This window comes from Pristis pectinata, chromosome 24 (genome assembly GCF_009764475.1).
Source record: "Pristis pectinata isolate sPriPec2 chromosome 24, sPriPec2.1.pri, whole genome shotgun sequence".
NCBI lineage: Eukaryota > Metazoa > Chordata > Chondrichthyes > Rhinopristiformes > Pristidae > Pristis > Pristis pectinata.
In genome coordinates this window covers 6209935-6270882 of record NC_067428.1, presented here as the reverse complement: position 1 = coordinate 6270882, position 60948 = coordinate 6209935, and the positions used below count along the sequence as shown (strand labels likewise).

The window sequence follows — 60948 nt, the reverse complement described above, 5'->3', positions numbered from 1 at the left end:
CTATTTCAATGCTGTATTACTCTATGACTCTGTGACTACAGGAAATAATCGAGGAAAAGGCGAGGTGATGATTGGAAGGCAGTGATGATAAAATTAGAACAAAATAGTCGGCACTTGGGAAGGATAATAAAGGAAGTAAACACAAAAATTGCTGGAAATATTCAGGTGGTCAGGCAGCATCGGTGGAGAGAGGAAAACTGAGGTAACATTCCGGGCCAATGACCTTCACCACCACTGACCAATTCTGACACAAACTGGTGATCTGAAATGTCTGAATTCAAGATTGGGTCCCGAGGGATGAAACGTGTCCAGCCAGAAGGTAAGATGTTGTTCCCCAATCATCCATTGGGCGTTGGTGGCCGGGTGCGGGAGCCCAGAGACGGAGTGGCCGGAGTGCGAGTGGGAAGAAGTTCAAGTGAGCCCGTTGCTGGGGGTCGCACCTGGTGGGTGTTTGCCCGCTGCCGATGCTGCAGCCTCTGGTGTGTGCTGGTGACAGGGTGCACGGGGCTTGGTTCCGCTCATACTCACCAAATAACCACCCTGCAATGACCAAGACCCACCATTCCCATCAAACAGAGAAATCTCACACCGACCTGTTCCCAAGTTGCCTTCCCCTGTCAATGATATCTCACTGCCCCCTGCAGGAGAAAATTGCAAAGCATGTGGACCAATTTTAAACCGAAAAAGAACTTCGGTATTCAAATATTGTAGCAGAAACCTCATTGTGGAATTGTTATTTACCAAAACACAGAATAAGGCCATTCAGCTCATTGGGTCTGTGTCAGCTCCCAACAGAACAATCCCATCAGTACCATTTCCTCTCTCCTGCTATCCCTTATTTTCTCACACATACCATCAGCTCCCCTTTGATTCTTTTGTTGTTTAACCGCACTGAGGGTTAATTTACAGCAACACATCGTTGGATGTGGGAGGAAACCGGAGCACCCGAGGGAAAGCCGCGAGGTCACAGAGAGAACATAGAAAACTCCACACGGGCAGTACACGAGGTGGGTTCAGCTTTGCTCTTCGCCCTTGATATATTCGCCTTCAGTATAAACTCGAGGGCTGTGCAGGCTGTGCGGTCTGAGCCTGGCTGGCGGCAGAGTCTGGATGGGAGCGGATCGAGTTTCACTGCAAGGCTTGTTCAGCAGCACCATTCAAACCCATGAGCTGCACATGCGCAAAGCTGTGAAATGACAACATCTCAGGAGGAATTGAAACTGGAACATTTCGACAATGCAGCATTCTGTGACGATGCTGATGAGGACATCCGGAATGTCACAATGTAGATGTATTTCATTGACCACAGGTGTCAAATGCATGGATTGGTTTAACCTAATGGAATGTGTTTATGTAGAACAGTGATTTATTGAGATGTGCAGGCCAGGTTTGCCCAAACTTTGGTTTCAGCAACAGATCGTTGATGTTCCCTGGGGAATGCAGTAACTACATCAACGTGTTGAATGGTGGAGCAGGAGCACGGCCGATTCACGTTCCAACATTCCGTTCTTATTTTCCACGCATACCGGCTCCTCAGTCCTCCTCCACCGATCAATGTCCCGGGTGATCTGAGGCCTGAGTCAACTCAATTTTCCTCCCCAATCCCCTGACCCATGATTCCCTCGCTGTCCAAAAGCGATCTCGGCATTGAATCCGCTCAATGACTCAACAATCACAGCTCTCTGGGGTTGAGAGTTCCAAAGACTCACAACCTCCGGAGAGTAGACATCTCTCCTTTTCTCACTTTAACTGGTGAACGCTGTATTTTGAGATGATGTTCACGAGTTCGAGACCACTCACCAAGTGACCTATCCACGGACACTTGCTTCAACACAGAGCAGGCCCGGTGCGTGTGGGGATGTCAATCCCTGTGCCAGGCCTGACTGCAGGCAGTCCTGTACAACTGAGTCACATTCATCCAAATAACACCGAATTTGGAGCAGACACAGGGTGTCCGGTCTGAGCATCGGGGGCATATCCTGCATCTGGTCCTTTTAAAGGGATCAGAAACCACTTCGAATGTTATTGGATACATCGGTTGCAGTTCGCAAACTCCGTGGATGGGACAGAAGACAACAGAAACCCACTGCCGGGTTCTGAGTGACACTGAGGTTATCTGCATGAGTTCATCAGTGGCATTTTCCGACTGCGTCCACTAATTCTGCAAACAAATAAAAAATACTTTCGGCAAATCGCACAATCTTGCTCCCGCGCCATAACGATGATGACGAAGCAACAAGTGAAAACTGAACACAAGGTCTGACACCTCTGACTTCCTGTGCTCAGACAATTTTTGGCACCAAGACGTCGGCCGAAATGAAGACAATCCGTGGCCCAACCTTCAGCCCCGGACAGCTCCCAACCATTCAGTCCTTCAAATAACCTGTAGTCCAAGAGAACCAAATTTGGAACCAAAAACCAAACTGTGGACTCCATCAGAACCAGATGAAGGAACCAGCCTTTATAATTTGCCTCTGCGTAATTCAGATAGGGACATAATCGGTCTAAGTGGATGCCAGGCCATAGGAGGAAAGTTTGGAGTGCGGAGAGAATGTGGAGGGAATGCGGAGAGAGACAGACAGCGGGAGAGGGAATTGCAAAGCACGAGGCTTGGATGTCTGAAGGCAAAGGGACCAATGGAGGGGGAAAGGCCGCTCACTGTGCCGGTGAGTAACGAGAGCCGAAGCCAAAGGAGGTGATGGGGTCATAGAGACAGGGACACATGAGGCAAACAATGAGGAGAATGTTAAATTGGAGGCATTAAGGGACCAGATACCAAAGTAGGACAGCAATGGAGGGACGATCTGTGAAACTCGATCCCCTCCTATCCAGAGTCTGCCTTCAGCCAGTCTCAGACCGCCGTAACTACGCCGGATTTCACCCCGCGCACAGCCCCCGAGGTTATTACCGAGCTGTGAAATCTGTCCTTCAGCAGTTTACTGGAGAGTGGGATGAAGAAAATCTGCCGTCAGTCCTCTCCCCCACTGGCTCCAATCGTTCCCACACACTTGAACTTCAGCCCACGGGATCGGACTTCAGCCACTTTTGTCGAAACGACGCAGAGCAAAACTGAACCCACCAGTCCCAGGGCCGCCGGGCGTTCCCCGTTATACCCACCTACTTCCTCCAGAACCAGTGGACAGTGCCTTTGGAAAACAGGCACAAGGATGCTTCGGCAGCATGTGAGGAGTGGCATGGAGTTGCATCAGGCAGTGCTGATGTCTCACAGCTCCTGGGACCTGGATTTGATCCTGACCTTGTTACTGTCCGTGTGGAGTTTGTATGTTCTCTCTGTGACCACTGAAGTTTCCCACCAACGTTCCATCTTCCGCAGAAGTCCAAAGATATGGTACTGTAAATTACCCTGTAGAGCAGCGACGCAACAAAGGAATCAAGGGGCAGTTGATGGCACGTGTGAGATCATGAGGGAAATAAGGAGAGAGGACATGGTACCGATGGGATTGTTCTGTTGGGAGCTGACACAGACCCAATGGGCTGAGAGGCGTCATTCTGTGTTTTGATCAATAGCAATTGCACAGTGAGGTTTCTGCTGCAATGTTTGAATACCGAAGTGCTTTTTCAGTTCAAAATTCGTCCAAATACTGAATTATCTTTCTTCTGCAGGGGGCACTGAGACATCACTGACAGGGGAAGGCAACTTGGGAACAGGTCGGTATGAGATTTCTTGTTTGATGGGAGTGGTGGGTCTTGGCCATTGCAGGTGAAAGAGGGAACACTCAGAAAGGGAAGCTCTTCTTCCAGGCGAGGGTGATGTTTGACTTGGAGTCAGTGTTGTGGGTGTTCAAGCACCCGGCCATCTCCAACCCCCCACCCCACCTCCACTGAAGATGGAGTCGCCTAAGTCTCTTCCTTCTGATGGGAAGGAAGCTTCCACAAGACCCTGCCAATCAGACGTGAGGTGGCACTTGGCCACCAACTGAACGATGGATAGATTGGGTCAGAGTGGTCCAAGGAGTTGCTGTGCGGAACAGTTTATTGCCACGTGAAGTGCAGCATTTTTCAACCAGGTGAAACCTTCCGGTTGCGGCTGTGTCATGGAAGCAAGTGGGGAGATTTCCACATGAGCATACAGTTTAGGAGCACGAGTAGACCACTCGGCCCTTCGAACCTGCTCAGCCATACAAAAAAATCAGGCTTATCTGATTGTAACTTAAATGTCCCATTGCTCTGTGCTCCCGATAAGTTTCCAATCCTACCCCACCTTGCTGATCAAGTATCTGTCTGCCACTGATTCAAAAAAAGTTTCATTGAGTTCACTTCCACCGCCTCTGACGGAAGAGAGTTCCAAAGGCTTAGGGCGCCTTGAGAGAAAACTTTGGCTCTCCTCCGTCTTAAATGGGAGGCCCCTGATTATTTAACACTGATAACTTGTTCCAGATGCTCCCACAACAGGAAACAAACTGTCCACACCCGCCCTGCCGAGACCCCTCAGGATCTGATGTTTCAATTAAGGCCCCTCTCACTCTTCAAATCTCCAGTGGACACAGGCCTCACCTTTCCTCTCAAGACAACATTCACATCCGAGTAATGAGTCCACTAAACCTTCTCTGTATTGTTTCTTGTCCAATTATATCCTTCCTTAAATAAGGAGGCTGATGGTGTACACCACTGCTCTGCAGAGCAGAGGCAGACCACTTCGCCTAGTTTGAGTACAAATCCCCTCCGCTTTCCAATTCCACGAGGAAACCGGATAGATCTCGCTTCAGCAGTGAGAGTGAGAGACAGACAGAGGGATAGACAGAGACAGGGTGGGGGAGGAAGGGGGTTGTTTCACAGATTGAGAGGCACAACAGTGTGGGAGGACGAGTTGGGAGGAGACTGGCGGGGAAGCTGGATATAAGGGAGACGGGAAAAGGCGGAGGGAGGGAGAGAGGAAGCAGGGTTGTCAGAAAGAGGGAGGGAAGAGATAAGACAGAACCTTCCGTCTGTGCCAGTGATGCTCGGTTCCCTCTCGACCTCTCTCTCTGTCGCCCATCCCTCCCCACTCACCTCCCTTTCTTCTCCACCTCTCTATCCCCGGAGCTGCTTTTCTCATCTCAGTTTATCTCTCCACTCCCACCTCCCCCCCCTCTCTCTCTCCCCCCGCCCCACCACACACCCCCCCCCCCCACCCCACCACCAACAGTCCTTCACTTCAGACAGAAACACAGCAGGATTTCAGCCATTATTTGAAATCCGGACCTTCAGCCTGGTAGCCCGGACTGCAGCTGATTTTGGCAAAACGGTGCAGAGCAAAGCTGAACCCGCCAGTCCCAGGGCGGCCGTCCGTTTCCCCTTGTACCCACTTATTTCGACAGAACCTGTGGGCCATGCATTAGGAAGACAGGCACAAGGACACGAAGGCAGCATGTGAGGGGGGGGGGGGCATTGAGGTGCAGCAGGTCGTGCTGAGGCCTCACTGATTCGATCGGCACCTCGTGCACTGTCAGTGCAGAGTTTGTTCTCCCTGTGACATCGCGGGGATCTCCGGGTTCTTCAGTTTCCTCCCACATCCCAAAGATGAGTTGCTGTAAATTACCCTCAGTGTAGAGAAGCAACAAAAGAATCAAAGGTGAGCCGATGGCACGTGTGAGAGAATGAGGGAAATAAGGAGAGAGGACACGGTACCGATGGGATTGTTCTGTTGGGAGCTGACACAGACCCAATGGGCTGGTTGGGCTTCATCTTGTCTTTTGGCAAGAAGGAACAATTCCAGAGTGAGGATTCTACTGCAATATCTGAATGTCGAATTTCTTTCTCCGCGTTACATTTATCCAAATAAATAATTATTTGTGTCCTGCAGGGGGCGCTGAGATATCACTAACAGGGGAAGGCAACTTGGGAACAGGTCGGTGTGAGATTTCTCTGTTTGATGGGAATGGTGGGTCTTGGCCATTGCAGGGTGGTTATTTGGTGAGTATGTTTTCTTTCCCTGGAGCCCAGTGCTGCAGTGCTTGTGATTTGGGAAATCAAACCTGGGGCCAGTCTGAACGCAGTGAATGGGGGAACACTCAGAAAGGGAAGCTCTTCTTCCAGGCGAGGGTGCTGTTTGACTTGGAGTCAGTGTTGTGGGTGTTCAAGCACCCGGCCAGCTCCTGACTCCTACACTGAAGATGGAGTTTTCTGAGTCTCTTTCTTGTGATGGGAAGGAAGTTATCACAAGCCCCTGCCAATCAGAAGTGAGCTGACAGTTGGCCACCAACTGAACGATGGATAGATTGGGTCAGAGTGGGCCAAGGGGTTGCTGTGCGGAGCTGTCTATTTCCGAGTGAAGTACAGCATTGTTCAGTCAGGTGAGATCCTCCGGTCGGGGCCGTGTCATGGAAGCAAGTGGGTAGATTTTCACATGAACATGCAATTTAAGAGCAGGAGCAGAGCACTCGGCCCCTCTAACCTGCGCTGCCATTCAGTAAATTTACTGCTGATCTGAGTGTAGGCTTAACGTCCCATTTTTGCGTATTCCTGTTAACCTTTCGCTCCCTTGCTAATATTGTATCTGTCCACCTCCAACTGAAAAATATTCATGGACTCCGTTTCCTCCGCCCCTTGAGGAAGAGAATTCCAAAGGTTTACAGCCCTCTGGGAGAAAAAAGTCTTTCCCCACCTCAGTGTTAAATGGTCGGACCCTGATTTTTAAACACCAACAACTTGTTCCGGATGCTGCCACAAGAGGAAACATCCTGTCCACACCCACCCTGCAGAGACCCCTCAGGATCTGATGTCTCAGACAAGGCCCCTCTCACTCCTCAAAGCTCCAGTGTATACAAGCCTCACCGTTCCTCACAAGACGACCGACACATCAGAGTATTGAGTCCGGTAAACCTTCTCTGGGATGCTTTCTTTGAGTTATACCCTAACTTTAATAAGGCCACCCCACAGTATACACCGCTGCTCTATAGGTCAGAGGCAGAACACAGCCCCAATTTTGCGGACAAATCCCCTCTACTTACAATTCCACGAGTAAACCGCAGAGATCTCTCCTTTGCCCATCTGAGGGGTGGGTGCGGGAGGGGGAGCGTCGAGTGAGTGGGAGAATGGATGTGCATCAGGCAAACTGGTGCTACAGGGTGGGGGGAGCGAGTTGGGAGGAGAGAGGCGGGCAAGCCGGATGGATGGAAGATGAGACAAAGAGCAGGGAGGGAAGGGGGAGGCGAAGGAGGGTTGTGAGAAAGAGGGAGGGAAGATAAAACAAAACCTGCCGTCTGTGCCAGGGTTCCTCGATCTCCACTCTGCCTCTCCCACTGCGCCATCCCTCCCCACTCCCACCTCCTTCCCTTGACCACCTTTCCATCCACTGGACTCTGACCTCACCGTGTGCCCGCCACTGGTTGGTGCCGACCACCCAGTCCATCGAGGTTCCGGGATGGAAAGGCTGCGGTAGTGGTCTCTGAGCCGGGACTCAGAAATGATGGGGAGAGAGGGTAATGATGCGGTAAACGAAGCGCTGGAGCACAGTGAAGAGCGAGCGCAGAGTGGGAGAGGGGGTGAAAGATGCAAGGCAGTGATCTCCCGGTAATCAGGAAGCAAACACGCCCGCAGCCGCGCTCTGTAGAACAGCTGGATTGTGCGACTGTTGCGGATATTTTCGAGGCTGCTCCTTGTTGAACTGTGCAGGAGTACACCTTCCCACTGCTCCAGTCTGTGCCGGGCATCGTCAGGTAGCTGCTGAGACATTATTTCAAATGTATTGAATATTGATTTATAACCTCACCCAATCACTGTAATTTTTGGGTAGAAATGATGGAATCTGGCCACTTATCTGCTGCTGCTTGTTGCATTAATGGCCAAGCGATCCATTTTGTTCAAATGGAAGGATCCAATACCTCCCACCACTTTTCAATGGTTTTCTCAAACTATATCATGTTTAAACTTAGTGGCACTGTTGATTTTTCGCTTAAATTTGAGGAAGTTTGGAGTCCATTCATTCAATATTTTCAAATGATATAGATCCATTTTCAATAATATTTGAACTTAGAGGAGCAGAGTTGAGGACATAATAATGCTCTTTGTTCATCGAGAAATATCAGTCCAGTTTTTTTCTTTTGAATTTTTTTTAGTTTGTTTCGTTTTATTATATTTTTTTTCAATTTGGGTTTTTTTATACAATAATTTTGTTTCTTTCCCTTTTTGATTTCTTTTGTAATATATTCGTGTACTAAGTAACCGTGGGGACGAGAATGTATTTTTTATTCTTTATGACTGTATATGTCATGATTGTCCTCCCGATCTCTGTGTATAATTACCGATGTTATATGTAGTAATCTGTATTAATTTGAAAATTAATAAAAAGATTGAAAAAGAAAGGTAGCTGCTGAGACTGAAGGTGTTGTCCGTGTTCCGCCTCACCGCGCTGGTTTCCACCTGACTGCTCGTCGGACTCCTGTTCACTGTCCCGCTGACGGCAGGGAAGCCCACCGACAGTTTACTGACCAGGCAAACTAAGGTGCCCGCTCCTTTAGCGGAGATCTCCTCGGCTGACGGCCCGAGCAGTTTTACTGAAGGGTCCGGGAGCTGCTGAGCTGGAACGGGAACAAAAGAAGACGTGTTTCAGGTCACGGAAGAGCTCGCGTCATTTCACAGTTTGAGAGAAGCGCGAGTGAAAGGTTCCAGCTTCCTATAGTGGGGCCCGAGTCTCTGTGAGGGACAGGGCAGTGTCCCTGGAGGACAGTGCATGTTGGTCAACACTGAAGAAGTTGAGACATTTGAAGTCACGTTCTTGCTGATTGGGGCCGAGTCCCCCAGGGAGGTCTCACTTGGCCTCAGTACCACTGGTTAGGGAGGGAAGCGATCCATGATCCAAGTTCCGACCACCAACCAGTGACTCCTCGCTCTGGGACCAGTGATTGCCAGTGGAGAATCTACTCCAATGGGTTAGGCTTTTTGCCACCGAGTCATTAACGGACCTGACACACACACCGGCAGGAGCAGCGACCCCGCATCAGCTTCATGTGTCTACTCGCGGTCCTCAAAGGAGTAAATGGCCGGAAAAAAGAGACAAGGACTGGGCAATGGGAGAGGGGCTTTTATTGGATAGGTGTCTGCAGGAGATTCCACCCTCACTGGGAGGATTGGAGGTTCAGTGAAAGTCCGAGGGAGGTTTCGCTGGAAGATCCTGACACAATAACTTGAAACGTCGTTCTGCTGTCTTGACAACCGTGGGCTGTCTTCAGTCGGCAATGTCCTGTCCCCAGTGAGACTCCGGGCCCCACTTTAGGAATCTGAAACCCCTCACGTTCGCTTCTGTGAAAGCAACACAAAAGCGGAGAAACTAACGTGATTGAAACCGCCCAAGCTCACACAGAGAAGAAGTGTTAGTGTCGGAAGCACAGTATTAAAGATGTCAGGGACACAGCACACGGCATTAGAAATAGTACTCAATAACAGAAAGGGTTAATTCATGTTTTACAGAAAACACAACTGTAAAGAGAAATGTAGTCATTAAGAGACGGTAGCAATTCACTGAACACAACTCTATCGAGTAAAACTGGCGCTGGACACGAAACACGATTGGATTGTAAATCAATATTTTCACTGTAAAATTCGCCAGGAAATTAAAACGTTTAACTTATTACTTGCCAGGTGACCGTATTCATGCCGTTAGTAATTGCAGGAGGGATTTCCCAGACCCTTACTTGTAACAAAGAGCTTGGTCCCTGGGCCAAACACCCACACAGTGTGAGGTTCCGGGCTTCAGTCCATATAGTTATGCGGGACCCTGGAATCAGGCAGAAAACACAGTCAGACGCTCCAGTGCCGGCATGAAACCAGACTTCACACATGCCGAGTGTCCCGGCTGCTGTGGGGCAGGAAGGGGTGAACTCACAACCGCATCGCGAGGCTGACATTGAACGGCAGCAACACCCGGCAGTGGGCGGCGGGAGTCGGAAACTTCCCAAATATGGAAAGGTTGAAGTGGAAAATACTGAATAAAGGGCACATTTAATGCGACTTCATGAAGAGTGAAAGATCAGAATGTTTCCATCCGATACAAAGATGTGAAGTGCATCATGTTTGCTGCGCACAGTTTTCGTTTTACCTTCTCTCACTGTGACACGCAACCACTGCCCGATGAAAACCCACTTCCCGCAGCAACAGACGGCAGCGTCATTCACCTCCGCGTTGTTTTACATCGACCGATAGGCGGCACCGTTGGCTTTCACCGTTTCGAAAAAGTCGTTGCTTAACCCAGACCCACAAGTCGGGGCGCTGAGTGAGTGATGGTAATACAGGATAAACTGTGGAGCTTATCACGGCGTCTGCTTGTACCAATTCACATTATTGTCATCCTTGCTCCCGATGTTACATTCCAGCGTGTCCGTGGCTCCTGGATTCACCGACACGGCCGGAGGCTGAGTCAGAGTCTGGGCTGAGTCGTTGCTGCCCGTCAGCTTCCTGCCTCCCTTCAGTCGCTGTATCTGTGACAGACTGTGGCCGCCGCTGCCGATCGAACCCAGAACACTGTCAGCAACTGACTGATCTGTTCAGAACAACCCGTGAATGAGCAGGTCGCTCATTGTCTGATGTTTCCCACTTTCTCCCCTCATTCTCTGATTCAGTTGTTGCCTCACTCCACCCCTCAGTCCAGAGATGCCCCTCACACCTCCAGTTACAACAGGGTAGGACACTGCAGGCTTCCTGTTCCCACATCAGTCATTCAGACATTGAGTTCAAACCCAACCTGACAGTTTGAGGGTTTGAATTCGATTTAAAAGTGGGGATGAAATCTGGTCTCAGTAGCAGTGAACAGTCGGACCAAAGCTCTGGAAGACTCATAAACCCTTTGGGGGAGGCAACCTCCCATCTTTACCCGGTCTGTGTCCGTCTCCAGTCCCACAACATGCCCTCCGGGTCCCAGTGAGTTTACACAAGCATTTGGCTCCAACACAGAACCAGAGATTTAAATAGGTTTGTTGGGCATTTCAGACAAGCCATTGAATAGTGGTGGTGTATTGTGTGTAGTCTTTACTTGTCCACTGATACAGTTTGATAAACGGGGGCCTGGCAAGGAATCTTGGAGCCTTGGGAATCGGAAACTTGGAAATTTGGGACCTCGGGATGCTTCCCGTTTCCTGGACAACCAGAGGTACAGGAAGTGTTGGCAGCTGGAGGAGCTCGAGCAACAACAGTCCATCCCCAAGGCTGAAGGTTTCATGTGCAGCAGGTTTCAGGAGGTGGTCATCCTGCAGCTGAAGTGAGTGCAGGCAGCGGGGGACCGGGAGACCAGTAAACAGACAATGAAGAGCAGGCAGATGGGTCAGGAGACCCCTGAGGACATCCTGCTCTCCAACTGTATGATATTAAGAGTACTGATTGGGGAGAGTCTTACCCAGCGGACGGAGGCGCGGCCATACAGGTGGGTCAGTTATGCAGTTATGCAGTTATGCAGGGAGAGAGGTGAATCGACTGGTGAGGTACAGGAGAAGAATTCTAATAGTAAGGGAGCAGACCAGTGTTACTGTGGATTCCAGGAGGGTTCGTTGTCTCCGTGGCACCTGGTGTCAATGATGCCACTGGACAGTGGCAGAAAATTCTGGAGGGGGAGGGTGAACAGCCAAGACTGGTGGTCCATGTCGGTACTGATGTCATGGGTAGAAAAGGGATGTGGTCCTGGGTGGAACAGCGGCACAACTGGTCCATAGAACATGGGACAGGACAGCACTGGGACAGGCCCTTTGGCCCATGATATCTGTGCACAATTAAGTTCATCAACCCCCATCTGCTTCCACGGGTCTTCCACATTCACCCTGCTGTATTCCTTAAGGAGCTTCAATTTCCTCCCACATGTCAAAGATGCGCAGGTTATTAGTTACACTGGCCACTGCAAACTGACCCAAGTGTGTTGGTGAATGTTGGTGAGGGGTAGAATCTGGGGGATGTTTCAGGGAATGTGATGAGAATGGAAGGGGATTAGTGTTGGGTTTGTGCAACTAGAGGTTTGATGGCAGCACAGACATGGTGGGCTGACGGGTCTGTTTCTGTGCTGTATGAATCATGTTCTGAATCAACATCAGAATTGTATGATCTGCATGGGTTTATGATGTTGTGATGACTTCCTTCCTCTCCAGTTTTATCAGATCTGAGGTGGCTAATGAGCCCATTGCAGCAAACACAGACGGGGGAGGTGGAGGTCGACAGGTGAGGGGTGAGTAGTTTGTGAGAATTTCTGCTCCTTCCGCCACTGGTACAGGACCTCTATGCGCTCCTGATCCATGGCCTCAAGGTTCTTTATTCTCACAGATAAATGCTCCTTTTCGATTTGAGCAGTCATGGGCCTGGTGTCCCAGGGGCCAGTGAGGATGTTGCATTTCTTAGAATGTGCATCTCAGGATATGGAATCAGGTCTGTGAACAACCTGTCCTGCCCAACACAGCCAATCAGTGTAATTATGGAATCAGAACTGGCGGTTTTGGCCTGGGGCAGGACACTGACATTGGTTCACTTGTCCTTGCAGTGAGTTTGGTGGATTTTGTGGAGATACTATTGGTGGTATTTCACAGTGCCTTGAATGCCTGCTGTAGGTAATCTTGAGCTCAGAGACATCTGGAGGCCAGGGATCTCTGCTGCCTGGTGAACTGTGTGTTCCGTGAAAGGACTGACGACTAGGTCTTAAAATACCCTCTTCCTCTGTCAACCAAAATGTGTGCAGATACAGTAAAGGCAGTTGAGAATTACAGCATTAATGTCTGCCTTCACCGAGAGGTGGCTCTAGCGATGGGGGAAGAGGTCACATGTTGATCAATGGCAGGTTGGGAGAGGGTCTTTGTCTTGTGGATGTTGAGTGTAAGGTTCATTCTGTTGTATTCCTCAACAAAAGGGTGAGCAATCCTTTGGAGCCCGGCCTCTGAGTGTGTATAAATGCTGCAATCACCTGCATACAGCAGGTTGACTAGTGAGGTTTGTGTATCTTTGGTTCTAGAGTGTAGTCATGAAGGTTGAAGAGTTTCCCAATAGTTGTAGGGATTATCTCCACTCCCTTGGGAAGGTTGTTGGAGGTGAGGTGTAACATGAGCAAGACAGATTGAGAAAAGTGTTCAGGAAAGACAGCAACATCGTTTGACACTGGTCTTCACAAAGAATGATTCTGTTGGCACATGTTTGTGGAGCAAATGTAAGATGGAAATGAATTTCATTGGGAGTCAAATTTGAGGAGGATCTTCCATAGAATGTCCTCATTGATGGAGTCAAATAAGTTTTTGCACAGTGAAGATCATGTCCTCTGTGCCTGTGGGTGGATGAATTTCACGCTGTGATTAGGGGAGCAGCTCTTCTGTCACTGGAATAAGCTGGTTGAGGAGGACACTGGTGATGACTTACCCTGTGTCAGAGAGCTGGGAGACCCCTCTGAAGTTACCACAGTCAGACTTGTTCTTCGGACAATCTGAGTCCGTGACTATCTTCGAGAATAGGTTAATGAGAATGTTGCACTGCTGGTAGGGATGTTGTGGGTCAAGGGAAGACAGAAACTATCTACTTATCAAAAATTACAGGGGAAACTTGATCAGCGAGGTAAGTGGCCGAGGAATGGCAAAGGGCGGTCAATCCAGATAAGTGTGAGGTGCTGTATTTTGAGAAATAAAATGAGGGTAGGACATTTACAGTGAACAACAGGGCCCTGGACAGATATGTGGAACAGAGGGACCTAGTTGTGTTGTGGACATAGTTCCCTGAAAATGGTGTCATGGGTAGACAGCTTGGTGAAGAAGGCATTTGGCATGCTGGCCTTCATCAGTCAGGGCATTGGGTAAAGGAGTTGGGATGTTATGTTGCTGTTGTGCGAGACGTTAGCGAGGCTGCACCTGGAGTACTGTGTACAGTTTTGGTCGCCCTGTTATAGTAATGACTTTACGAAGCTGGAAAGCGTGCAGAGAAGATCTTCAAGAACGTTGGCAGAACCCAAGGGCCTGAGGTATAGCAGGAGGTCGTCCAGGCCAGGACCTTTTCTTTGGAGTGCAGGAGACTAAGGGGTGACCTTACAGAGGAGCATAAAATGAAGAGGGGGATAGACAGGGTGAATGCACACAGTGTTTTTCCAAGCGAAAGGGAATTGAAATTGAGAGGGCGTAAGTTTAAACGGAGGGCAAATTGATATAAAAAGGAGCAGAGGGGTAACTTCTTCACACAGAGGGTGGTGCGTATACGGAAAGAGCTGCCAGAGGAAGTGGTTGAGGCAGGTAAAATAAAAACATTCAAAAATAGTTGAACAGGGAAATGGATAGGAAATGTTTTTGGGGATATGGGCCTAACGCCGGCAAATGGGACTAGTTCATTTGTGCTTCTTGGTCTGCATGGATGAGTTGGGCTGAAGGGCCTGTTTCCATGCTGTATTACTCTCTGAGTCTACTTTGAGTGAAGAAACAACAGAGAGGCATTAACCTGACCAGGACAATTGTACACAATGCCAGTTTGTGGGAAGGATATCGAGCAACAAGGGAGATTACACAAATCCAGTGATGGTGGAGAACTTCCATGGTCCAAGTACAGACAGGACAGCAGTGACATGAGGGGCACAGAGTGGGAGGGGATTATGAGTGTTGAGAGGAGCTTCCTTCTTCAGAACATTTCTGGTCCAATGAGGACAGAGGGCAGAGGTGCAGCACTTCAGTCTGTACAAAGGAAGAAGGTCCTTCTGGAGTCTCAGCAAATGAAGATGTGGCTGAGATTTTGGTTGAGCTAAGGATTGATACAGAGCAGGTCCGGGAATGTGTAGCTGCACCTAACATGGAGACAGTAACAGAGAAACAAGAGAGAGTAGCAGTGTACGGCTATTTATTGGACTGGAGGGAAGTGTGAGTGAGTGCCCCAGGGGTCGATATAAGGGCCACTATTTTCCTTCATGTATATTAATGACTCACACTTGGGTTTACAGGACACAACCTCCAGATTTACAGTTGACACAATACTTGGAGGTACAGTGAACTGTGAGGATGATAGTAAAAGGCTTGAAGGAAACATAGGCAGGCAGTTGGAGGAGAAGTATGTGGAGGATAGTGAAGGCAGAGTGGGGCCTGCCAAAGTGCTGGGACATTTTGAGATTAAGCAGGAGATCGTGCTGGGTATTTTGAAAAGCATGATGGTGGATAAGTCCCCATCGCCTAATGGCACATATCCCAGCACACTGCAAGAAACAAGTGAGGAGATTGCTGGGGCTTTGACAAAGATCTTTGTGTCCTCACTCGCATCAGGTGAGTTCCCAGAGAACTGGAGAGTAGCAAATGTTGTGCCTTTATTCAAGAAGGGAAGTAAGTATAATCCAAGTAACTATAGGCCAGTGAGCCTCAGGTCAGTGTGAGGGAAGCTGTTGGACATGATACTGAAGGAGAGGATTTATGCACATTTTGGAAAGGCATGGCCTGCTTAGGGACAGTCAGCATGGCCTTGTGCAGGGCAGGTCATGCCGAAAATCTTGCTTGAGATTTTTGAGGAGTTGACAAAGGAGTTTGATGAGGTTAAGGCAGTGGACGTTATCTACATAGACTTCAGTAAGACATTTGATAAGATCCCTCATGGTAGTTTGATTCAGAAGATAAAGATGTCTGGGATCCAGGGTGAATTGCAGGTTTGGATTCAGAACTGGCTTGCCCATAGCAGACAGAGCGTAGGGGTGGAAGACTGTTATTCTGGCTGGAGCTCCGTGACCAGTGGTGTTCCAGATCGGTGCTGGGTCCTCTGTTGTTAGTGATATATATCAGTGATTTGGATGAAAATGTAGATGGGTGGATTAGCAAGTTTTAGTGGAGTTGTGGACAGTGTAAAGGACTGTCAAAGAACACAGCGGGATACAGATCAGTTACAGATATGGGCAGAGAAGTGGCAGACAGTGTTCAGAGAGATAGTGACAGAGGGATCTTCGGGTCCAGTTCCATAGTTCCCTGAAAGTGGCCATGCAGGTGGATAAGGTGGTAAAGAAGGCATATGGTATGCTTGCCTTCATAGTGTTGAGTACAAGAGTAAGGAAGTCATGCTGTAACTATATAAAACTTTAGTCAGAGCGCACTTGGGGTATTGTGTGCAGTTCTGTTCAAGCCATTAGAGAAAGGATGTCGAGACCATGGAGAGGGTGCAGAAGAGGTTTATCAGATTTGAGGTTATGAGCTATAAGGAAAGGTTGAACAAACTTGGGTTGTTCTCCCCAGACCATCGGAAGCTGAGGGGAGACCTGACAGAGGTCTTTAAAATGATGAGAGGCACAGATAGGGTAGGCAGTCAGAATCTGTTCCCCAGAGTAGAAATTTCAAACATCAGAGGACGTGCTTTTAAGGTTAGACGAGGGAACTTTAAAGACAAGGTGAGGGGCAAGTTTTACACAGAGGGTGGTAGGTGCCTGGAATAGGTTACTGGGGTTAGTAGTGGAAGCAGGCAGTTTGGTGGAGTTTAAAAGGCTATTACATCAACAGATGAATGTGAAGGGAATAGAGGGATAGAGATGATACACAGGAGGAGGATGTTTTGATTAAATTTAAGATCAGCAGAACATCGTGCATCGAATGGCCTGTCCAGTGCTGTACTGTTCTATGCTCTATGTTCATTCAGGAGAGTTTGATAGATAGCCAACGAGCAACTGTCTGTACAGAAATCTGTCATGAGAGTGAGTCTCAGCAAATTGTCGAAGTGTCAGTGGGGAGCATTTTGCGGATAGTGGTAATAATTCTGTAAGGTTCAAGGGAGTTTGGGAAGTGATAAGAATGGTCCGGAAGTTGAGACCCATAAATGTGGGAGAGCTGATTCCAATAACATGACCAGGGGAAAGCTGACTTGGAGAAACTGCTTGTGGGTAGAACAAAATGCAACTGGTGGGAGTGTTTTAACGGTGGGAGAGTGAGAGTTCAGGACCAACAGGCTGTCATAAAGGTGAAAGGAAAGGATGGCAAGATTGGGAAATCCTCAATATCAAGGGCTTGATGAAGAAAACGAAGGAAACTCATGGCTGGGATCAGTGACTGAAAATGGGAGAGACCCTTGAGGAGCAGAGACAGTGCAGGAGAGAACCGAAGAGAGCAAAGAGGAGACATGAAACGTCACTGACCCACAATGTGAAGGAGAATCCCAAGGCAATTTGTAACTATATCAGGAGCAAGGGGGTAAACAGGGAAAGCATAGTTCCATTTAGGGAGCAAAAGTGGAATCTGTGCATGGAGTCCGGGGATGTGGGTGATGACTTAAATGGATACTTCTCATCTGTATTCACTGAGGAGAAATACATGGTAAATGGAGAGTTCAGGGAAAGGGATGGTGATATTCTGCAGTTTGTTAGCTTTAAGTCAGAGGAGGTATTAGATGTGTTGGAGCAAAAACAAGGTGTGCAAATCCCCAGGGCCTGGATGGGATGTATCCCAGGTTTCTATGGCAAGCAAAGGAGGAGACTGCTGGGTCCTTGATGGAGATTTTTGAATTTTGTTGCTCACAGGTGAGGTACCAGTGAGTCTTAAATCAGTGGCAGGGAAATTATTTTAAAAATTTCCAAAGACAGGATTAATTTACATTTTGAAATGTAGGGGTTGATCAGGGATAGACAGCATGGCTACTTTTGTGGGAAATACTGTCTCACTAATTGATTGAATTCTCCGATATAACTCGAGAGTGGATCGGCTGCGTTTGTTTTACATAGAGTTGGGGAGATGAGGGGCGACCGGACAGAGCTATACAAAATTACGAGGAAGAGAGTGAGGGCAGACATGAAGAATATTTATCCAATGGAGGCAGAGCCTAAAACAAGAGTGATGGGACATTTGGATGGAATCTGAAGGGAATTTTTTAAATCACAGAGTGTTTGGAATCTGGAACGTGCTGCCTGAGGAGGTGGTGGAGGCAGGTAATCTCACAACATTTATGAAGCACCTAGGCAGTCACTTGAACTGCTGAGAAGATTACAGGCCAAATGCGGGTAAGTGGGGCTCGTACAGCTGAAGGTCCTTTTTCTGTGCTGTACAACTCTGTAACTCTGTGACACATCATAGCCTTGGTCCTAACATGGAATTCCAGAGGTGAGGTGAGTGACTGCCTTTGATATCAGAGCAACATTCGACAAACTGTAACATCAAGGAGTCCTGGTAATACTGAAGTCAATGGGTATCATGAGGAAAACACAACAATGTCTGGAATCACACCTCACACAAAGGAAGATGTTGTGGTTGTTGTTCGTCAATCATCCCAGTCCCAGGACATGGTGCATGAGTTCCTCACAATAGTGCATTCAACTCAACAACTTCTCAGCAAAATGAACCAGCATATAATTGCATGCAGCAAGACCTAGACAACATTCTGGAATGGGCTGATGGGTGGCAAGTGATGTTCACCTTTGTTAAATGCCAGACGAGGATCATGTCCAGGAAGAATGTGTCAAGCTACCTACCCTTGGCATTCAATGCCATTACCATCACAAAGCCTTTCCAACATTTGTAAGATCTGAGACAACATCAGAATGGAATACTCCCCACTTGTCAAGATGAGTACAGCCCCAACAGCATTCCACAAGCTCAGTGCAGAATAAGACCACCCAATTGATTGGCAGCCGATCCACCACCATGAACGTACATTCCCTCCACCACTGGTCTGTAGTGGCTGCAGTGTGTTACATTTACAAAATGTCCTGCTGTTACTTCCCCAGGCTGCTCCAACAACATCTGCAGCTTCACTTCCAGGTCACACACCATCCTGACATAGAATTATATTGATGGACCTTCATTGTCACTGGGTCTCATTGCTGGATCTCCCATCCAACAACACTGTGGGAGTTCCTTCACCAGACGGACAGACGAAATTCCGGAAGGCATCTCATCATGACTTTCTCCAGGGCATTTGGGATAATTTGACTGAAAAACAAGGAACTCATTAAAATGTGAGTGACTCTGCTTGTGTGGACAGACAGGAGAAGCTGGGGTTGTTATCATTAGAATTGACAAGGTTGCAAGGAGATTTTTCTTGAATCACGGAGGGTACAGACAGATTAGAAAAGGAAAGACTGTTTACATTGAAGGAGATTCAAGAACTGGGGGACATCAAATGGAAGGGAATAGCAAACATGACATGAAGAAAGGCTTCTGAACGCAGTGAGTGGTGAGCGACTGAATTACACTGCCAGGGGTCCCCAATGTAATGTTCAGAAGGGAGCTGGATAAGTGTCTGAATCTGTAGGGTTTTGGGAAGAGGGCAGGGGGAGAGGACTTGCTGGAGTGTTCTAACATGGAACTGGTCTGAGGTCAAAATTCTGAATGGCTTCATTTCCTGAGGTAACCTTTCGTATCACTGTATTAATTAGCATCTAACATCAACCTCTTATTGTGAGATGGTGAGTTCAATGTTGGCAACTCCCTTCCACAGAAATACCTTGTTGATTTGTAGCAGTTAATAAGGTAGATAATTGTCTGATATTTCCCAGTGTCCTCACTTATTTCTGCTCCGTCCAGTCACTGAGATTAAATGGCAGCTCCCAACTCCAATAACCATCTGCCTTTGTTACACCACAGTCAGATCCAATACCCTTACCCTGTGACTCTCTCACTTGGATCCAATCCTTTTAAACGTGAGGACAATGACACACAAGGTAAGTCCCATTATTGGCAGCTGTTCACCAGAGAAACTGTCCAAAACATTTCCCTTACACCAGAATCCTCACTGCAAAATATTTAATATGGGGACGTGATGCAAAATATAAGTGAACCCTTCAGTTATTCTATAGACAACATTACTGTGAGTTTCTCTCCAGTGTTTGAACTGTGAATCAACCTGCTTCACTCCATAGAATCTGACATTGTAAATAGTACTGAGACACTAATGTCATCTGACTATCGTGCGTCAACTTGCTGTCAACCACCAGTACAGGAGAATATTAAGAGTCATATGCCCAATTCATGGATAAAGTTTATTTTGAGGATATCTTCTTGTTCAAATAAAATGAGGACATTGAAAGCCAACTGCACTTATTTCAATACAGAAAGGTGATTGGTTAAGGCAAGGCTGCAGAGAGTTGGTCCTGCACCAATCAGTTTACAGTATTACACATCAGCTTCATCAAGTTGGACTAAATGATGAATGAAGGAGGTCTGTACCCTAATCCACTGAGAAAGAACTCCATGGAATATTGGACATTATTGACCTATGTTCGTGTTGAAGAAACAAATCATTTTAATGCTCCAAATTTGTAAATATAAATTGCCTCACCATTTTAAAAAACGATCAGATCAGCTGCCATCTGCGTGTGTAAATAACAAACATCTGCGGCCTCAACAGGAATTGAGCTGTGAATTTAAGGAGAGGGACTGTCCAGAACGGAGACAAGACATTTACATCTGCCTTTGATACCACATTACCCAAATATCACAGTTTCTGTTTGATCTGATGTTACTTTAAATATCTATCAGGCACATGATTGTTCAAAGGGACATTATCTCTGGTGCTCTCTTTGTGTTGTGCCAGTCAGAACTAGAATTGCTCTGAAATTATGCCATGTTGGTTGCCAAAGTAACTTCATTCCACAGATTAAACCACTGAATTGTGTGAGAAGGAGAAGTTAATCAGGGCCGATGGTTTTAATGGGTGACAGTGTCAAAGCTAGGTTTATTTTCATTCATATCAAAGGAGTAGAGAAATGAAATGAGATGTAGAATGGGGCATCTGTTCAATGTCTCCCAGTTTACATCCACTCTTCCCAGAAAATCATTTTGTGTTTTGATGTCGGGCAGGTTCATAAGGTCTTCCCAAGGCTCTGGGAAAATACAAGGGGATGGTATGTGAGTTGGAGGGGGCAACAGTGAAGAGGAGCCGGCAAAACTAGGCTGACACGAGGGGACATAATTTTAAAGTGATTGGAGGAAGGTTTAAGGGGGATGTCAGGGGCAAGTTTTTTACATAGAGAGTGGTGGGTGCGTGGAACGCACTGCCAGCAGTGGTTTTGGGGGCACATATATTAGGGATATTTAAGAGACTCTTAGATATACACATGAATGATAGAAAAATAGGGGTTATGTAAGAGGGAAGGGTTAGGTAGATCCCAGAGCAGGAGAAGATGTCAGCACAACTTGTGGGCCAAAGGGCCTGTACTGTGCCTCAGTGTTCTATAAAAGGGAAAACCCATGTTGGAGTCAAGAGCATCAGCCAAGGCCAATGTTATAACTGGGTTCAGGGAGCCATGTGAAGCAAGAGGCAAACACCCCCTTGAAGGGAAAGAGCGTCACGGCCCAACTGAACTTATCCCAGTGCACCACAGACTCAGCTGATCGAGGCTCCATCAGAGCAGATCGAGGAACTCGAGGCCTCCCCTGGAGAGGTCCACAAAACACGTGGGAAGAAACGCGATGGGGTGGGGAAGGTAGGAATTAGAAGTGAGGAAGCTTGGAGGCTGCTGGAGTTCTGGCTGATGTGGGGGTGTTTGAATGAATGTTTGTGTGGTCAATATCTTCCATCGTTCCTTTGTTTTAAAGCCTGAAACATGGAAGTTGCCTTGATATGTATCTGATTGTGTTTTAACCGCACAACCTGTGTCACCCTTCAGAGTAAAGTGTGTGAATGATCTATGAGTCTAAAGTATTGCAGCAGTGGAGGAACTTTTCAGTTCATTTTCAAACTCAAATTGTGTGTGTGTGAGAGAGAGAGTTAGAGAGAAAGAGGGAGAAAGAGAGAGAGAAGTAAAAATGCTGTTCACTGTTTGCTGTTCTGTGCTTTGAGGAAGTTCAGTTAATCCTCATTATTTCACAAAGAATTGGATGTGGCTGAGGGAAGCATTGTGGGTATTTTAACCGGATATTGAGTTGCAGAACCTCTTACATTTAAAGAGACCATGTCACTGTATGTATGAGCTGTATGATAGAGAGAGCTCTGTTCGATCTGCCTCCTTATTTCCTCTCCTCTGTTGTTTGAGCTGTGTGTTCAAGAATTATTTCACTGTAGAACCTGCAGTTTTTCCAAGTTACCATGACCCTCCTTCCTTTTTCCTTTGTTTTTTTTCAGAATTAAATTTGGAAGGAATCATGAGCTGGTTTCCACAATTCATTTTGCAGTTCTCTTTAATGTGGTAAACAGTGTGTGGTCTCCCATTGCAAGGATGAGATTCACTTAGTAAATGTTGATGATTCTGCTTTTCTACTTTGGAAAATACTTTGGGACAGTTCGGAGTAATCTCAAGTATTGTGTTCTCTGTTGAGAATATTTTATTCCAAAAGACTGGTCCTGATATTGATCTTGCCTTCTGCTTTTCTAACTGATTATCCAGTTTTTAGAAGTTGTGTGAGTCCAACAAGAAAGATGAAGGATTGATGGGTTATAAATGACTGAAATGAAATGAAATGCTCAATATTGATGCAAGGATTTTCTTGAACACCCATGTAAGGCATTCAGAGTTTGTATTCCCAACATCAGTTTCAGCCCTGAAGATGTAAAAACTGCAATTATCAGCAAGTGACAAGCCATCATTGAATTTAGTTCTTAATAACAAACTTGTGTTTGATTTTGCTGCTTTTAAGAACAGTTTCAGTCACTGCAATTCCATCCTGGGCAACATTCCACATTGTCATATGGATGCTAAGGGTGTAACCTGATGGGAACTGCTTGGTAGAGACATTGTTGGTTCTGGACTTTAGTACTAGAGCTGGGATGTTGGATAGGTGATGTTGAGGTCAACTTTGTTTCTGCCTGGTGTTTTTCACTCACAGACTGCCACAGGGAGGCCAGGGTGCAGGAATAAGGAGGAGGTTTCCTTGTCCATATTTGGCTTGATGGTATGAGACTTCACTGTGCCCTGAGACATGCCCAAGACAGCAAGGGCTCCTCCCTCCTGCTCTACACCACTGTGCCCCACCATCAGATATTCTTTCTTGTTTTGGGACAAGACATAGCCAGGATGGTGAGGGAGGAGTCTGGCACATGTCTGTGTGGTATAATTCTGTGATACAACCATGTCAGGCTGTTGCTGAAAGAGAGCTGGTCTGGGAGTGTGAGAGTGACTGCCCTTGATATCAAAGTCACATTGGACTGAGTGTGGCATCAAGGAGCACTGGTAAAAGTCACGTCAATGGGCATCAGATGAAATGATTGCAGAATGTTCAATTCCAGTTGCAACCCTACAGCCAATGCTGCAGCCATGCCTGTATGCCACCCAAACAATCAGCATGGAACAGTGTGAATTCGATGCTACCTGTTCAGGGAGTATTCCACAGTGAACTGAACAATCTCCCTTTCAATAAATAGGATTCTTGGTCTGCAGCCAATGTTTGACGTTGCTATTGTGAGGGTTTTTGGAGATCAGGACTGAGAGGGAAGTCTGTATTAAATGCAGAACAGAAGCAGACGCTGCATCATGAGGGCAGACAAGGTCAAGGAAAAATCCTCATACAATGTGGCTGGGGGGAACTTCACACAACGTGGAGGATTAAAGAAGGGGTGGTGTCCAACCGTACTATCAGGTGTTCTTGGGAACCTGACAGGGAACCACCTGGTGGAAGTTCATGTTCCACCAGATTATGTAACGAGGGTGGATGGGATAAGGTGGGAGGACCAGATCTGACAGAATGGACTCACACTAGTTGCAGGTTCCTCTGTGCTTGTAACAAAATGGAAGACACAAAGCCAGTGTGTGTTTGATTGGCACCTGGATCCCCGGAACGTGACAATGACAGTCACAGTAAGTGCCCATGTTCTGTTGTGAGATACCTGCTCATTGGGACCTGTGTCCAGTGTCGAGAAAGGAGAGTGAAATATTTTGTTTAAGATCGTGAAGGGAAGGTCTGTGCAACCCAAGGAAGGAAGGGCAGTGCACGAGGCACTGGATCAAAAACATGGGAGAAGCTGGAGGTTAATTCCTGGGATGAGACGGTTGCCCTGTCACGGGCAGCGAATGAAATTAGAAAAGAAGATGCTGGAGGAACTCAGTGGGTCAGGCAGCATCTGTGGAGGGAAATGGACAGTCGACATTTCAGGTCGAGACCCTTCATCTGACTGAAAGATAGAGGGGAGACAGCCGGTGTAAAAAGGTGAAGGGAAGGGGTGGAGCAAGAGCTGGCAAGTGATAGGTGGATCCCTGTGAGGAGGGGTGACAGGTAGATGGAGGAGGGGAGGGTGGAAATAGTGACAGGAGCTGGGAGGTGACAGGTGGAGGCGAGAAAGGGCTGAAGATGATGGAATCTGATGGGAGAGGAAGGTGGGGCATGGAGACAAGTGAGGGAGGTGGGGAGGGCAGATGGGAACAGTGGGGGAGGGGGAGCCAGTGGGAGGAGTGTGTGGGTGATGGGCAGATAGAGTGGGTGGAGGAGGGGAAGGATCAGGGTGATGGGGGTGGGGTGGGTGTAGGAAGAACGAGGTAGATCAGGAGGAGAGAGAAAAGGGACAGTGGGGGAGTAGTTTACCAGGAGTTGGAGTATTCAGTGTTCATGCTGTCATGTTGCAGACGACCCAGGTGGAACATGAGTTGCTGTTCCTCTAGTTTGCATTTAGGCTCAGCCTGGCAGTGGAGCAGGTCGGGGACAGACATGTCAGTGTGTGAATGGGGAGGGCAAATAAAATGGCTGGTAACTGGGAGCTCCAGGCGGTCACAGCAGACGGAGTGCAGGTGCTCGGCAAAGCAGTTGCCAGGTTTGTGCCTGATCTTACTGATGTAGAGGAAGTCACTTATGGATCACCAGATGCAATAAACAAGGCTGGAGGATTTGTTTGTGAATGTCTGCCTCACCTGGAGAGCCAGCCTTAAAACCTGTCTCCATCAGCAGCTCTAACAATACTGTCACAGCTCCTTCCATTTGTACATATTTATATTCCAACAGCAGTTCACCAGTCTGCAGTGATCTTACTCTTATGACATAGTATCTATAAATAAATTAAGCTGTGATTGAGCAAATTTTCAAATTGGGTCCAAATAGATAACTCAACTTTTAAAATTCATCTCCGGGATCTGGGCATCGCCGACAAGGCCAGTATCTATTTCCCGTCCCTTGAGACAGTGGTGGTGAACCGTGGTCTTGAACCATTGCTGTCCGTCTGGGTGTGGTGCTCCCACTGTGATGTTGGGGAGGATGTTCCAGTACTGAGGTGAAGGACCAGGGATATATTTCCAGGTCTGGATGGTTTGCCCATTGGAGGGGAACCTGCAGGTGGTGGTGTTCCTCTGCATCTGCTGCTTTTGTCTTTCTTGGTGGTCGAGCTCGTGGTTTGGGAGGTGCTGTCGGAGGAGGTGAGTGAATAACTGCAGTGCATTTTGTAGATTTTCCACTCAGCAGCAACTGTGGGCAATGGTGGAGGGAATGAGTGGTTCAGTCAGTTCCAGAGGTGCCAATTAAATGGTCTGCCTTATCCTGGATAATGCTGAGCTTCTTGAGAGTTGTTGGCACTGCACTCATCCAGGTAAGTGGAGAGTATCCCAGCACACTTCCGGCTTGTGCCCTGTAAGTCACAGATGTGCCTTGAGATATCAGGAGCTGAGTCACTCACCACAGGATACCAAGCGTCTGACCCACTCCTGGGGCCATGGTATTTATCTGGCTGGTTCAATTGAGTTTCTTGTTGATATTAACCCTCAGGATATTGATGGTTGGGGACTCAGCAATGGTAATGTCACTGAATGTCAAAGGTAGGATGTTAGACTATCTTCATGAAGATTGTCATTGCCTGACACTAGAGTACTCTTTCTGAATGTTGTCCAGGGCTGGGTGGCATACAGGCGTGGGCTGCAGCATTGGCTGTGGGGTTGCAACTGAAATTGAACATTCAGCAACCATCAGTGAACATGCCCACTTCTGACTTGCAGATGGAAAGAAGGTCATTGATGAAGCAGCTGAAGATGGTTGGGCTGAGGACACTGTCCTGAGACACTCCTGCAGTGATGTCCTGGTTCTGGGATGCTTGACCTCCCTTTGTGCAAAGTATGATTCTGACTCTTCACTCCCAGTATGGGTGAACAACACTAGGGAGAAACATATTTGAACTCAACATCACCAATCCACCTCTGGCAGATACATCTGTCAGTGATCGCACTGGTAGAAGTGACAACTGGACCATCCTTGTGGAGACAATTCCCATCTTCACATTGAGGTCTCCCTCTGTTGTGTGGTGTTGTGTGACATCACAGACATGTTACATGGAACAGACTTAGAACAGGTCTGGCAGCTCAAAACTGAGGCTCTGTGGACCACCAGCATCAGCAGAGATGTCCATCTCCACAATCTGCAACCTCACGGCCGGGCATGTCCCTCACTCTGGCCTCACTATTGAGCCAGGGCATCAGCTCTGAGGAGTGGAGATGACTTGAATGAGGAGTGTAGAAGGGCTTCTGGGAGCAAGACCAGATGTACCCAACACTGATGAGGTGTCAGCATGGAGAAGCTGCAACACAGGACTACACATACAGTAAACGTCAAAAACGGGGTGCACCAGACAGAGATGAGGGACCTCACATCCATTGGGTCAGATCAATGGTTTGATTCCTACCACATCAAGTTACAACGGAGGAGGCTCCAAGAATATCCCCACCGTCAATGGTGGTGCAGCCCAGTCACAGAAACCAGTCTTCGGTCTCGATATTCTCCGCTGACATCAAGAAATAGCTGAGAGCACTGGGAACAGCAGAAGCTCTGGGACCAGACAACACCCCAGCTGTAGTACCAAAGACTTGTACCCCAGATATTGCTGTGCCTCGATCAAGCAGTTCCCATACAGTTACAACACCAGCATCGAAATGGCAATGGGGAAAATTGCACAGATATTTCCCATTCACAAAAGTGAGGACAAATTAAATCCAGCTAATTACTGTTTAATCATCAGTAAAGTGATGCAAGCTGTTGTCACCAGTGACACGAACTCCACAGTGACCTACTCACCAATGCCCAGTTTGGATTTCCCCAGGACCACTTGCCCTGGAACTCATCATAACCTTTGTCCCAACATGGACCAAACAGCTGAATTGTGGGGGGAAAATAACTGTTTTTATTGAAAAACCAATAAAAAAAACAAGTTATTTTATTCAGAACTAAATTCCATGATGACTGGTCAGTCATTGACAACTGCAGTTTTTAAGTCTTTCAGTCTGAAACTGATCCTGGGACTACAAACTCTGAATGGCTTACACGGGCATTCAACAAAATATTTTGGTCAATGTTCAATGTTGCATTTCCAAACAGCCATTTGTAACCCATCAATCCTTCATCTTTTTATTGAAATCAAACAAATTTTAAAAACTGGATATTTATTGGAAGGGCAAAAAGCATGCTCAATATCAGGAGTAGACTTTTGGGAATAAAAACTTCTCAATAAAGAACACAATAGATGAGATTATTCTGAACGGCCCCAACCTATTTACCAAAATCGTAAATCAGAATCAACAACGTTTATGTGAGAATCTCATCCAGGGAATGGGAGACCCACACATAGTGTATCACATTAAACTGAATTGCAAAATATATTGTGGAATCCGGGTCATTGTTTCTTCCAAATTTAATTTCAAAAAGAAAAGAGAATAATGGTAAATCAGATAAACTTTCGGGTTCCACGGTGAAAGAAATCTTTAACACTCAGGCCAAAGAATAAGTAGGGAAAGCTGACAGAACTCTCTCCTTCACACAGCTCATTCAGACAGTGACATCTCCTTAAATATAAGAGGTCCTGCAACTTAATTTCCCATTTAATTACACAGAACATTTCATTTAGCCACATCCAATTCCACGTGACACAGTTAGGATTAACACAACTTCCTCTGAGCACAGAACAACAAGCTGTCAATCATCTTTTTACTTCTATCTATTTTTCTCTCTTTCTCTCTCTCTCACCCTCTCTCTATCTTTCCCTCTCTCCCTCTCCCTCTCACTCCCAGTCCTCTCTCTCTCTCTCTCTCTCTTTCTCTCTCTCTCTCTTTCTCTCTCTCTCTCTCTGTTACTTTCTCTCTCTCTCTCTGTTTAGGTTATAATGAACTCAGAAGTTCCCAAATTGCTACAACAATTTAAACTCACAAATCATTCACGTACTTTACTGTCAAGGGGGAAACAGGTAAGACAGAAAAAAATACAATCATGCACACTTCAACAGGACGTTTACATTTCAGGCATTGAAACAAAGGAATGATGGAAGATATTGACCAGACCAACTCGTACATTCAAACACTCTCTCTTCAGCCAGAACCCCAGAAGCCTCCAACCTTCCTCACTTTCTAATTCCTAACTTCCCACCCACTTATGTTCCTTCCCACGTGTTTTGTGAACCACTCCAGGGAAGGACTGGAGTTCCTCAATCGGCTTGGTTTGAGCCTCAATCAGGTCCTCAGTCCACGGTGCACTGGGATAGGGTCATTTGGGCCTTGACCCGCTTTCCCTCAGTGGAATATTTGCCTCTTGCTTCACATGGCCCCCTGACACCAGTTAGACCATTGCCGTAAGTTGGTGCCCCTGACACCAATCTGGGTTTTCCCATTTGCCAGCAGCTCTTCACTGCTTCCTCCTCCAGCTCACATACCTTCCCCTTGGGTTTCCCCAGAGCCATGGGACGGCCTGATGAACCTGCCTCATATCAAAACATAGAGTGATTACCTTTGACTTCTACCCCGTTCGGTATGATCATTAATGTCAGGGTCAAAATCAAGAATCTGGATTTGCAGGTTTACCAATTTACTGGTTGATTTAACTGCAGGTTGTTTTTGTTGAGCATAAAGAAGCATCAAAAGTGAAGCTGTTGGTGATGTTAGGGATGTAAATCTGCAGCCCTGAGCCTGAACCGCTCCATTCTCCCACCAGACGCCAAGGCAAAACAGTCCAGTTTTGGGTGCATTAATGAAGTGTGTTGCTGTTTGATTTGGATCATTTGTTTGACCACATTAACATGATGGTCAGACCTGACTATTGCTGTGAAATGATCTGTATGCATGGCATGCCAAACAAAGTTTTTCGCTGTATCTTGGTACATGTAAAAATAAAAAAAACAATTTAGCAAACTACATTGAACGGAAGCCCCATTCTACATCTCTGCTCATTTCTCTATTCCTTTGATTGGAATGGAAAGGAAAACAAGCTTTGACAATGTAATAGGGGTGAATTCACTGTCACTCATTTATACCATCAGCACTGATTCACATTTCCTATCCCTTAGAATTCACTGAATAAATCTGTGGGGCCAAGTTACTCAGGCAACCAACATGGCACAATTTCTGAGGCGATTCTTGTTCGAACTGCCACAACACAAAGAAAGTACCAGAGATAATGTCCCTTTAAACAGTTAAGTGCCCAATAGCTACTTAAAGTAACATCAGGTAGAACAGAAACTGTGATATTTGGGTAATCTGATATAAAAGGCAGATGTAAACATCTTTCTCAGTTCTGGGCAGTCCCTCTCCTTAAAATAACAGCTCATTTCCTGCTGGGGCTGCAGATGTTTGTTGTTTTCACACCCAGACGGCAGCTGATCTGAACTGCACCAAAGCTCATTTTTTAAAATGACGAGGCAATTTTTATTTACAAAATTGGAGCATTAAGATTATTAGATTCTCCTACATTAACAAAGCTCAATAATGTCCAATATCCCATGGAGTTCATTCTCACTGGATTCGGTTACAGACCCCCTCCATTCATCATTTGGTCCAACTTGATGAAGCTGATTGGCAATACTGTTAGCTGATTGGTGCAGTAAAACTCCTGCAGCCCTAATTCAACCAATCCTATTTCCGTATTGAAATGAGTGCAGTTGGCTTTCAATGTCCTCATTTTATTTGAAATAGCAGATATTTTCATGATAAGTTTTGTCACTGCATAGAATATAAGGGTCCTAACGTTCTAGTAATCATTGATAGCAAGTTGGAATCTGATCGTCAGATGGCATTAGTGAATCAGTACTATTTACAGTGTCAGTCTATCTCGAGTGAAGCAGGTTGATTCACATTTGAAACATTGGGAACAAACACACAGTATTGACTGAACAATAATTGAAGTATTCATTGGCATTTTGTATCAAGTCTCCATTTTAAATATTCTGCAGTGAGGATTCTGGTGTTAGGGGAATGTTTCGGATGTTTTCTCTGGTGAACAGCTGCTGATAAAGGGATTTATATTTTCTGTTTTTGTCCTTGTGTCCAAAAGGATTCGATGGAAGTGACAGAGTCACAGGTTAAGCGTCTTGGATCTGTCTGCAGGCCAAGAAAGGGAATTGTTCATTGGAGTTGGGAGCAGTCCTTTAGGACAGAGCAGAAACCAGTGGGGACACTGGGAAAGATCAGACAATTATCTACCTTATTTACTGCTCCAAAGCAGGCAGGTTTTTACTTGGAAGGAAATTGTTTGCATTCAATGTGCCATCTCAGAATCGGATGTCGACATGAGAGGTTAAATAATGGTGTCACAGAATGGCTACTTCAGAGAAGGAGGCCATTCAGCCTGTTTACCTTAGACCAGCTAGATGTAAGCAAGTCAAGCAAGCCCCATCACCCTGCTCTCTCCCCATAACACTGCAGATTCAGATACTTATCTAGCTCCCTTCTGGACATTACAATTGAATCTTCCTGCACTAAAACACCGGACAGTGCATTCCAGTCTCTCACCTCTCACTGTGTGAGGAAGATTTTCTTCATGTCACGTTTGCCATTCCCTTACATTCCATGTTCCCTGCTTCTTGAAACTCCACCAATGAAAACATTCTCTCCCTTTCGACTCTGTCTGAATCCTCCATGATTTAAAAAAATCTACAATCAGATCTCCTTGCAGCCTCATCGGTTCTGGGGAGAACAACACCAGATTCTGCTGTATATCCACACAACCAGAGTCACTCACCATTTAGTTAGTTATTTAATTATCTGTCAAGATTTAATTATCCCAACTGCCCTTGAGAAAGTGGTGATGAACTGCCTTCTTGAACCTCTGCAGTCCCTCTGGTGAAGGAACTCCCACAGTGCTGTTGGATGGGAGATCAAGGAACGAGACCCAGTGACAAGGAAGGTCCATCAATATATCGGTGTATCAGTTGACAATCAATTGGGCTGCCTTGTTCTGCACTGAGTTTCTGGAATGTTGTTGGTGATGAACTCATCGCCACAGTGGAGTTTATTCCATTATTATCTTGTCTTAGACTTACATACGGTGGAAAGACATTGTGATGGTGATGGGATTGAATGTCAAGGGTAGGTAGCTCAACACACTCTTCTTGGTTATGGCCCTAGTTCGACATTACTGTCATGTGAACATTACCTGCCACTCATCAGCCCATGCCTGAATGTTGTCCTCATCTTCCTGCATGCAGTTGTGAACTGGTTCTTTTGCTGAGGAGTTGCAATCATCAGTCAACAATCCCACTTTTGATCTTACTCTAGAAGGAAATTCATTGATGAAGCAGCTGAACACGGTTGGGTTGAATGCACTGCTGTGAGGAACTTGTGCACCATGTCCTGGGACTGGGATGATTGACGTACAACAACCACAACATCTTCCTTTGTGTGAGGTATGATTCCAGACATTGGTGTGTTCTCATGATACCCATTAACTTCAGTGCTACTGGGGCTACTTTATGTCACAATTTGTCGACTGTTGCCGTGATATCAAGGGCAGTCACTCTCACCACACCTCTAGAATTCCATGTTTGAACCAAGGCTGTGATGAGTCACAGTTACAGAGTTGTACAGCACAGAAACAGGCCCTTCAGCCCAGCATGTCCATGCAGAACATTGCAGTCTGCTGTACTAGCCCCACTTACCTACATTTGGCCTGTAATCTTCTCGGCAATTCAAGTGCGTGTCCAGATGCTTCATAAATGTTGTGACAGTACCTGCCTCCACCACCTCCTCAGGCAGCACGTTCCAGATTCCCAGCACTATCTGAGTGAAAAAATCCTCCTCAGGTTCCCTCGAAATGTCCCACCTCTCTTGTTTTAGGCTCTCCCTCCTCTGGAAAATACTCTTAATGTCGACTCTTATTCTCTTCCTTGTAATTTGTGTACCTCTCCCATCAGACCTCAGACTCCCCGACTCCACAGAAAACAAACTCAGCTGATACAATCTTTCTTTGTCATTAGAAATTTTTACAATAATTTCCCTCTCACTGATTTAAGACTCACTGACCTTCTCCCTGCTGCCTTACTTGAATAATGGAACCACCTCTTCTCTTCTCCAGCCATCTGAAACCTCACTTGTGGCAACAAGATTCAAAATCTCTGTCAAGGACTCAGCAGTCTCCTCCTTTGCCTCCCACTGAAGCCTGGGATACATCCCATCAGGTCCTGGGGATTGACACACCTAGTGTTTGCTCCAGAAATCGAGATATGACCTTCGGAAAGCTATCAGGAATGCCAAGAGTCAATACCAACTCGAAATAAGAGTCTACACCAGCCGTCAGTTATGGCAGGGCTTTACATGCCATAACAGGCTACAAGACGAAGACGGGCTGCATAGTTAACAACAGCACATCCCTTCCTGATGAGCTTAACACATTCTATGTGCATTTTGAACAGAAGGGAAGTGGATTGTCACCACCCACCCTGATAGCCTCCAATGCAACTGAACCCGTGTTCACTGCTGAGGACGTAAGATCAGTCTTCTGAAGAGTGAACACGAGGAATGCATCTGGCCCAGATGGTGTCCCTGTCCATGTGCTCAGATCCTGCACTGATCAGCTGGTGGAAATATTTGCAGACATATTTATCCTCTTCCTGCTTCAAGCTCATGTTCCCACCTGTTTTAAGGAGACCACTATCATCCTGGTACCGAGGAAAAGCAAGGTATCATGCCTCAATGATTACCAACCACTGGCTCTGACATCCACCATCATGAAGTGCTTTGAGAGGTTGGTCATGGCACGCATCCACTCAAACCTCCCAGACAATCTTAACCCACTGCAATGAGCCTATCACTGAAACAGGTCTGCAGCAGATGCCATCTCCCTGGCCCTACACTCAGCTCTGGAGCATTTGGACAGTAAAGACACCTAGGTTAGACTATTGTTTATTGACTAGAGCTCTGCCTTCAATACTATAATCCCAAGCAAACTCTTCACCAAACTCCGAGACCTGGGACTCAACTGCTTCCTGTGTAACTGGATCCTTGATTTTCTAACAAACAGATCGCAATCAGTGAGGATAGGCAGCAATACCTCCGGCGTGATTATTCTCAACACTGGTGCCCCACAAGGCTGCGTCCTCAGCTCTCTACTCTGCTTGCTATATACTCATGACTGTTGGCCAGATTCTGCTGTAACTCCATCTACAAGTTTGCAGATGATACCACCGTTGTAGGCTGTATCTCAAACAGTGATGAGTCGGAGTACAGGAAGGAGATAGAGAACTTAGTGGCATGGTATCATGACTAAAACCTTTCCCTCAATGTCAACAAAACAAAAGAGTTGGTCATTGACTTCAGGAAAGGGGGCAGTGTACATGCATGTCCACATCAACGGTGCTGAGGTTGAGGCCGTGAGAGTTTCAAGTTCCCGAGAGTAAACATCACCAAAAGCCTGTCCTGGTCACATCACGTAGGTGACACTGCCAAGAAAGCTCACCAGTGCCTCTACTTCCTCAGGAGGCTAAAGAAATTCAGTATGTCCCCTTTGACATTCACCAACTTCTATTGATGCGCCATAGAAAGCATTCTATCTGGATGCATCACAGCTTGGTACTCCAACTGCTCTGCCCAGGACCACAAGAAACTGCAGAGAGTTGTGGACATAGCCCAGCGCATCAAGGACACAAGGCACCCCTCCTTGGACTCTGTCTTTACCTCTCGCTGCCTTGACGAAGCAGCCAGCATAATCAAAGACCCCACCCACCTGGGTCATCTCTCTTCTCTCTTCTTCCATCGGGTAGAAGATACGGGAGCCTGAGGACACAAGGCTTAAGGACAGCTGCTACACCACTGTGATAAGACTATTGAACGGTTCCCTTATATGATGAGATGGACTCTGACCTCACTATCTGCCTTGTTGTGACCTCACACCTCATTGCACTGCACTTTCTCTGTAGCTGTGACACTTTACTCTATACTGTTATTGTTTTTACCTGTACTACCTCAATGCACTCTGTACTAACTCAATGTAACTGCACTGTGTAATGAATTGACTTGTACTATCGGTGTGCAAGACAAGTTTTTCACTGAATCTCAGTACGTGACAATAATGAACCAAAACCAATACCTCCATCTTCTTAGGTCTAACAAGCTCCAGAATATCACCGTCCCTTTCCCTGAACTCTCCATTTACCAAGTATTTCTCCTCAGTGAATACAGATGAGAATTATCCATTTAAGTCATCACCCACATTCCCTGGCTCCATGCACAGATTCCTCTTTTGCTCTCTAACGGGGCCTATGCTTTCCATACTTAACTCCTCATGTATTTAACAAATGCCTTGGGATTGTCCTTCATCTTGTGTGCCAGTGATGTTTAATGGCCCCTCTTTCCTCTCATAAATTCTTTCCTACACTCTCTCTGCTCCTTAAGGGTCTCTCCCATTTTCAGTCACCGATACCAGCCATGTGCTTCCTTTGTTTTCTTCATCCAGCCCTTGATAGCCCTTGATACTGCGGATGTCCCAATCTTGCCATCCTTTCCTTTCACCTTTATGAGAGCATGTTGGCCCTGAACTCTCACTCTCTCACTTTTAAAACACTCCCACCAGATGAATGTTGGTCTACCCACAAGCAGATTCTCCCAGTCAGCTTTCCCCAGCTCATGTTATTAGAATCAGCTTTCCCCCATTTATAGACCTGAACATCTGGACCATTCTTATCACTACCCAAAACAACCTTGAACCTCACAGAATTATGACCACAATTGCCAAAATGCTCTTCACTGACATTTCCACCATTTGCCGAGCCACACTCCCAAGACAGGGTCCAGTACAGACAGGTCCCGGCAGGATTATCTGTTAATTGGCTGAGAAAACTCTCCTGGATGTACTTTACAAATTCTATCCCATCTGGGCCCTTCACACTCAGGCAATCCCGGTCAATATTGGGGAAGTTAAAATGCTCATTACTGAAAAATCTCTTGCTCGTACATCTTTCTGTGATTTGTCCACATATCTGCTCCTCCCTCTCCCACTGACTTGTCCGCAGATCTAAAGGGAAGTGGTTCTGTGAAAATCAGACTGTGCTTTGATGAGCAGATTATTGCAGGGTAAGTGCCACTTGATACCATTGTCGGTGACCCCTTCCACCTTTGCTGGTGAGTGAGAGTAGACTGATTGGGCAACAATTAGCTGGACTGGATCTGTCCTGCTTTTGGTGAGCAGAACAAATCCCAGCATTTTTCCACAGAGTCAGGGAGACAAAAGTCTTGCATCTGTCCTGGAACCCAGGACGCCTACCCCCAAGTGAGATCACTCACTACCTGCTGCAGACCCAGTTTAGCAGCTCCGTCCTTCAGTCCACAGTCGGCCTGAGTGGTGGGGCTCCCAAGCCACTTTCAGTGGTTGACATTGAAGTCCCCAACCAGGGTACATTCTGTGCTCTCGCTGCTGTCAGTATTTCTGTAGGAATGGAGAATGGGTTGGTAGGCCTTTATTCATCAGCGCATCGAAGAATGAGAAAAGATCTTATGGTACTTTGTGAGATTCAAACAGGACCGGACTTTCATTCCTGGGAAGATTTCACCACTCACTGGAGAGTCCAAAACCAGATGGTCACAGGATTCAGGGAATGAACTTTCGAACGAAGTTCAGGAGTAATATCTTCACAGATTTTCTGCCAGAGAAGGCAGAGGATGCCAAGTCATTAAAAATATTCAAGAAGGGAACTGGGGAGAAGGCAGGAATAGGGACTGAAGTCAATGATCAGCTGTGATTGTGATGAATGGCACAGCAGGCCCAAGGGGCCGAATGGCCTACTCCTGCTCCTATTCTCACTGTTACTCTGTCTCGCTCTGCCACCTGTTCCACCACTCTACCAGCCTGCCTCTGTCTCCTTAAAGTTTGTTACTATCATCCTCACAGTTCACTGGGCCTCCAGGTTTTGTGTCAACTGTAAATCTGGAGGATGTGTCCTGTAAACCCAAGTGTGAGTCATTAACACATGAAGAAAAACAGTGGCCTTCATACTGACCCCTGGGTCACTCACTCACACTTCCCTCCCCTCGGTTACACTGCTACTCTCACTTGTTTCTCTGTTACTGTCTCCATGTTAGGTGCAGCTACACATTCCCGGACCTGCTCTGTATCAACCTTTAGCTCAACCAGAATCTCAGCCACATCTTCCTTTGCTGAGACTCCAGAAGGACCTTCTTCCTTTGTACAGACTGAAGTGCTGCACCTCTGCCCTCTGTCCTCATTGGACCAGAAATGTTCTGAAGAAGGAAGCTCCTCTCAACACTCATAATCCCCTCCCACTCTGTGCCCCTCATGTCACTGCTGTCCCGTCTGTACTTGGATCATGGAAGTTCTCCACCCTCACTGGATTTGTGTAATCTCCCTTGTTGCTCGATACCCTTCCCACAAACTGGCATTGTGTACAATAGTCCTGGTCAGGTTAATGCCTCTCTGTTGTTTCTTCACTCAAAGTAGACTCAGAGAGTAAAACGGCATGGAAACAGGCCCTTCGGCCCAACTCATGTCTGCTAACAAAGTTGTCCATATAAGTTTGCCCCATTTTCCCGTGTTAGGTCCATATCCCCCTAAACATTTCCTATCCATGTACCTGTCCAACTGTCTTTTAAAGGTTGTTTTTGTCCCTGCCTCAACCACTTCCTCTGGCAGCTATTTCCATATATGCACCACCCTCTGCATGAACAAGTTACCACTCCGTTCCCTTTTATTTATTTTCCTTCTCAGCTTAAACCTACACCCTCTAATTTTCAATTCCCTTTCCCTTTGAAAAAGACTATGTGCATTCACCCTTCTATGTCCATTTTATGCACCTCTGTAAGGTTTCGCCTCAGTCTCCTGCATTCCAATGGAAAGGTCCTGGACTGCCCAACCTTGCGACCCAGCAACAACCTCGAAAATATTCTCGGCACTCATTCCAGTTTAATGACGTCATTCCTATAGCAGGGCGACCAAAACTGTCCACAATACTCCAGGTGCAGCCTTACTGATGTCTTGTACAACTGCAAAATAACATCCCAACTCCTGTACTGAGTACCCTGACTGCTGAAGGCCAGCATGCCAAATTCCCTCTTCAGCACCCTGTCTACATGTGACACCACTTTCAGGGAACTTTGTACTTGTACTCCTCGGTACCTCTGTTCTACAACACTCCCCCGTGCCCTCCTGTTCACTGTTAAAGTCCTACCCTGGTGGACCTCTCAAAATGCAACACCTGGCACCTCTGGATTGAACACAATTTGCCATTCCTCAGCCCACTTACCTTGCTGATGAAGATCCCCTTGTAAATTTTGATATGTCAAAAGATTCTGTCTTCCACTGTCCCAGGACAACGTCAATTGTCACCAGAAGTGCAATATTCCATTAATCAATTCCTGAAGATGGTCACAGACATAGATTGACACAAAAACAACTCCAACTGTGGTTGTACAACTGCAACATAATGTCCCAAGTCCTACACTCAGTGACCTGACTGAGGAAGACCAGTGTGCCAAATGCCTTCTTCACCCACCTGTCCCCCTGTGATGCCACCATCAGCGAACTATGTACTTGTCCTCCTAGGTTGCACAACACTCCCCAGGGTCCGTCCATTCACATTGAAATGCAACACTTCACAATTAGTAACAATTGTTTAGTGTTGTATGCAGTTTGTTTTTTTATGATGAATAAAGTTTATTTTGGAATATAAAAAATATGTTCAGTGACATGATTGACACTAGGCACCACAGAGATAACATACTCTCCTGGAACCGTGTCTGTGAGAACAGATGATAGAATCCCTTCTCCTTTTGCTCTTCACACCAAATCTCTCTCTCCCTGCACAACTGACCCACTTGGATGACGGTTTCTCTGTCCCCAGGGTAAGAGTCTCCGCAATCAGTACTCTGAATTTCATACAGTTAGAGAGCAGGGTGTCCTCAGGGGACTCCTGATAAATCTGACGGCTCTTCTCTGTCTGTCTGCTGGACTCCCGGTCGCCCGCTGCCTGCACTCACTTCAGCTGCAGGATGACCACCTCCTGAAACCTGCTGCACACGAAACCTTCAGCCTTGGGGATGGACTGTTGTTGCTCGAGCTCCTCCAGCTGCCAACACTTCCTGCTCCTGTGGTTGTCCAGGGAACGGGAAGCATCCCGAGGTCCCACATTGCCCAGGATGCCCATTCCCACGGATCTGAAATTCCCTGCCAGGCCTGTTTTTATCAGACCATCTCAATGAAAAAATGAAGATTGCACTCAAAATACCACCACTATTCAATGACTTATTGCCTGATTGACACAACAAACCTATTTCATACCCTGGGACTTTTTTTGAAGACAAGTGCTTGTGTAAACTCACTGGGACGCTGAGGGCATGTTGTGGGACTGGTGAGGGACACAGACCGGGTAAAGATGGGACGTTCCTTCCCATAAAGGGCTGTCCGACAGTTCACTGTTACTGAGACCAGATTTCATCCCCACATTTAGACCGAATTCAAACCCTCATTCTGTCAGGGTGGGTTTGATCTCAATGTCTGAATGACTGATGTGGGAACAGGAAGCCTGCAGTGTCCTACCCTGTTGTAACTGGAGGTGTGAGGGGCATCTCTGGACTGAGGGATGGAGTGCGGCAACAACTGAATCAGGGGAATGAAGGGAGAAAGTGGGAAACATCAGACAATGAGCGACCTGCTCATTCACGGGTTGTTTGAACAGATCAGTCAGTTGCTGACAGTGTCACCGCCTCAAGCCGACAGTGTCTGACGGCGAATGGGAGGGTTTCAGATCCTTGCTCTGGTTGGTCAGTGTCAGTCGCCCTGATCTGCATGGATTTCCTCCCTGGTGTGAATGGCTCTATAACTGGGTTCCATCGTCAGCGGCGGCCACAGTCTGTCACTGATACAGCGGCTGAAGGGAGGCAGGAAGCTGACGGGCAGCAACGATGCGGACGCTGTGCTTGTTCTGGTCTCTGGCACTGTGGCTGGGCTGTAAGTACAGGCAGCAAGTCTGCACCGCCAACGGTTGCTGATGGGGGCTCTCGGGGTCACATTAAAGAGTCAATGGTTAAATTTGAATCCCTGCTCTTTTGCAGCTGGACAGTCCCAGACTCTGACTCAGCCTCCGACGGTGTCGGTGAATCCAGGAGACACGGCCACGCTGGAATGTAACATCTGGAATAATGATGGCTATTATGTTAGCTTTTACAAGCAGACACAGGGAACCGTTCCTCAATGGATCCTTCGTTACTATCACAGCAACAAAGACCCGAGCTATGGGCCTGGGTTCAGCAGCGACCGTTTCACGTCGAAAGGCAACAGCGCTGGCACCTCTTACCAGTTGATCATAAAGAACGCGGAGGTGAATGACGCTGCCGTCTATTACTGCGGAAAGTGGGTTTCATCGAGCAGTACTTATGTGTTCGGCCCAGGGACCAAGCTCTTTGTTACAGGTAAGTGTCTGGGAAATCCCTCCTGCAATTACTGACGGCATGAATACGATCACCTGGCAATTAATAATTTAAACTTTAATTTCCTGGCGAATTTTACATTAAAAATGTTGATTTACAGTTCAATCCTGTTCCGTGTCCAGTGCCGGTTCGACTCGAGAGTTGTGTTCAGTGAATTGTTACCGTCTTTTAAAGACCACATTTCTCTTTTTAGTTGAATTTCCTGATAAAACATGAATTCACCCTTTGTGTGAATTTGTGCACTTTCTGGCGCCGTGTGCTGTGTCCCTGACATGTACTCTTCAATATTGTTTTTCTGACACGAACTCTCCCTCTCTGTGTGAGTTTGCGCGGTTTCCGTCCCGTCAGTTTGTCCGCATTTGTGTTGGTTTAGTAGAAGCGAACGTGAGGGGTTTAGGAAGTGGGGCCCGGAGTCTCACTGGGGACAGGACATTGCCGACTGAAGACAGCCCACGGTTGTCAAGACAGGAGAACGACAAGTTTCAAGTTATTTTATCAGGATCCTCCAGCGAAACCTCCCTCGGACTTTCACTGAAGCTCCAATCCTCCCAGTGAGGGTGGAATCTCCTGCAGACACACATCCAATAAAAGTCCCTCTCCCATTGCCCAGTCCTTGCCCCCTCTCTCCTGCCGTCTATTCCCTTGAGCCCTGCTCCTTTCCGGGAACCGCTGCTCAGCGATTGCGGTCGCTGCACCGACTGAGGCCGGAGCTCCGGGTCTGAGGAGAATCCCACCTCTCCTCCCTACAGTGAGTGGGAGCCGAATCCCTCGACATCATCCCAGATCACAGAGCGACCTGCCTTGTCCTGCTCCGTGAAGCTCAGGACCGCGCACCTTGTGGCCTCGCCCAATCGGGCAGTGCAGAGTGGGAGATGGGTTAATTCGACTGACGGCAGTGGGTGTCACAGCGGAGGCATTAGAAATGGGTGGGTGGGGAGAAGGGAAGAGGAGGAGCGTGTCGCTGGTGCCACCGTGAGTGGGCACATTAAACTGAAGCTTGGCCGCTGTTGGTGCCGGTGGGTGTCTCAAGTCCGTTAACGACTCGTTGCCAAAAGCTTCACGGGCTGCAGTAGATTTTCCACTGGCAATCCCTGGTCCCAGAGCGAGGGTTCACTGCTGGGTGGTCGGAAGAGGGATCATGGATTCCCCCCCCCCTCACTAACCAGAGGTACTGAGATCAAGTGAGACCTCCCTGGGGGACTCTCCCCCAATCAACTCCTGTGGCACAAGCCGGGGTAGACCCTGGGAGCTGGAGATGAAGTCACCGAGCGGGTGGTGCAGGAAACCAGCGAGTCACCAAGAGGATCCCAGAACAAGAACTTGACCTCAAATGTCTCTTTCTTCAGTGTTGACCAAAATGCACTGTCCTCCATGGACACTGCCCTATCCCTCAGTGAGACTCGGGCCCCATTATAGGAAGCTGGAACCTTTCAATCGCGCTTCTCTCAAACTGTGAAATGATGCGAGTTGTTCCGTGGCCTGAAACACGTCTTCTCTTGTTCCCGTTCCAGCTCAGCAGCTCCCGGACCCGTCAGTAAAACTGGTTGGGCCGTCATCCGAGGAGATCTCCGCTAAAGGAACGGGCACCTTAGTTTGCCTGATCAGTAAACTGTCGGTGGGCTTCCCTGCCGTCAGCTGGACAGTGGATGGGAGTCCGACGAGCAGTCAGGTGGAAACCAGCGCGGTGAGGCGGAACATGGACAACACCTTCAGTCTCAGCAGCTACCTGACGGTGCCCAGCTCAGACTGGAGCAGTGGGAAGGTGTACTCCTGCACAGTTCAACAAGGAGAAGCCTCGAAAATATCCGTAACTGTCGCACAATCCAGCTGTTGAACAGAGCGCGGCTGCGGGCGTGTTTGCTCCCTGATTACCGGGAGATCACTGCCTTGCATCTTTCACCCCCTCTCCCACTCTGTGCGCTCGCTCTTCACTGTGCTCTGTGCTTCTGTTCTGCTCTCTGTGGTTTCCAGCGTGTTCCTGGAATATTTGTACCCGAGGCTGCTTTTGTTCTGTTTCTCCCACCGAGAGGCTACACGGGGTTAAAGTGACAAGTTACTTGGCTTCATTGGAAATTTCAGCCGGTGAATGGTTTTCTCTGGCACCAGGGATGGATCTAATTAAAATAATTAATGAAAATTTTTATGATTCGTCATCAGTATCAGACTGACAGACGGTAACGGTGATTAACTACCAATAAAGATGATCAGTGCAGGAATGATATCCGTGTGTGGGTCTCGTTACCTTGCGTGCTCTTCGCATTCTGACAGCGGGTGTGAGGTGGGGGTCGACTCGTCTCTCTGCTCCGGTCCGTGTCCTGGTTCCGTGAAGTGAGAAGAAACCGCTCCTTTGCGGCAGCCTTGGACACCGAATATCAGGAAAGAAGGCCGGAAAGTCCCATTGTTGAGCTGGGAGCATCATCGATAAGTGTTTTCGCGAAGTGGTCACACCAAAGGTCCAGGCAGCAGGTCATCTGGGTGACCAGCAGGAAGGGCAAAGGGAGTAAGGGGACAGTGCAGGGCTCTCTGTGGCCATTCCCCTCCCTAACATTTTTACCTCCTTCGGTACTGTTGGGGGTGTGACCTTTCTGTGGTCAGCAGCAGCAGTTACTGGCACTGTGACCGGCCCTGGGACTCAGTGGGAAAGCGTGCAGTCAGACAGGGCGTTAGTGATAGGAGATTCGCTGGTTAGGGGAACAGACAGGAGATTCCGCGGCCGCAGAAGAGACACCAGGACGGTGTGTTGCCTCCCAGGTGCCGGGACTAGAATGTCGCTGAGCAGTTGCAGAATATTCTCAAGTGGAAGGGTGAACAGTCAGAGGTCGTTGTGCACATTAGTACAAACGACATGAGTAGAAACATGGATGAGGTCCTGAGGAGAGAGGATAGGGAGTTGGGAAAGAAGTTAACAAGCAGGACCGTGTGGGAAGTGATCTCTGGATTTCTCCCAGTGCCACGTGCTGTTGAGGACAGGAATACAAAGATGAGCCAGGTGAATGCAAGGCTGAGGAGCTGGTGCAAGGGGCAGTGATTAAAGTGCTTAGATCATTGGGATCTCTTCTCGGGTCGAGGTGACCTGCACCAGAGGGACAGGTTGCACGTGAACTGGAGGGGGATCAATATCCTGGTGGAATGATTCGCTGGTGCTACTCGGGAGGTTTTTAACTAGATTGGCCGGGGTGTTGGACCCTGACCATCGGAGAGACCGATGAGAAGTCAGGGGAAAATACTGTCGCCTGTGAGAGAGAGTTTAGTGGTCAGGAGAACCAGGAGCACAGGAAAGGGAGATGAAAAGACCACTGGGTTAAACTGCATTTGTTTCAATGCGAGAGGCTAAACAGGTAAAGGGGATGTACTCCGGGTGTGGATTAGCTCCGGGACTGGGATATTATTGCCAGAACAGAAACATGGCTGAGGGAAGGGCAGGACTAGCAGGTCAATGTTCCAGGATACAGATGCTGCAGGCCTGACAGAGGGACAGTAAGGGGGTGGGGGGGGGGGGCGTGGTGGTGGTGGAATTTGATTTTCTGCGGAGGGAGAAAATCACAACAGAGGTTCGAGAGGATCTTTTTGGGGAATCGTCCAGTGAGGCCATATGGGTGGAACTTAGGAAAAAGAAGGTGATGGTCACTTTGATGGGCTGTATTATACCGCCCGTCCCCCCAATAATCAGCAGGAATTAGCGGAGCAGATCAGGATCAGAATCAGGTTTATTATCACTGACATATTGTATGTCGTGAAATTTGTTGTTTTGGGGCAGCAGTACAGTGCAAGACATGAAGACAAAAAATGACTGTAAGTTACAAAATAAATAAGCAGTGAGCAATAATGAATAGTAAAATAAATAATAAGATGCAGAGAGAGATCGTAGACAGTTGTCAGAGTAGTTGGGTAGTATGAGTGGGGGATTTCGACTTCCTCAACATTAACTGGACCAAACATGGTGCAACCAGCTTGGGTGGGGTGGAGTTTGTTCAATGTGTCCAACAAAGTTTCTTTGACCAATACATGGAGGACCCTACGAGAGAGGGCACAGCACTGGACCTCCTCTGAGGGATGAGGTAGTGTAAGTGACTAAAGTGTCAGTCGGGGGCACTTCAGTCACTTACCATAATGCTATTATGTTTAAAATAGCTTTGGAGAAAGATAGGATGGGTCCACGGGTTAAAGTCTGAAACTGGGGCAGGGCCAACTTTTGGAGGGATTAGGTGGCAGCTTGCAGTGGTCGATAGGGTGAGGCTGTTGGCTGGAAAAGGAATGACTGGCAAGTGGGAAGACTTTAAAAGTGTGATCTGAAGAGTCCGGAGTGAAGGGCAATTTTGGCAAGTTCAGGGGATCCTGATTGAGGAGAGATACTGAGGCTCTGGTCAGGAAAATGAAGGTGGCATACATTGGCTTTAGGCAATCGGGAACGAGCGAATCCCCCGGTGACTATCAGAAGTGCAGGAGTGCACTTAAGAAGATATCAGAGGGCAAACTGAGGGTATGAGAGGGATCTGGCAGTCACAATTAATGAAAGTCCCAAGAGATCCCATAGGTGTATTAAAAGGGTGACGAGGGAGAGAGTTGATCACCTGAGAGATCAGCATTGCTCGGGGATCCTGTTCAGCTAGGGAAGTGGGCCGAGGGTTAGCAAATGGCTTTCAATTCAGTTCAGTGTGAAGTGTTGCATTTTGGGAAGTCAAACCAGAGGAGGACTTATTGAGTGAATGGTCAGACCCTGGGGAGTGTTGTGGAACAGAGGGACCGAGAACTGCAAGTACATGGTTCGCTGAAACCGGCATCACAGGGAGACAGGGTGGTGAAGAAGGCGTTTGGCACGATGGTATTCATCAGTCAGGGCACTGAGTACAGGAGTTGGAAGGTTATGTTGCAGTTGTACAATATGTTGGTGAAACTGCACTTGGAGCATTGTGTACAGTTTTGTTCACCCTCTTATAGGACAGACATCATTAAACTGGAAAGAGTGCAGAAAAGATTTATGAGGATGCTAGCAGGACTCTAGGGTCCGAATCATAGGGAGAGGTTGGCTGGACTCGGACTTTATTCCTTGGAACGTAGGAGATTGAGGGGTGACCTTATAGAGGTGAATAAAGACATGAGGGGTATAAATAGGATGAACACACATTGTCTATTTTCCCAGGGAAGGGAACCTAAAAACTTTGAGGTGAGAGGTAGAAGATTTAAAAGTGACTTGAAGGGCAACGTCTTCACCCAGAGTATGATGCATATATGGATAGAGCTGCCAGAAAAAGTGGCTGAGGCAGGTACAGTAACAACATTTAAAGGACATTTGAATCAGTACTAACATAGGAAGGTCTTCGAGAGATATTGGACAAACGCAGGCAATGGGACTAACTTGGAGGGCACCACTGTGGACATGGACGATTTGGGCCGAAGGGCCTATTTCAATGCTGCATTACTCTATGACTCTGTGACTGCAGGAAATAATCGAGGAAAAGGCGAGGGGATGATGGGAAGGCAGTGATGATAAAATTAGAACAAAATAGTCGGCGCTTGGGACGGATAATAAAGGAAGTAAACACAAAAATTGCTGGAAATATTCAGGTGGTCAGGCAGCATCGGAGGAGAGAGGAAAACTGAGGTAACATTCCGGGCCAATGACCTTCACCACCACTGACCAATTCTGACACAAACTAGTGATCTGAAATGGCTGAATTCAAGATTGGGTCCCGAGGGATGAAACGTGCCCAGTCAGAAGGTGAGATGCTAATCCTCAGGTTTCTGTTGGGCGTTGGTGGCCGGGGGCGGGAGCCCAGACACGGAGCGGTTGGATGCGAGTGGGAAGGAGAAGTTCAAGTGAGCCCGTTGCTGGGGTTCGCACCTGGTGGGTGTTTGCCTGCTGCCGATGCTGCAGCCTCTGGTGTGTGCTGGTGACAGGGTGCACGGAGCTTGGTTTCACCTCAGTTCCTGATCTCCCTTCTCCTGCCGCCTGAACCGAACTCTCGACCTTCCTCCCTTCTCTTCCCCACCGCCCACTCCGCTGCTTCCTGCACCCGATCCTTACCCTCCCTCCCCACCATCTTGCGGCCGGGCTCAGAGCCTACTACCGCGGCCCCTCCTTCCCGGTGCCTCGTCACCGACCAATAAAGTGCGTGAGTTCAAGTAATGTCTGAAATCCTGCTGTCTTTCAGTCTGAGGGACAGGAGTGTTGCTGGCAGAGGGAGGGAGGGAGGGAGAGAAAACATGAGATGAGAGCAAGATCCCAGGTGGCGGAAAAGAGGAGAACGGAAGGAGGTGGGATTGGGGAGGGAAGGGTGACAGAGGGAGGGGGAGAGTGGGAACAAAGCAGCCCTGGAACAGACGAAGGTTTTTGTCCGATTTCCACTCTCCCTCTTTCTTGGAACCCTCCTTCCTCTCTCCCTCTCCCCTCCCGTTTCCCAAACCACTCCCTTCAAGTTTCCCTCATCTCCTTTCTCCCAATTCCTCCATCCATCTCTCCCCTTTGCTCTCTCGCTCTCTCCCTCTTGGAAAGGCCTGTGGAAACTTCCTTCCCACCACAAGGAAGAGACTCAGCTGACTCCATCTTCAGTGGAGGGGTCAGGAGCTGGCCGGGTGCTTGAACACCCACAACACTGACTCCAAGTCAAACAGCATCCTCGCCTGGAAGAAGAGCTTCCCTTTCTGTATGTTCCCCCATTTACTGTATTGATACTGGCCCCAGCTTTGGTTTCCCAAAACACAAGCGCTGCAGCACTGGGCTCCCGGGAAAGAAAACAAACTCACCAAATAACCACCCCGCAATGGCCAAGACCCACCATTCCCATCAAACAGAGAAATCTCACACCGACCTGTTCCCAAGTTGCCTTCCCCTGTTAGTGATATCTCAGCGCCCCCTGCAGGAGAAAAAAGAATTCATCATGTGGAGGAAGAATCACGTGAAAAAGAACTTCGGTATTCAAACATTGCAGCAGAAACCTCACTGTGGAATTGTTATTTACCAAAGCACAGAATGAGGCCATTCAGCCCATTGGGTCTATGTCAGCTCCCAAAAGAACAATCCCATCAGTTCCATTTCCTCTCTCCTAATTTCGTCTTATTTTCTCACACGTGCCATCAGCTCCCCTTTGATTCTTTTGTTGTTTGACTACACTGAGGATTAATTTATCGCAACACATTTTTGGATGTGAAAGGAAAGCGGAGCACCCGAGGGAACGCCGCGACATGGACAGTACACCAGATCGGGATCAAATCCGTGACGCTGGAGCGGTGAGACATCAGTACTACCTCTTGCATATCCATGCCACCTCCTGAGCATCCTTCTGCCTGTCTTCCATAGTCCACTGGTTCTCAGGGGGATCCCCAGGCAGCCCTTGGACTGGTGTGTTCAGCTTTGCTCTGCGCCCTTGAGCCAGAAGCAGCTGCAGCCCGAGCCCGTGAGCTGAAGGTCAAGAGTGGGGGAACTATTGGAGAATCAGTGGGGGAGAGGACTGACGGCAGATTCACTCCACACCACTCTCCAGCAAACTGCTGAAGGACAGATTTCACAGCTCGGTATAACCTCGGGGGCTGTGAAGGTTGTGAAATCCGGCGTCGTTACACCGGTCTGTATCTGGCTGGCGGGAAACAGAGTCTGGATGGGAGGGGCTTGAGTTTCACTCCAGGAAGGCCCAAACTTTAGTTCCTGCACCAGGATGGATCAGTTGATATTCCCTGGGGAATGCAGTGACCACAACCAGCGTCCCTGCTCTGGGATTACAAGCTACAGCTCAGCAAGGATTTCCACCCTCCTGCTCACCGTCAGTGGCCCTGATTGCTGGGTGTGTGAGGAGGGCAGACCGGGGCCGGTTGGGTTCAATTGCACCTGTCTGTCCACACTCACTGTCCGGCTTCCCACGGGAAGAGTGGTCACTGGGTCAGTGGGAGTGGTGCTGCTGATGCCCTCAGAGATAGAGGGTAAACTGGACCACACTTTGGGCAGATGTGTAAAATGGGGAATATTCGGTTATTCCTTTCGGTGATTAATATCATGGAGCTGATCTGTTATTGGAAGCTGCTTCCTCTTTCCCCATATTGTGGTTAACGGGTAAACCAGGACTGGTCCCATGGACAACACACATGAGGCCAAGTTTAGGTTCCTGTATCACTGAGTCTGGAAACCACAGTGTGACCATGTCCAAAGGTCAAAGGTTGGACCACAACAATGGGAAGGGCAGCCACACCTGTTGTTACCAACCCCAAGGAAATATTTCTTCCATGGAACAATTGATGGTCTAATTCTTTATAAACTTCCAGGAAGTACCGTAGAGTGACTGTACGATTTCACAACATTAAATGTTGTCCTCCTCCGTGCATTGAGCTCGCAGATGTTTGCCTGGTGTTTTACAGACACCGCTGCAAAGGGGATAAAGGCAGAAATGATCCATGTTTCCCATGCTTCCCGTGCTCATACACAAAATAATCAGTGGCCGCCTTTTATAAATATTCTTATTGAAATACGCTCACACTTCGTGAGTTTGCGAACCTCCAAGTCAAGCACGTTCTTTCCAAGCGTAAAGTGGCCCATTGGTATTCTGTGGTCCTGGCTTGAGTCCAAAGCAAGACTGAGTTGGCAGGTTTTTTGTCCAAGCAAAGCAATTTATCAACTTTTGCACACCCATATTTCCACAGAGATCTGTGTGAATCGGAATGTGCGCAGCGCAGACGAGGTCCAGCAGGAGTCTGGTGGAAGGAGGATGATACTCGAATGGTGAATTCCCCACTGGAATGGCCAGTACTTACATCACCTCCCTTGTTGCTTAAAGTAAAGAAGTCGGGTTCGACGGATTTGTTTATTGGAGCTTTGTCTGCTAAGAAATGGATAGTTGTGGCGGCCCGCACACGCGGGACTCGAACCGCCATCGGGAGCCGCGGGCAGACACGCGGTAGCGCGTTTGGTGGACCCTCCGGGGACAGTCGGACGTCAGGTCCTCCCCGCGAGTCGCTGGGAGGGGAGATTGAAGCGCGCGATTTTGAATCAGTAAAGGGTTTTTGACTTCAGCTTCCGTGCGTTCCTTCAGTAGCGCGTTGCGTGCGGCTCCATTGGTGACCCCGACGTTCCAGACGGAATCTGGAGCCTGCGACTCAGCGACCAGCCATGAGTTCGAGCAACTCGCACAGCGTGGTCTCTCTGAAGTTCTCAACTTTCTGGGCCACTCAGACCCACGTTTGGTCTGAGCAGGCTGAGGCCCAGTTCAATATCAGAGACATTACAGCCGACGCCAAGTGATGCTACTACATGGTCAGCATGCTCGACCAGGACACGGCAGGCTGGATCATCGACTTCCTACGCCAGCCACCAATGGAGGACAGGTACACTAAGCTTAACGTGCTCCTGATCCGTATCTTTGGACTCTCCCGCCGCAAACGGGCTGCGCAGCTCATACACATGGACAGTCTGGGCGACTGCACACAATCCAAGCTCATGAATGATATGCTGACGCTCATGGATGGCCATAAGCCATGCCTTTTACTTGAACAGTTGTTGCTCAAGCTAATGCCAGAGGACATTCGCCTCCTTCTCACGAGTGAGGATTTCAGTGTCCCACGCAGTGTTGTGGCTAAAGCAGATGTCCCTTGGCAGAGTAAGCTATGTGGAGCAGCTTCCATCGGCCTAGCCACGAGTGTGTGCCCCAAAGCCCAGGCCCTGCAACCAAACCCGTCAAGACTCACGGGGGAAAAAGACAAAAGTTCGGAACAATGGTGTTTCTATCACCAAAGATGGGGTTCAGGTGCGCGCCGCGGCCATCCACCATGTGCTTTTCTGGGAAATGAGGGGGCCAGCTGTCACTAATGGCTATGATGGCTGGCCACTGAGACAGCCTTCTGTACCTCTGGGACCGAGACTCCAGGCAGCGCTTCCTGGTAGACACCGGGGCCGAAGTCAGCGCAGTTCTCCCCTCGAGCATGGACATTCGTAACGCGGTCCCAGGCCCCGAACTCACAGCTGTAAATGGCACCAGTATTCAGACGTATGGCCTGCGAACTATCTCACTGTGTTTCAGGTCCAGCCGTTTCACTTAGACTTTCACGTTGGCAGCGGTGTCACAGCCACTACTAGCAGCAGATTTCCTATGAGCCAACTGCCTCCTGGTCGACCTAAAAGGCCGGTGTTTGGTCCACGCCAAGACATTCCAGACTTTCCAGCTCGGAGAAGCCAAGCTACCAGCCCTCCACCTGGATTCCGTGACCCTCTTGGATAATGAATTCGCCAGGGTGTTGGTGGAATTCCCCTCCATAGTTACCCCACAGTTCTCCACAGCCGACCCCAAGGATGGCGTGCAGCACCACATCCCCATGCAAGGACCGCCACAGCATGCCCGAGCTTGCACGCTCCCACCCAGCAAGCTCCATCTCGCCAAAGAGGAGTTCCATAAGATGGAAGAGATGGGAATCGTATGTGACTCAGACAGCCCATGGGCATCCCCGCTGCACATGGTGCCCAAGTCCACAGAAGGGTGGAGGCCCTGAAGAGACTACAGAAGGCTCAATGATGCCACAACTGCTGACAGATATCTGGTACCCCACATTCAGGACTTCACGGTAAACCTGCATGGAGCAACCATCTTCTCAAAAATCGACCTGGTCAGGGGATACCATCAGATCCCAATGCACCCCGATGACATGCCCAAGACAGCCCTTATCACCCCGTTTGGCTCGTTCAAATTCCTGAGGGTGCCTTTCGGTCTCAAGAATGAAGCCCAAACTTTCCAAAGGCTCATGGACTTGGTGGGACCTGGCCTGGATTTCATTTTCATTTACTTGGACGATATCCTGGTGGCCAGCAGTTCACACCAAGAGCACGTGGCACATTTGCGCCAGCTCTGCCAACACCTGCCAGTCTCAGCAACCACAGACTGGCAATCAATCCAGCGAAGTGCCAGTTCGGGCTGACGGAGATCGACTTCTTGGGCCACAGAGTCAACCGACATGGCGCAGTTCCCCTAATGGACAAGGTCCAGGCCATTTGCCAGTACCCCAAGCCCAGCACAGTCAAGGGCCTGCAGGAATTCGTAGGGATGGTCAACTTTTTTCATCGGTTCGTGCCAGCAGCGGCATGCATCATGAGACCCTTGTTCAGCCTGATGGCCGGCAGGGCCAAAAAGGGACATTGAGTCCACGGAGGCATTCAAGCAGGCCAAGGAGGCGCTGGCAAAGGTGGCCCTCCTAGTGCACCTGAGAGTCGATGTACCCACGGCACTCACAGTTGACGCTTCCGACATGGCAGTCAGCAGAGTCCTGGAGCAGCTCGTCAAGGGCCAGTGGCAACCACTCGCTTCCTTCAGCCAGCACCTATGGCCACCAGAGGTGAAGTACAGCGCCTTTGACAGAGTTGCTAGCTCTCTACCTGGCTGTCTGGCATTTCTGGTACTTCCTCGAGGGAAAAGAGTTCACCATGTATACGGACCACAAGCCCTTCACCTTCGCACTGGCCAAGGTATCAGACTCGTGGTCAGCTCGGCAGCAGAGGCACCTGTCCTTTATTTCAGAATTCACCAGGGACATCCACCACATCGCAGAGAAGAACAACATCGTCGCTGACACACCGTCTCGTCCCTGCCTCCACTCAGCGGGCATATCATCCTCAGGAATAGACTACGCAGCACTGGCAGAAACACAACGGTCAGACACTGAGATCCCGGCTTACCGCACCGCCATTTCGGGGCTCCAGTTGCAGGACTTCCCCATTGGCCCGGCGGTGGATCGACTCCTGTGCAACGTGTCTACCGGCAAACCCCGACCCATGGTACCAGCAGCATGGAGGCGAAGGGTGTTCAACACGTTGCATGACCTGGCCCACCCGTCCATCCGGGCGTCCATCAAGCTGGTAGCAGACAGATTCGTCTGGCATGGTTTGTGCAAACAGGTCAGACACTGGGCCAGGACCTGCGTACACTGCCTGACCGCCAAAGTCCAGCAGCACATGAAGGCCCCCCTCCAGCAGTTCCAGCCAATGCACAGGAATTTCCAACATATCCACGTGGACATCATCAGCCCCCCCCCCCACCAGTCTCCTGGGGCATCAGGTATATCTTTACCATGGTAGACAGGTTCACCAGTTGGCCAGAAGCTGTACCGCTCACAGACATGTCCACTGAGTCCTGTGCCAGGACGCTCATTGCAAACTAGATTGCCAGGTTCGGCCTCCCAACAGACATCACCTCCGACAGAAGGGTGCAGTTCACGTCTGGTTTGTGGACAGCACTAACACAGCTCCTGGGCACCCAGCTGCATCACACCACAGCATACCATCTCCAGTCCAATGGTTTGGTACAGCGATTCCACTGGCATCTCAAGTCGGCCTTGATGGCACGCCTCAGGGGCCCCAACTGGACAGATGAGCTTCTCTGGGTCCTACTGGGCATCAGCACAGCCCCCAAGGAGGACCTGGGCACCTCCCTGGTGGAAGTGGTCTACGGCGCCCCCCTGATGGTCCGGGACGAGTTCATACCAGAGGCCCGAGGTTCAGAAGAAACTCTAGCTGCGGTGCTACTGAGGCTGTGGGACAAGGTAGGGACCCTGGCACCAGTCCCGACCTCCAGGCATGGTCCCACGCCATCCTTCACCCCTAAAGACCTCCCAGTCTGTGAGTATGTTTTTATTTACAGGGGCATACACAGGTCACCTCTACAGTGGCCGTATGAGGGACCCTTCAAGGTGATCCGGCACAATGGATCCACGTGTGTCGTGGAGGTGGGTGGCCGGAAAGAGACTTATACAGTGGACCACCTCAAACTGGTGCACTTGGACATTGAGCAACCAGTGAGGGTACCCGCACCACACCGCAAGGGCCGGCCACCCAGGCAAGCCACACAGACTGGGGGTTCCACTCCCCCCATGGACATTTCTGGGGGTGGGGGTGTGGTGGGGCGGCCCGCACACGCGGGACTCGAACCGCCATAGATAGCCGCAGGCAGACACGCGGTAGCGCGTTTGGAACTACCCGCTCGGGGGGGACCCTCCGGGGACAGCCGGATGGCAGGTCCGCCCCGCGGGTCGCTGGGGGCCCATGGGATGGGAGATTGAAGCGCGCGATTTTGAATCAGTGAAGGGTTTTTGAATTCAGCCTCCGTGCGTTCCTTTAGTAGTGCGTTGCGTGCGGCTACACCGACACCTTTTCGAAACAGAGGTGCGCCCACAAGACGTTTCCTCTTTATCTTCATGGGAGGGAGCTGTCCGTTGCTGAAGGTGTGGCCACGGGCAAGATTGCGTCCTTATCGACGATCGAACTGGAGGCAAATATTCTCTGACCACGGGAACTCCTGTTTGACTGCACTAAACTTTGTTCAGTGAACAAGTATGACACTAAACTTTGTCCAGTGTTCAGATGTTGCTTCATCATCTTCGTTATAGTTCTGGAGAAGTTTTGTGGGATTTTTCAAATTATTTATTAACTTTGGTATTCTCCACCCCAGAGAGCTGCGGAGTAACAGACACTGAATATATTCGGGGCTGAGGCTGATGTTAGTCTGTAATCCCATCGAGGGTGTACGGGGAACGGGGGGATGGTGGAGTAGAGGCCAAAATCAGATGAGCCATCAATGTGTTGAATGGTGGAGCAGGAGTACGGATGATTCACGTTCCAACTTTCAGTTCTTATTTTCCACGCATACGGTCCCTCAGTCCTCCTCCACAGATCAATGTCACGGGTGATCTGAGGCCTGAGCCCAACTCAATTTTCCTCCACAATCCCCTGAGCCGTGATTCCCCCGTTGTCCAAAAACCGATCTCAGCATTGAATCCGCTCAATGACTCAACATTCACAGCTCTTTGGGGTAGAGAGCTCCAAAGATTCACAACTCCCGGAGAGTAGATATCTCTCTTTATCTCACTTTAAATGGTGAACGCTGTATTTTGAGATGATGTTCACGAGTTCGAGACCACTCAACAAGGGACCCATCCTCAGAGGAAGGGATAACCTCAGTTTCACAGAACAGTTGGCCGTGCGGATCAGCAACTCACAGAGCGTGACATGGATTTGCTCATCATTACTTTAAAGGCTGCTTTACTGATTTGTAGCACACAACTGATCACAAAATAGTGATGGGAACTGACAGCGTGCAATGCAAACTTCAACTGGCCTCTTCCACACACAGGACTTGCTTCAACACAGAGCAGGTCCGGTGCGTGTGGGGATGTCAGTCCCTGTGCCAGGCCTGACTGCAGGCAGTCCTATGAAACTGAGTCACATTCATCCAAATAACACCAAATGTAGAGCAGACACAGGGAATCCGGTCTGAACAGCGGGGACAGATTCTGCATTTGGTCCATTTAAAGGGATAAGAAACCACTGGGAATTTGATTGGCGACATCGGTGGCAGCTCGACAAACCTCTGTGGGTGGGGCAGAAGACAAGAGAAACCCATTGCCGGGGTCTGAGTGGCACTGAGATTATCTGCATGAGTTCAACGGTGGCATTTTAGACTTGTGTCCACTGACATTTGCAAACAAATAAAATACTTTCGGCTAATCCCACAATCCTGCTCCCGCGCCATAACGATGATGAGGAAGTAACAAGTGAACACTGAACACAGGGTCTGAAACCACTGACTTCCTGTGCTCAGACAATTTTTGGCACCAACACGTCGGCCGAAATGAAGACAATCCGTCGCCAAATCTTCAGCCCCGGACAGCTCCCAAGCATTTAGTCCTTCAAGTAACCTTCAGTCCAAAAGAACGAAATCTGGAGCCAAAAACCAAACTGTGGACTCCATCAGAACCAGATGCAGCAACCAGCCTTTATAATTTGTCTCTGCATAAATCAGATAGAGCCGTTATCGATCTAAATGGACGCCAGGCCATAGAAGGAAAGTTTGGAGTGTGGAGAGAATGTGGAGGGAATGTGGAGAGAGACAGACGGCGGGAGAGGGAATTGCAAAGCACGAGGCTTGGATGTCTAAAGACAAAGGGACCAATGGAGGGGGAAAGGCCGCTCACTGTGCCGGTGAGTAACGAGAGCCGAAGCCAAAGGAGGTGATGGGGTAATAGAGACAGGGGCACATGAGGCAAACAATGAGGAGATTTTAAAATTGGAGGCATCAAGGGACAAGATACCAAAGTAGGTCTGCAACAAAAGGGCAATCTGTGAATCTCGATCCCCTCCCATCCAGACCGATGTCGTCAGCCAGGCTCAGACAATTTCACCACCCGCACAGCCCCCGAGGTTATACCGAGCTGTGAAATCTGTCCTTCAGCAGTTTGCTGGAGAGTGGGGTGGAGTGAATCTTCCGTCAGTCCTCACCCACTGGCTCCAATCGTTCCCCCACACTTGATCTTCAGCCCACGGGATCGGACTTCAGCCGCTTTTGGCAAAACGACGCAGAGGAAAACGGAACCCACCAGTCCCGGGGCTGCCCGGCGTTACCCTTTATACCCACCTACTTCCTCCAGAACGAGTGGACCGTGCATTTAGATAACAGGCACAAGGATGCTTCGGTAGCATGGTCGGGGTGGCATGGAGTTGCAGCAGGCAGTGCTGATGTCTCACAGCTCCAGGGACCTGGATTTCATCATGAACTTGTTACTGTCCGTGTGGAGTTTGTATGTTCTCTCTATGACCACTGAAGTCTCCCACCGATGCTCCATTTTCCGCCCACAGTCCAAAGACATGAGACTGTAAATTACCCCGGAGAGCAGCGAAGCAACAAAGGAATCAAGAGGCAGTTGATGTCACGTGTGAGAGAATGAGGGAAATAAGGAGAGAGGACACGGTACCGATGGGATTGTTCTGTTGGGAGCTGACACAGACCCAATGGGCTGAGAGGATTCATTCTGTGTTTTGGTCAACAACAATTGCACAGTGAGGTTTCTGCTGCAATGTTTGAATGCTGAAGTTCTTTTTCAGTTCACAATTCGTCCAAATGATGAATTATTTCTTTCCTGCAGGGGGAGCTGAGATATCACTAACAGGGGAAGGCAACTTGGGAACAGGTCGGTGTGAGATTTCTCTGTTTGATGGGAATGGTGGGTCTTGGCCATTGCAGCGTGGTTATTTGGTGATTATGTTTCCTTTCCCAGGAGCCCCGTGCTGCAGTGCTTGTGTTTTGGGGAAACAAACCTGGAGACAGTATCAACAGAGTGAATGGGGGAACACTCAGAAAGCGAAGCTTTTCTTCCAGGCGAGGGTGCTGTTTGACTTGGAGTCAGTGTTGTGGGTGTTCAAGCACCCGGCCAGCTCCTGACCCCTCCACTGAAGATGGAGTCAGCTGAGTCTCTTCCTTGTGGTGGGAAGGAAGTTTCCACAGGCCTTTCCAAGAGGGAGAGAGCGAGAGAGCAAAGGGGAGAGATGGATGGAGGAATTGGGAGAAAGGAGATGAGGGAAACTTGAAGGGAGTGGTTTGGGAAACGGGAGGGGAGAGGGAGAGAGGAAGGAGGGTTCCAAGAAAGAGGGAGAGTGGAAATCGGACAAAAACCTTCGTCTGTTCCAGGGCTGCTTTGTTCCCACTCTCCCCCTCCCTCTGTCACCCTTCCCTCCCCAATCCCACCTCCTTCCGTTCTCCTCTTTTCCGCCACCTGGGATCTTGCTCTCATCTCATGTTTTCTCTCCCTCCCTCCCTCCCTCTGCCAGCAACACTCCTGTCCCTCAGACTGAAAGACAGCAGGATTTCAGACATTACTTGAACTCACGCACTTTATTGGTCGGTGACGAGGCACCGGGAAGGAGGGGCCGCGGTAGTAGGCTCTGAGCCCGGCCGCAAGATGGTGGGGAGGGAGGGTAAGGATCGGGTGCAGGAAGCAGCGGAGTGGGCGGTGGGGAAGAGAAGGGAGGAAGGTCGAGAGTTCGGTTCAGGCGGCAGGAGAAGGGAGATCAGGAACTGAGGTGAAACCAAGCTCCGTGCACCCTGTCACCAGCACACACCAGAGGCTGCAGCATCGGCAGCAGGCAAACACCCACCAGGTGCGAACCCCAGCAACGGGCTCACTTGAACTTCTCCTTCCCACTCGCATCCTTTCCCAGGAGCCCCGTGCTGCAGTGCTTGTGTTTTGGGGAAACAAACCTGGAGACAGTATCAACAGAGTGAATGGGGGAACACTCAGAAAGCGAAGCTTTTCTTCCAGGCGAGGGTGCTGTTTGACTTGGAGTCAGTGTTTTGGGTGTTCAAGCACCCGGCCAGCTCCTGACCCCTCCACTGAAGATGGAGTCGTCTGAGTCTCTTACTTGTGATGTGAAGGAAACCGCTGCCAATCAGATGTGAGCTTGCACTTGGCCACCAACCGAACGATGGATGGCTTGGGTCAGAGTGGTCCAAGGGGTTGCTGTGCGGAGCTGTCTATTTCCGAGTGAAGTACAGCATTGTTCAGTCAGGTGAGATCCTCCGGTCGGGGCTGTGTCATAGAAGCAAGTGGGTAGATTTCCACATGAACATACAATTTTGGAGCAGGAGTAGACCACTCGGCCCCTCTAACCTGCTCTGCCATTCAGTCAGTTTACTGTTGATCTGAGTGCAGGCTTAACGTCCCATTTTTGCGTATTCCTGTTAACCTTTCGCCCCGTTGCTGAAATTGTATCTATCCAACTCCAACTGAAAAACATTCATGGACTCGCTTCCACCGTCCCTTGAGGAACTAAATTCCAAAGGCTAACGGCCCTCTGGGAGAAAAAGAAACTTTCCCCACCTCCGTCTTAAATGGTCGGTCCCTGATTTTTACAAACGAAAAACTTGTTCCGGATGCTGCCACAGAAGTAAACATCCTGTCCACACCCACCCTGCCGAGACCCCTCAGGATCTGATGTTTCAGTCACGGCCCCTCTCACTCCTCAAAACTCCAGTGTATACAACCCTCACCCTCCTCACAAGATGACCAACAAGTCAGAGTATTGAGTCCAGTCAACCTCCTCTGGGATACTCTCTTTGAGTTATACCCTATTTTAAATAAGGAGACCCCACAGTGTATACACCACAGCTCTATAGGTCAGAGGCAGAACACAAGTCACAATTTTGCGTACAAATCCCCTCTACTTACAATTCCACGATTAAACCGCAGAGATCTCTCCTCTGCCCATCTGGGGGGTGGGTGGGGGCGGGGGAGCATCGAGTGAGTGGGAGAATGGATGTGCATCAGGCAAACAGGTGCTACAGGGTGGGGGGAGCGAGTTGGGAGGAGAGAGGCGGGCAAGCTGGATGGATCGAAGATGAGACAAAGACCAGGGAGGGAAGGGGGTGGAGAAGGAGGGTTGTGAGAAAGAGGGAGGGAAGAAAAGACAAAACCTGCCGTCTGTGCCAGGGTTCCTCGGTCTCCACTCTGCCTCTCCCACTGCGCCATCCCTCCCCACTCCCACCTCCATCCCCTCACCACCTTTCCGTCCAATGGACTCTTCCTCTGACACCGTGTGCCCGCCACTGGTCGGTGCCGACCACCCGGTCCATGGAGGGACCGGTATGGAGGGGCTGCGGTAGTGGTCTCTGAGCCGAGACTCAGAAATGGTGGGGAGAGAGGGTAATGATGCGGTAAACGAAGCGCTGGAGCACAGTGAAGAGCGAGCGCACAGAGTGGGAGAGGGGGTGAAAGATGCAAGGCAGTGATCTCCCGGTAATCAGGGAGCAAACACGCCCGCAGCCGCACTCTGTTCAACAGCTGGATTGTGCGACTGTTGCGGATATTTTCGAGGCGCTCCTTGTTGAACTGTGCAAGAGTACACCTTCCCACTGCTCCAGTCTGTGCCGGGCACCGTCAGGTAGCTGCTGAGACTGAAGGTGTTGTCCATGTTCCGCCTCACCGCGCTGGTTTCCACCTGATTGCTCGTCGGACTCCCGTCCACTGTCCAGCTGACGGCAGGGAAGCCCACCGACAGTTTACTGACCAGGCGGAGTACTCCTCGGCTGACGGCCCAAGCAGTTTTACTGAAGGGTCCGGGAGCTGCTGAGCTGGAACGGGAACAAGAGAAGACGTGTTTCAGGTCACTGAAGAACTCGCGTCATTTCACAGTTTGATAGAAGCGCGAGTGACAGGTTCCAGCTTCCAAAAGTGGGGCCCGAGTCTCACTGAGGGACAGGGCAGTGTCCATGGAGGACAGTGTATGTTGGTCAACCATGATGAACGATACATTTGAAGTGAAGTCCTTCTCGATTGGGGTAAACTCCCCCAGAGAGGTCTCACTTGGCCTCAGTACCTCTGGTTATTGAGGGGAACGATGCAAGATCCCAGTTCCGACCCCCAACCAGTGACCCCTCGCTCTGGGACCAGTGATTTCCAGTGGAAAATGTACTCCAATGGGTGAGGCTTTTTGGCACCGAGCCATTAACGGAGTTGAGATACACACCGGCACCAGCAGCGACCCCGCATCAGCTTAATGTGTCCGCTCCCGGTGCTCAAAGGGGCAACTGGACGGAAAAAAGAGGCAAGGACGGTGCAATGGGAGAGGGGCTTTTATTGGATGGGTGTCTGCAGGAGATTCCACCCTCACTGGGAGGATTGGAGTTTCAGTGAAAGTCCGAGGGAGGTTTTGCCGGAAGATCCTGATACAATAAGTTGAAACATGTCGTTCCACTGTGTTGACAACCGTGGGCTGTCTTCAGACGGCAATATCCTGTGACCAATGAGACTCCGGTCCCCACTTTAGGAATGTGAAACCCCTTATGTTCGCCTCTATCAAACCAAGAAGAAAGCAGATAAACTGACGGTATTGAAACTGCGCAAACTCACACAGAGAGGAAGCGTCAGTGCCGGAAATAGTATATTAACGACGTCAGGGACACCGCAGCAGAAATAGCACAAAGGGTTAATTCATGTTTGATCAGAAAACACAACTGTAAAGAGAAACGTGGTCATTAAAAGACGGTAACAAATCACTGGACACAACTCTGTCGAGTAGAACTTGCGCTGGACACGGAACATGATAAGATTATAAATCAACATTTTCACTGTAAAATTCGCCAGGAATTTGGAGTTGTAAACAGTGTAAAGGACGGTCAAAGATTACAGCGGGAAATAGATCAGTTACAGATATGGGCAGAAAAGTGGCAGATAGCAATCAGAGAGATAGCGACAGATGGTTCTTGGGTCCAGGTCCATAGTTCACTGAAAGTGGCCATGCAAGTGGATTAGGTGATAAAGAAGGCATCTGGCGTGCTTGCCTTCATAGTGTTGAGTATAAGAGTAAGGAAGTCATGCTGTAACTATATAAAACTTTAGTCAGACTGCACTTGGGGTATTGTGTGCAGTTCTGGTCACCCCGTTACAGGAAGCATGTGGAGATCCTGGAGATGGTGCAGAAGAGGTTTATGGGAAGAGAGGTTATGAGCTATAAAGAAAGGTTGAACAAACTTGGGTTGTTCTCCCCAGACCATTGAACAAAGGTTTTGAAAATGATGAGAGGCACAGGTTGAGTAGACAGTCAAAATCTGTTCCCCAGTGTACAAATTTCAATCACCAGAGGACATGCTTTACAGCTTCGATGGGGGAAGTTTAAAGGTGAGGTGAGGGGCAAGTTTTACGCAAAGAGTGGTAGGTGCCTGGAATGGGTTACTAGAGTTAGTAGTGGAAGCAGGCAGTTTGGTGGAGTTTAAGAAGCTATTACTGTTACGGACTCAGTGAAAGTCCCTTTAAGATAGAGAGTGCGTGTGTATGTGTGTGTGGGGCGTGCTTACGTCAATAGAAGATAAAGGACGTAATGACGTTGTTGAAGAAGTCAGAAGAAGAAGGAGAGAGAGAGAGAAGGGAGAGAGACACCAGCCTGCTTGTTTTCTCTATCGATGGATGAGAAGCAATAACTGTGTTTGCCATAGAAATCCATGTATGGAAGTTGGAAGTAATCCGGTGGAGTTCACTTTGTTGCTGACCTGTAGAAGGAAACAGGTATTTATGTGTGGACGACCACGGTTCGGATGCTTTTCGGGGTGAGGAAGTCACTACCGAGTAAACACTGAAGTGTCGTTTGGGTTCCATCGTGGAACATTTGGATTTCATATTTACTCTCTCTATGTTTCTCTACGTCTACGTCTTATCTTCAGACAACGGTGGTTGTTGAAGAAGCCCTTGCTCATGTTTCACCTTATGGCTTGCGGAACTGAACTTTAAGAACCATTCAGGAACTGGGAGTTTTGGACTTTGTCACACACACACACACACGAAGAGTTTAGTTTTGGGGTTAACGTTCAAAGTTTAACATTTTTGAATTCTAACATACCAACATTTTTACTTTTATTTTACGTATTATCATAAGTAGTGATTAATAAAATAGTTTTTAACACTAAATCATGCTCAGTGTGTTTCTTTTGTTGCTGGTTCGTGACATTACATAGACAGATGAATATGAAGGGAATAAAGGGATAGAGATGATACACAGGAGGAGGACATTGAGTGTAAATTGGCATCAAGATCAGCACAAAATCGTGGATTGAATGGCCTGTCCAGTGCTGTACTGTTCCATGTTCTATGTTCATCCAGGAGAGTTTTATCAGTTAATGAGCAACTGTCTGAACAGGACCCAATCTTGGGAGTGAGTCTCAGCAAATTGTCGAAGTGTCAGTGGGGAGCATTTTGGGGATGGTGGTAATAATTCTGTAAGGTTCAAGGGAGTTTGGGAAATGATAAGAATGATC

At 48.6% G+C, this 60948-nt stretch overlaps 1 protein-coding gene and 1 pseudogene across 1 annotated transcript; one reads left to right on the top strand and one right to left on the bottom strand.

Moving 5' to 3' along the window:
* Positions 1–338: 338 nt before the first annotated feature.
* Positions 339–38127, bottom strand: LOC127582704 (uncharacterized; annotated as a pseudogene).
* Positions 38128–38848: 721 nt separating this feature from the next.
* LOC127582761 (immunoglobulin lambda-1 light chain-like) lies at positions 38849–41603 on the top strand. Its single transcript, XM_052038335.1, has 3 exons — positions 38849–38930; positions 39035–39391; positions 40921–41603. Exons 1-3 carry the CDS (start codon positions 38885–38887, stop codon positions 41241–41243), a joined length of 726 nt encoding a protein of 241 aa, XP_051894295.1. The 5' UTR covers positions 38849–38884; the 3' UTR covers positions 41244–41603.
* The last annotated feature ends 19345 nt before the right edge of the window (positions 41604–60948 follow it).

What these genes read in the sequence shown, in the direction of transcription:
- LOC127582761 (XM_052038335.1), top strand. Translation starts at nt 38,885, where the DNA reads ATGCGGACGCTGTGCTTGTTCTGGTCTCTGGCACTGTGGCTGGGCT. An exon ending in TCTGGCACTGTGGCTGGGCT is followed by an intron (nt 38,931 to 39,034) that starts GTAAGTACAGGC and finishes GCTCTTTTGCAG; the next exon opens with CTGGACAGTCCCAGACTCTG. An exon ending in GACCAAGCTCTTTGTTACAG is followed by an intron (nt 39,392 to 40,920) that starts GTAAGTGTCTGG and finishes TTCCCGTTCCAG; the next exon opens with CTCAGCAGCTCCCGGACCCG.